The sequence below is a fragment of the Cyprinodon tularosa genome, unplaced genomic scaffold (genome assembly GCF_016077235.1).
Source record: "Cyprinodon tularosa strain WSP-4 unplaced genomic scaffold, ASM1607723v1 ctg280, whole genome shotgun sequence".
Taxonomy (NCBI): domain Eukaryota; kingdom Metazoa; phylum Chordata; class Actinopteri; order Cyprinodontiformes; family Cyprinodontidae; genus Cyprinodon; species Cyprinodon tularosa.
The window spans coordinates 1,355,790-1,427,530 of record NW_024038986.1 but is presented as its reverse complement, the minus strand read 5'-3'; the positions used below and the strand labels follow the sequence as shown (position 1 = coordinate 1,427,530).

At 39.7% G+C, this 71,741-nt stretch overlaps 3 protein-coding genes across 6 annotated transcripts in view; all 3 read right to left on the bottom strand.

The window, feature by feature from the left end:
• farsa (phenylalanyl-tRNA synthetase subunit alpha) overlaps nt 1-6,616 on the bottom strand; it is a 12,985-nt gene extending 6,369 nt beyond the window's left edge. Inside the window, exons 1-7 of the mRNA XM_038290422.1 lie at nt 6,433-6,616; nt 6,108-6,245; nt 4,111-4,209; nt 3,901-4,019; nt 810-902; nt 223-351; nt 28-143 (exon numbers count right to left, since the gene is read on the bottom strand). Of these exons, the coding sequence (XP_038146350.1) occupies nt 28-143; nt 223-351; nt 810-902; nt 3,901-4,019; nt 4,111-4,209; nt 6,108-6,245; nt 6,433-6,579 (841 nt within the window). The 5' untranslated portion in view covers nt 6,580-6,616. The remainder of the gene's footprint in view (nt 1-27; nt 144-222; nt 352-809; nt 903-3,900; nt 4,020-4,110; nt 4,210-6,107; nt 6,246-6,432) is intronic.
• A 7,804-nt stretch (nt 6,617-14,420) lies between these two features.
• LOC119786862 (interleukin enhancer-binding factor 3 homolog) lies at nt 14,421-34,781 on the bottom strand. Of its 4 annotated transcripts, none has more exons than XM_038290417.1 (18): nt 34,650-34,781; nt 32,932-33,015; nt 30,683-30,906; nt 30,419-30,593; nt 28,975-29,122; nt 26,148-26,239; nt 24,941-25,036; nt 23,048-23,159; nt 22,870-22,967; nt 22,653-22,788; nt 22,450-22,563; nt 22,131-22,336; nt 21,840-22,016; nt 21,486-21,767; nt 19,858-19,978; nt 19,730-19,777; nt 18,014-18,427; nt 14,421-14,981 (listed from the first exon to the last, which is right to left on the bottom strand). In XM_038290417.1, exons 2-18 carry the CDS (start codon nt 32,938-32,940, stop codon nt 14,854-14,856), a joined length of 2,580 nt encoding a protein of 859 aa, XP_038146345.1. In that variant the 5' UTR covers nt 32,941-33,015; nt 34,650-34,781; the 3' UTR covers nt 14,421-14,853. The 4 variants fall into 4 exon arrangements, with proteins under 4 accessions (XP_038146345.1, XP_038146346.1, XP_038146347.1 ...); XM_038290418.1 differs by having other exon boundaries at nt 22,677-22,788; XM_038290419.1 differs by lacking the exons at nt 14,421-14,981; nt 18,014-18,427 and adding an exon at nt 18,524-19,270 and having other exon boundaries at nt 34,650-34,780.
• A 12,344-nt stretch (nt 34,782-47,125) lies between these two features.
• On the bottom strand, nt 47,126-53,289 carry LOC119786859 (prostaglandin E2 receptor EP1 subtype-like). Its single transcript, XM_038290412.1, has 3 exons — nt 53,100-53,289; nt 50,249-51,093; nt 47,126-47,791 (listed from the first exon to the last, which is right to left on the bottom strand). The coding sequence occupies exons 2-3, from the start codon at nt 51,062-51,064 to the stop codon at nt 47,507-47,509; spliced, it is 1,101 nt and encodes a 366-aa protein (XP_038146340.1). The 5' UTR covers nt 51,065-51,093; nt 53,100-53,289; the 3' UTR covers nt 47,126-47,506.
• Nucleotides 53,290-71,741: the final 18,452 nt, after the last annotated feature.

Here is a 71,741-nt window from a genome sequence, read left to right as displayed (position 1 = left end):
TTTAGGCGCAGTGGGACTGAAACTCACCGGATAAGAAGAAGGTGTCGTGCTGATCTCTGGCTGGGTGCTGCTGAGGCTGGAACAGAGAGTCAAAGTTCCAGAAAGAGCTTTCTACGTAGTTGTTGGTCGGCATCTCGCAGAAACTACAGAAAAAATGAAGAATTTTCAAAAACAAAAGAGTCTAAACTCCATTTCTGCTCCAACTGGTGGTCAGATTCTCACCCCATCTCCAGGAAGATCTGCCTGAACTGCGTTCGCACCTTCATCAGGGGGTGCAGGTGGCCGCAGTCCGGGGCCACGCCCATGGCCTCAAAGTTATACGGTTTGAACTTCTTCTCTTTCCAGCTGCCACTACAACGAAACAAAAAACCCATTAAAACAAACGCTGCCCTGCTCCGGTGACAGAACGCCTCAGGATGCTTTCATCTGCAGCCATGACGACTGGCAGCGTTAAATCCAGCAGCGCCCATCTGAATATCAGAAGGTTAAGGTTTCCTGCGCAGTTTCTTCCTTTTTACTGCGATTGTTTTCTACAACAGTTAGGATTTAAACATGGAAGTTGGACAGATTGATAAATTAAATTTTGATCTAAACCTTTAGGCCGTGTATGAACCTCATCAATCATCATCATCATGCATCGGTTTGTGCTGCTCTGCCTTTAGGACCAAGCCCTCAGCTCTGGACTCGTCCCCATATTTGAACACCAGTTTCTCTGCGTCCTCCGCCTGAGAACCTGAACGCCGTCACTGGCTGACGGAGCAGGCCAGGCAGGACGCCGCGTTGGTCGGTTTACCGGCGCTCAGACTCACGTGGCGATCATCTCAGGGGTGAGATCCGTCTCCTGTTTGGTTACGGTGGTGCTGAAGGAGTTCCCCTTGGTGATCCAGTAAGACTTCACAGTGCTGAAACAACAAAGGAACAGAATGATTTCAGGCGTCCATTAAAACAGGAAGCAGGGATTGTTTTCTAAACAAGAGCCCGGCATCTTTAAAGGCGCCTAAAACATGAAAAAATTAGACTATTCTTAAGCCTTTAACGATCTTTTAATACTCATCCAGCTTAAACTGGTAGTTTGATTCCAGCATATCAAGAGTAATCCTTCTTATCCGGGACGACAGTGGCGTTGGATGTTGGAGTTTGCCCTGAAAACGAAGGGTTGACGGTTCAAGCCCCGACTCTGACTTTCACTGTCGTTGTGTCCTTGGGCAAGACACTTCACCTGCATTGTCTACTGATGGTGGTCAGAGGGCCCGGTGGCGCCAGTGTACGGCAGCCCCGCTTCTGTCAGTGAGCCCCAGGGCAGCTGTGGCTACAATGTAGTTTGCCACCATCAGTGTGTGAGTGTGTGTGTGAATGAATGTAGTGTAAAGCGCTTTGGTCAAGTCTCCTCACTTGAATAAAGGCGCTATATAAGTATATGCTATTTACCATTATCCTGGAAAACAAGCGTACGTAATCGTTCTACATAAAGCTGTTAAATTGTTTTTCTATCCAAGTTTTCTTTAGACAGAAAACTTTGAATCAATTTGACTGCATGATCTGGTTGATTTGTGAAGCCGGACATTTCCTTTAAAGGCTGGATTCTGACACCCCTGGTCAAGAGGTCGGATTATGCTAGACGCATCCAAAAAGGCCGAATTCCATCTTATTAGCGTCTGCACTGCATACTTTCCGCATATAATACAAAAATGTTAAACCGTGGAGATTTCAGTGTGGAAAATCTCCAAACAACTGTCTGTAGTTGTTTTTTGTATAGCATCATGTGGAGCCCTTTACAGCCTTTCTGCAAGGTTTAAGGTAGTGAGACAAACTTGGTATAGCCAGAGCAGGACTGGACGTCATGCCTTCTTGATCTGTTTCTTCACAAAGGAAATAAAGTGTCAGCTGAGTGAAATCCATCTATCTCGTTTATTTAACTAAAATGGAAAATTCAAAACCTTTTTCTCACTACACCGACTGATGAGGGACCACAAATATAGAATATATTATATAGTTATATAATATAGATGAGAACATCCAGAGACGTCTACAAATTTGGACACTAAATATCATCATGACAAAAAGATTGCACAAAAAACTAAATTTTTAATGTTGGATGAAACAAAGAGGCTTTGAAAATGTTGGAATAAGCCATGAGTCCTACTTCTACATGGTGAGTGTTGTAGTGATTACATGAAGCACGCCCCACCCCTAAAGCCCCCCCACATATGTGCACAGACAAATGTCAGGACTTCTGCAGGGAGTCCACGCAGACAGGTAGGTGCAAAAACTGAACTTTTACATCCATATACGGCAGGCCTCACTATACACTGGTAAAATGTTCACCTAACGAATTCTTACCATCAAATAGACATTTAAAGTGAAGAAATTTTGTTTTGTACAGCCCTCATGACATTCCCCTTTTCTTAAAGTGCAGCAGTGACCAAAGGTAAACATTATGGGAGACAATGTAAGAATATGCAGCCAAAAAGGATTTTTGATCTTCTTTTAAGGTTGATATAAAAGGCAAGAACAGATTCTGTTTTAAATTTAATCTTTTAAGGAAATTCTACTCAAAAATGTGTGCAATAATCTGCAAGTGCAGTAAGACAATTGTACTTCTTGAAATCATAATGTAGATTTTTTTTAAATAAGCCTTAGAAAGTGTTTTTCTCATTTTACTGGCAGCTTATTGAATTTATTTTTGAAAGATTACGCAACTAAAAAGCATCCGTGCTATGGCTGCACTGGTGATGTCCATTGAGTGGTCGACACTGGTTCCTGTATGGAGGGAATTTTGCCCCATTATTTTAGCAAGCAAAGAACACATTTTATAAATGAATATTAGATAAAAATGCCATTTAGAAATGAAAAATATTGTATTAAAAAAGGGTTTGCTCTTTTCTTAGATTTTGTTTTTTTTTTTTCTGTGCCCATTTTTGTTTCTCTGTTTTCTATCACAGAAAACCAGTTGATTGCATGACTCATTGACTCGAATGCAATCCCTCACACTAAGAATGCTTGTAGCGACAGTGGAGAGGAAAAACTCTCTTTTAACAGGAAGAAACCTCCAGCAGAACCAGGCTCAGTGTGAGCGGCCATCTGCTGAGGGCGACTGGGGTTGCATTTCCATTGGTCAACGTGCATGTCTACAGCAGGCGTTTGTATGTGAAGAGAATGTGATCCGTTTGAAAAGAATGTTATTGGTGAAACTCATTTTGAGCAAAAAAATCTGAAATAATTTTTTTTTTTTTGAAAATATGTAAGGTGCAAAAAAAAAAAAGTATTAAATCTAAAACAAAACTGAAAAAAAATGAGAAAAAACAGCAAAGTTACTGTTTTTTTTTTAATCAAAAGGCTTTTCCAAGGTTTCATTTCTGGGTGGCATATTTCTCTATAATGAAAATGTTCTTTGCTTGCAACAATAACAGAACAAAATTCTCTCCATATAGTCTTTTCTTCACATTGAAGCGAAGCCTGAGAACGATCTGCTGGGTCTGATGTTCTCCGATGGGGAACGTTCTCTGAAAGGATAGCAGCGGCGCTCAGATCTGCTCTGACATTGGTCAGCATCACACGGCTTCTTGGGTAAGAGGATTTGGAGGGAAAACAAACTGGAATAAATCCTCAGCATATTTCTACCGTCCAACACCAAAATCCAGACGCCTCAATCCAAGATAAACTGAATAATCTTTGGCTCTTTTTTTATATAATAATAAAATGAAATCAGCCAACTTCAAAATGAGGGGCTGGAGTTACACAATCAGCTGCTTTCATGGGTTCCAAGCATGGGGATAAATTTAAGGCACTTTACATAGTTTTAGATTCCAACAGAGTGGCTCTAAAAACTGAAACACCGACCCTCTGCTGCCACCTACTGGCACACAGCAATCACTGCTACATAGAAATCTGAGGACCTACACTTCAGCGAGGAGTTTCCTCTTCTTCAGCTCATTCTTCTCCTTCTCATCCAGCTGGGCGGCGTTCCCCTGCTTTACCAGAAGCAGCCTCTCTCTGACCTGGTCTTTTATGCTCTCCACCTGAGGGAATCCACACAACCATCTTAACACGGCACAGTTTGGGGCGTTAATAAGGGCCAAACATGGATGCTTGGGGAAAGCATCTGCGTACCGTTCGGAATATCCTGGGCCCTCCCTCGTGGGACTTGTCCAAGCGGATCCACTTGTTGGACATGGCCTTACTGAAGCCGATCTTCCCAAAGGAGAGTTTCTGAGAGACAGAAATAAAGAAGCTGAATGACAGCAGGAGAAAAGAATAAAACCGACAAAGTAAAAAAACACAATGAATGCTTGTCCTGGACCTTCCCTCAATGTGATCCTGACAATCCGTCACTTTCCTGTCAGAGGGAGAGTTTCTGCCTTAAGCGGAGGAACGTCTCTATGGTAACCTGGGGTCTAGTTCAGGGATTCCCAAACATGCCCAAAACAAATAATTATACTCAGTTTTAAATAAGGTATTTTTTTTAATATTTTGAACCATTTTTATCATTTCATTCAATATTTACTTATTTTTTATTTTTGTATTTTTTTGTTTTTATCATTTAATTTATTATTTTAAGTGTATTTTTAATTATGTAATTGTGTAGCACAATGTATTGATGCTTCTAATAATCATGTTTTAGATCAGTGTTTTCCAAACATTTAAGTTTGTGCCCCCTAAAATAATTCAACAGACGTGTAACCCATTTAAAATGCATATAATACATTTAAGCATTAAATACTTTATAATATAATTGAACATTTAATCATTTAATCGTGTGCATAATACATTTTAATGTTGCCTTATAAAGGATAACAAGAGAACACTCATAATGTAAGATAAAAGACAGTGACTTTTATTCATGCTTTTGTAAACACAGAGTGTGTAGAAAATGAAATATGGATGCATACAGCTTTTCAACAGTGAATGAGCAGCTTACATTTCCATTTATAAAGTGCAGCAGTGATCAAAATGTAAATAGTGTAGGACAGGGGTCTGTAACGTTTTCCAGGCCAAAGGACCCCCAAACTGATGGTGAGATGGAGCGGGGAGCCCCCCTGATTATATATATTGTATGAAAATGTGTTACATCAAACTGTTCCTATAGTCACTCTATTACAGATGGAGTCATATAATGAAAGTAATTTCTCCCTGGGATTATTAAAGTATTTCTGATTCCTGGTTGATGGGACAGGTGTTGTGAATGAAACGGTGCCCAGCTTGAAAGAGCTCCTGTGTGTCGCTGAATGTGAGCATTGATGACTGAAAGACATCTTCTGCCTCCATTTATCTGTTTACTACAGTGTGCTGAATTCATGTTAATGTGGATTTAAAGACATTTCAATTAGTGGAAAAAATTGCAGGGGGGAATATAAAAAAAAAAAGGCTAATCAACTAAAACTTTCATGACCCGCAGTATAAGACCTCCAGTGTAGGAGAAAAGGAAAACCAGTTTAAAGACACAGTTTTATTTTTCATCACATTGAAGGTTTGAGGATTAATATTATGCAGTTACTGAAATTGGAGGGGAGTGGGGGCCCAGTGGTTAGAGCATAGAGCTAGGGATCCTGTGGTTCTGAGTTCAAGCCCCACTCCCACAGACTGCCACTCTGGGTCCCAAAGCAAAAGACCCTTAACCCCACACTGCTCCCCAAGGGGACGGGTTAAATGCAAAGGGGGAATTTCTCCAATGTGAGATGAATAAATTGGGGTACAAGCTGGACAGGTCGCCAGTCCATCAACACAGAGACAAACATGACAAACAACCAATCACACACACACCTAAGGAGGATTTAGAGAACCAATTAACCTAACAGTCATGTTTTGGACTGTGGAAGGAAGCCGGAGTACCCAGAGAGAAACCATGCATGCTCAGGGAGAATATGCAACATGCAATCTTGTTGTGGATACAGCACATTTCTATCTGTAACATAATCCTAAACTAGGAAACAGACGTAGGATAATTTGGGAGCAAGGTGGGAGGTTTATTTGACACTGATGAATAAATCCCTTTAAAACTCTTTATCACAGTATATGAATGCTTGCTCTGATATAATGAGAGTTTATGATTATTATATTTTATTTTCTTAACTAAGATCACAGTTTGTCTCTTTTTTTCTTCCACTCACCATGAGCTCAGCCTGAAGCAGACCCTCCAGAGGGATGGAGCTGAACACCCGGGCTTCATGGCTGCCCTGCTCGGCTATCTCGCTGCCCTCCTCTGTCAGCTCCCAGTGTTTGGAGGAGCGAAGCTCCGCGGAGATGATCTGGATACCAAAGAGTAAAAAATATCTCAGTATCACCAGACCTCAGTCACTTTAACTGATCTCTGCTGCTTCATCTAGCTGCGCTGTTGCTTCCAACTCCTCCTCCTTTAAACACATTGCATCAGTTATGCTAAATGTTGACAGTGACAATCCAACTTCCGCTGCTTCTCAGTCCGCTAATACTTACATCACCGAGCGCTTGAAGACTTTTTACGGCTCCGACGATGACCTGGTGGTCCACCCCGAGGCTGGCCGCCACTTCCAGGGAGTCCACGCCGCCGTCCACCTTCTCAATCCGCTGGAGAAGCGTTTCCACCACACCGGTGTCCGCCATGCTGGAGCGCTGCAAAGCCCGAAAGAGACCGGACGTGACGTAGGTTTTGGGTAATTAAGGAACCGAACATGCTCGAGTGGCAAAACCGGTGCTGAGCGCTTCCGCCATATTGAGAGTGGCAAAATTTAAAAACAAAACATTTACACGAATAAAATCTAAAAGTATTTTTTCTAAATTACCGTGATAAACTTATATAAAATATCTTCTGAATTACCAAAACGATGTTTTTTTTGATTAACAGATAATTTCTTTTTTTCTGAATTAATGAGATAACACTTCTGTTTTTTTTCTGAATTAACAATATAGCTTCTGTTTTTCTTGATTAACAGATCATTTCTTTTTTTTCTGAATTAATGCAATAGCTTCTGTTTTTCTGGATTAAGAGACATTTCTTTCTCTTTTTGAATTAATGAGATAGCTTCTGTTTTTCTGGATTAACAGATAATTTCTTTATTTCTGAATTTATGAGATAGCTTCTGTTTTTTATTTTATTGCCTGAAAGGCAGGTAAAAAAAAAAAAAATCAAAGGCAGGGTGTTTGTGTTTGATCTTGTGATACTTTATTTTGCCACTAGAGGTACTGAAGTAACAGTGCTACGTTCACACCTAAAGCAGCAGAAGCAGCAGAAGCAGCTAGTTTACATGGACCCAACCTCCTGATTAGCCTGCTCTTTGTTTTTCAGCTTTGCCTTTGGATCTGGAACTGCTACAGAGAGTCCAGCAGATGTTTTAGCTTATCGGAGATAAGATCATACTCCGACATCTTATTGGAGATGATATAAAACAGCTTGATCAGCTCCGTGGTGGACTCGCTGCCAACCGATCTCTGAGGACAGAAACCTGGTTAGCTTCAACAGAACAAGCATTCTTCTCCTTACCCCATGACATTACTCAGCTGTGGATCGGTACCTTGAGGGACGTCAGGAACTCGTGGAGGTTCACCACCGGCTCTGCTGGGTTTTGGACCGTGCTGGAAGCCTGAGGGCTGCACGTATTATCATACAGGTTAATTAGGTTGGCCTCAACAGGAGGCTGCTTGGAGCTCTCTGTCTGGGTCTGATTGGACGAAGTGTCCATAGGCTCACCGTACCTGTCATCCTCCATAGAAGAGTTCTGCTGCAGAAAGCCCAGCAGATGTTTGAGCTTATCGGAGAAAAGATCATACTCTGACATCCTACTGCTGATGTGATAAAGCAGCTTGATCAATTCCTCGGTGGACTTGCTGCCGAACGCTCTCTGAGGACAGAAACCCAGTTAGTTTCAACAGAACAAGCGTCTTTCTCCTTAACCGATTACATCACTCGGCGGGGGATCGGTACCTTGAGGGACGTCAGGAACTGTTGGATGTTCACCACCGGTGCTTCGGGGTTTTGGAGCGCTCTGGAAGCCTGAGGGCTGCATGGGTTGTTCAGGTTCATGAGGTCGGCCTGAACAGGCGGCAGCTTGAAGCTCTCTGTCTGGGTCTGATGGGACTTCTTCAGCTACCTCTTTGCCACCTTGTTGAAGTATTTGATTTTATTCACGTTGACTGTAAATAAAAATTAAACAGGATAAAGAAGTTGAAATCTAATCCTCACCGCCACCAGCTTGTGATGACCACTGCAGAAACAATCCAGCCAGCACATCCCGAGCCAGAGCCCTTTAGCGGGCCAGATCCGTCTCTGGCCCCACGGCCGGCCTCCAGAGACTCTGCCTCGTCTGCGGCCCCACAGCCGCAGAAATTTTTTCTTAAAATCAGTGCGTTTTTCTTGAATTGAGGAGGAAAGTGAGACATTTTGCAGATGGAATGTGACTATTTACATTTAAAATAAAATAAAAAACAATTGCATTGTCTTATTTCAAGTGCATATTATCCAATTATCTTATTTTAAGAGTTAAAATACTCTTACTATTGACAAACTATCTCATCTACCTACTCAAATTAAGCGTAAATACACTTAATTCAAGAAATTTTTACTTATTTATAGTATAATATATATTTGATCAGAAAGGAAAGCTTCATTTTAGATATTTTCCATGTTGAAATCATGTTTAGTCGTTCTGCAGACGATGCTGCAAAAGCATGCAGGTATCTGAGTAAGTCAAAGGTTTATAGAGCTGCAGAAGCCTTGGTCCTGTAGGAGACCAGGTGAAATAAAAAATGTCAGATTCGACTGAGCAGGTACCCGTGTTACTGAGGCAGTAGAAGTTTTATAATGTCTCACACCCTCCACAACAATGCAAAAACCCAACACCCTGGAAACTTCACAATTGTTCCACAACTACAGTCATTAAAACACACATGACCCTGATATGGGTGGGGAAATGTTACGAGGCACACCGTGGTGTTGTTGCAGATTTCACAGTTATGAGTGGACTTGATGAGCAAGCCTGATTAGTTTGCTAAAAGATAAGGTTAAAAACAGAGTTTCAAATGTCTACGTTAAACCAGTTCTGTTACACAAGCTTCCTCCTATGCTGCCCTGCCAGTCTTTCCAGAGAGTAGAACCCGCATTGACTGTCGCGGTGCAGAAATGACAAGTGCCATCTTGGGGAGGTCGACCTGCTACCATAACCTGCTGGTCTAAGCAGAACAGAAGAAGGATGCTTCTTTTTATTTATTGATGACATTAGGGCTCGAGGGAGAACTTTCTGAAGGTTTCAGAGCTTTGTAAGACATTACTGAATAAACAGTATATAAACACGAACATGAATCCCTTTATTGTCACACATTGGGTAAATTGTGGTGTTATAGCAGCAAAAGATTACAGCAAAATTGGTCACACAAATGAGGACCTTAAAAAGTTTATAAAAATAATAGAATAAGAGACAGACTTTAAAAAAAATTATAAACAATAAACAAAATACTGTACTGTATTTGTTTTACAAAAAATAATACTGTGCATCTGAAGAAAAGATAATCAATATACAGCTGTGGACATTTTTACACTATTGTTTACAGTATATATATATATATATATATATATATATATATATATATATATATATATATATATACAGAGAGAGAGAGAGATCTATATATATAGATTTTTTCTTTTTTTCCCCACCATTTTATCGTCATTACACTGTCAGAAGTACAGAGCAGCGACATGAACTCTCTGCATTCAACCCATCTTTTGGGGAGCAATGAGCTGCCATTGTGCGGCACCCAGGGTGCAGTGTGGGGATTAACGTTAAGCATCTTGCCTAAAGACCCACACTGTCAGCTCATTCCCTCCTGTTAGGATACGAACCCTGGCTTCCAGCTGCATAATATCTATATATACATATATCTCCACAACTCCCTGATCTGTCCCTGCTTTGCTGTGTCTTGTCTTTTGTGAGCCCTCTCTTCTTATCACCTGAATTCAAACAATGGAACAATGGATCTGGTCAGCTGGTCTCTCAATGCAATAATTGATAAAATTTTCTCAACTGGAAGACAGGGTAAAGGGGACCCTTTCTTTACTGCCAGGGGATACTTCGTGGAATACACCATGGACTCCTGGAAGGCTTGGAGGATGGTGTGTTTTACAATATTGTCAGTGGAGGATATGGAAGATGTATGGATTTTCGGATTTAAGATACTCGGATTTCTCCTGTTTGGATTTGGAGGATACCTGATGTATCTACAATTACAGAGGATGTCGCCAGCAATTTGGGCATTGATCAGGTTTAATGCGCCCACAAAGACTGTGAATGAGCAGCACCGGGAGCTGAGCCGTATGCTGGGTGTGATTGAGCGCAGGCTGGCTGTGGTGGTTGAACTCAAAGGTGAAATGGGATAATATCTTTGATGTGCATGCTTGCTTCAAGGTGGAAAAGCCCAACAAATTTGGAATATTGGATTTCGCCATGTAGAGCCAGCAAGAGAAGACTCGAGGCTGACGATAAATTCCTGTGCAGCCTGCTCTCAAAACAATAAGGTTTATTTTGGATTCGGCCGCCCCTTCATCATACCTCCCCTGGATGTTATGGCGGAAGTGCCCTGAAGAACTGGCCCCCATTTCTTCTGATCCTCCTTGAGATGGTTTTGCTCCTTCATTGGAGTCTTACTGTGTTTAATTATACAGAATTCGACTCTAGTAGGAAAGGCACACACCTGTCCATAGAAGACCTTACAGCTTACAGTGCATGTCAGAGCAAACAAGCATCATGAGGTTAAAGAAACTTAAAGAGCTCAGAGACAGAATTGTGGCAAAGCAGAGATCTAGCCAAGGTTACAAAAGAATTTGTGCAGCACTCAAGGTTCCTAAGAGCACAGTGGCCTCCATAACACTTAAATGGAAGAAGGTTGGGACGACCAGAACTATTCCTAGACCTGGGTGACCAGCCAAACTGAGTGGCGTGACGGAAGTCTCTCCTCAGTGCAAGTAAGTAATGGTGGGAGAAGATAGCCTGGGTGCCATTCCGAACTTAGTCCCGCCCACAACGTTTGAGGTCGGGAAGTTCGACTAGAATTGAGTAGGACTATGTCAGGCTAGGGAGAAGGGCCTTGGTGAGAAAAATATGAAACATCAATGGGCCGGATCTATCAAAGGTTTGCGTGTATAAAAACGTGAGCTATTTCACTGCGCACGCTAAAAAATGTACAAACTGATCTATCAACAGCGTGCTAAAAGGATTTGGTCTTTAAAACGTGCTAAATAGCGCCTCTTATCCATTTAGTACTTTTTCTGCTATGAATATGCAATATGGGGCGTTTACACGCAAAAGTGCGTCTTGTGGGAGGAGAACATGTAAATATATTAATTTAGCACTCGCAAAGTGATTTATCAAACCTAAAAACAATTTTGCTAACGTTATCTAACTCTATATTTAACACGTTTCAAAAGAAGGTCTGTATGCGTAATTGCGCACACATGGCAGCGGTTATTGTCGCAAGAAGGAGACATTGAAATGAAGCAAGGAGACGCAGAGAACGCATTTTTTCACTCAGTGTGAATATTTTTGGAATGAACGAGGAAACGATCATCAAAACATATCGTTTATCCAGCATTGCCATTTTGGAGCTGTTGGGGGAACTCCGAATGGATTTGGAGCCAGCCACAAGGAGGACCCACGCAATACCAGATATCACAAAACTCCTTGCAACATTGCACTTTTTTGCATCTGGGTCATTCCAGCGTACGGTTGCAGCGAGAGCTGGGATCTTCCAATCTCGTTTTTCAGAAGTGCTGTCCGACGGGGTCGGGGTTCTCCCCCTGCGCATGTGGAGCAACATGCCAATGCTGCGGGGATGCGTACGCGCAGTAATCTCATCCACAGTCACTTCTTGTGAGCCATTTGGTATGTGCATTTTTCTACAGGCCAATACAAAACACCTGGTTTTTGTTGTTGTTTTTTTTTTTTTACTGCAGTGAAGTAGAAATTCAGCCACATACCACCTTAGGGAATAAAGGTTGCCAAAGTTTTTTCTTTATATCACTGTAAGATTTAAATTTCTTAATGCACTAGTTTGTAGAAACTACAAACTACTTTGCCGCAAACCACAAAACGTGCAAAACCATCATTTAAATAGGGCGTCTCCAACAGTTTTGCACCTGCCACCAGTTACGCAATCGCTCTTGTTAAATCACCCGCAAACCATGGTTCAGCCCCTCGCGCAAAATTCCAGTTTGCGAGCGCAAATTACTGCACGCAAAATTGGATCTTGATAAATCCGGCCCAATATGAACATCACTGTGACTGAGCTCCAGAGATGCGGTAGGGCGAAAGAAGAAAGTTACACACTGTCAACTATCACTGCAGCCCTCCAGCAGTCAGGGCTTTATGGCAGATTGGCCTGACCCAAGCCTCTCCTCAGTGCAAGACAAATGAAAGCCTCATAGAGTTTTCCAAAAAACACATGAAGGGTCCCAGACTATGAGAAAGAAGATTTTCTGGTCTGATGAGACCAAGATTGAACATTTTGGGTTTAATTCTAAGCGGTATGTGTGGAGAAAAACAAGCACTGCTCATCACCTGCCCAATACAATTGCTGCAGCGAAGCATGGTGGTGGCAGCATCATGTTATGGGGCTGTTTTTCCAGCTGCAGGGAAAGAAAGACTGGTTGCAATTGAAGAGAAAGATGAATGCAGCCAAGTACAGAGAAATCCTGTAAGAAAACCTCTTCCAGAGAGCTCAGGACCTCAGACTGGGCCAAAGGTTCACCTTTTAACAAAACAATGACCCCAAGCACACAGCTAAAATAACACAGGAATCGACTGGGAACAACTCTGTGACCATTCTTGACTGGCCCAGCAAGAGCCCTGACCTAAAGCCAACTGAGCATCTCTGGAGAGACCAGAAAATGGCTGTCCACCAACCCTCACCATCCAACCTGACAGAACTGGAGAGGATCTGCAAGGAAGGATCATTTCTGTTTTTTTCTTTCAAGATGGAGTGTTGAGTGTAAATTAAAGAGAAATAAAAAGAACTTTATTGATTTTAGCAAATGGTTAACAAAGAGGAGTCAATACGTATATATATATATAGTGAGAGATATGTATATACAGTATATATATATAGACCTACAGCGAGGGAAAACAGTCCACCTCTGTGAACAGTGTCTGAGAGGTTGTGGTGGCTGCTGCACGCAATGTGGATCCTAAACAGATCAAGACACTGACAGAATCTATGGATGGAAGGCTTTAGAGCGCCATTGGGAAGAAAGGTGGCTATATTGGTCACTGATTTGTTTTCGAATGTCGTAAATGAATTTTGAGCTGTTATATTGGTTTACCTGATGAAAATAAACAAGTGAGATGGGTATAGTTGTTTTTTTACTATGTTGCGTAATAATTCTGCACAGTAATATATTTACCTCCACACACAGACATCCTCATAAAATGGCCAAAATATGAAACTTTGATATTAAAGAGTCTTTTGGGTTGATTGAGAACACAATTGTGGCCCAATAATAAAAATAATCCTAAAAATACAACTTGTCTAATAATTCTGTACACAGTTTATTAGCAGGAAGTTAAGACTACCAACATTAGCAAACAGGTTAGAGGGGAAGATGTTCCACATGCTGTTTGGACTATTAAGGAACCTTTAATCCAGTTCATTTTTATAGCTTGATTAAGTGAAGTAAAAGTAAGAACATTCAGACCTCCGTCAGCTAAGAGCTTTGAGAGAACAGATATTTTTTACTTTATCCGGTTTGATCTTCCAGATGAATTTGATCAAGTTGGGAACATTTACACAGGAAGAAAAAATAAATTAGCTGCTCTGATTAACCCTCTGGCTTTTACAACTTTTATCCTTCCACAACTATTTCTAATTTTTTCAGTTTTTCATGCAGGCAAAACATGATATCACATTAAGTTGTAAAGTCCAAAAATATTTTTGGTTTTAAAATAATTAAGCTCCACATATAATAAAATTCTACTATTAAATAAAGAGCCTATAGTAAGTAAATAAGATTGGATTATATAAGCAAAATACTTTAGATCTACTCTTAATACAACCAGCTCATTATTCCTAGTTTTTCATATTATCAAACTGAACTGTAACATTATTAGAGGATAATTTACTCTGACTTATTAGGGAAACCAAATGTTTAACCTCTACTATAATTAGCCTAACAGCTTATTGTTTTATGCTCATAAACGATACAAATGCAAGAATACAACTGTTAATTCAAAATAAAAAGTATTTTTTAATACAAACACTCTGTTACACATTAACAGGAGTAAACCCCACCCAATTTAAAAGCTACATTGAGCAGAGATGTGGTTTCAACAGCAGAATTAATGTTCCAGTTATAAATCAGATGGTGAAACCACCACGTCACATCAGGTAAAGAACAGAAAACGGCCACAGAGCACAACCACTGCTGGGAAGAAAGACAAAAAAAAAAGAAAAAGATCTCTGGGTACATATTAAAGCTACCAAAACAATGGAGCAACAAAATCAAAACATTGGTTAAACTACTTTTTTTTTTTTTTACTTGAAGTTGTCTCCGATTCTTCCAGCCATTAAAATTAAAATAAAAAGAAACTAAAGTCTGGACTTAAAAATAGGTGCATCACATCCATTTTCATATGTAGTGGCAAAGACCAAGAGCAAAAGCTTACAAAAATAAATATAAACCGAAAACAGATCATACCATTGAAACAGACCACTAATTTAAAAAGTCCACAAATCTCAAAAAGTGTGCCAACATGTGCTACATCTAAATCTGAAAGCACATAGGAAGCAAACATGGAGAAGGCAAAGAGCAGAGGCAGGTCGTCCGTCACTCTCTGTGGAAAAGGTTTGGAGACACGGATGCAGGGTGTCACTGGTTCAGACATGAGCGCTAACAGCTTATCTATACTGGTAGTTCATGTTGCCGTCGCCTCGGCCGAAGCCCGGGGTGTGGTACTGGCTGTGGTTGGGGCCGAAGCCCTGGTTGGCCACTCCCTGTCCGCTGTAACTGGGAGGGGAGCTGAAGCCTGGAAGCAGAGGAGACGTGAAAAATTAGCAAAATAATAAATAAATAAATGAGATCTATGAATCAGGAGGACAAGTTTGGATGGATTGGAGCTGTGTCATTTAATCAATCTTGGTTCCACTTTAAATATGTGTACTCAAGCTGTACGACATTTCTCCAGAATTCCCTCTGGTTGAATAGTTTTAATTTCTGTTTAATTTCTGCTGTTTCATTAGAAATATATGTTTTGTTCATTTTGTCAGTAAATAAAGCGCTGTGTGCATTTCTATGACAACGAAAGTACACTACTGTTCATATGGGCAAGGGACTAAACAAGGAAGTGATGCAGCTAAACCAATTAGCACCTCCCAGTGAAAACAATGAAAACTCTAAGATCCAGTGTCAACATGCTTTTTTTTTTTTTAAAGCTATAAAAACTAGAGTGAGATTTGTGAGCAATTTACTGTTCAAGTGCATTTCTGTTCTAACTGAATGAAATTAAACCAACCTAGAAAGTTTAAACCAAAATACAAAGATCGATGTCAGAAACTGATGACTGATGGTTGGATCCAAGATGGCTGGATGAATGTTTTGTTGGCTGAAGGATGACAGTGTTGTTCTCGTCAACAATGAGGATAACGAAATTATTTCATTGACGCTCCTTTTTTTTCATGGAGATAATGAAACCTGACGAGCTAAACATGGATCTTAGATGACTGAAACATGACTAGTCATGGTTTGAGTTTTAGTCAGCTAGACTAAATCAGGTCATTGGTCAGATGTTTAAACTTCATCATGCTGTAACCTGCTGAGCAGTATCACCCGTGCTGCTGCGTCTTGTTTGATCCTGCCGCCCTCCTTCTGCGCAGCGTCGCACATGCTGCAGGAGCACAGATGGATCATGGCAGCAGTGGCAGAAAATAACATGCAATGGCCTGGTACTGCGCCCTCAACTCTGACAAACTCTGCTGATCTTCCAGCTGTGCAGAAATGCGTCTTTGCGCGGCTTAGCTCTGTCGCTTCACGCCTCTAATGGTTTGCCCTCAGCAGTATGGCTCTTCCTGCTCTCGCTACTTAATAAACTACGTGGCTGATCATCCTCTGCCAAGCGTAAAAAATCTCTTATCAAGATTTTTTTCTTCCAGCTCACAAAAGAATTTCTACCAAAAGAAATCCTTAAATGATGTCCAAAAAAATATTTCATTGCATACCATTAAGTTTTGGATAAAGAGCCAGAGAAAGAGGTAGATAAATCTTTGAATATTTCTCTCCTATTGTTCTTGTTTCTATTTAAATATGAAGTAAATGTTTCCTTGTATTGTCATTAAAATAGTTTCTCCGTTTCCCTTAAATATTTTAGTCAGCATATTCATTTAAGTTTGTATCATCATGGAATTACAAATCATGTAGGTTCTCTCTGTATTTTTTTCTTATATCAAAATCCTGTGAATTTAAATCTACTTTGATCCAGAGGTGTCACGTAACGAAGTAAACTTCTTTACTGTACTTAAGTACAATTTTTGGGTATCTATACTTTACTCCATTACTTATTTTTCTTCCTACCTCTGACTTCTACTCATTACATTTTCACACAAGTATCTGTACTTTCTATTCCTTACATTTTTAAACGTTACTCGTTACTCTTGGCTTCGGTTTAATGTTTATAAATATTTATTTCACGTTATGTGCTCCATCCAATTCAGATCATTTGCGCCATCCACATCTAGTGAAAACTTGTGTAATTGATGAGTCATATAACGCAAACACTCATTGGTTACCTAAAGGGAATCATCAGAAGCAAGCAGCTGTTCTTCAAACTGCAAACGTGAATTGTCTTTGCCATGCTACAATGTTGGATTCAGAAAAAGATGTTGAAATGTCTGAAAGGTCGGACACAGGCGAGAGCGTATCGGGAGATGGAGACCAACAAGACCTCCCTCATCCTTGGTCTTATCTCAGAGAATTTTTCGAATTATTCAAAAAATTTAGCTTTCAATTCATATAGTGGCATCTGGCTGTTTTTTTAAAGGTTACTTTATAGTTTAAGTTGTTTTTGGAGCACATACTTTTTCACTTTTACTGGAGTTAAGATGTTTAGGTTATACTTCAACTTTTACCAGTGTTTTTAGACTGCAGTATCAATACTTCTACTTAACAAATGTGTGTAATTTTGAAACCAAAGCTTTGAAAGCTGAGCAGCAGTACCTGGGGGGTAAATTGTCAGAAATAAAGCCAAAATTGCCAAAGTAGAAAGAAGAATGTTTTTGCTTTTCACTTTTTTGGAGCAATGAAGATTTTATTGATCTGTGTGTAATGCATAATTCATAGTAGATCAGGAAGTTTTTGCTTTATAATGGAAACCTTGTATGTTTAAAATCATTCCTCCAAATATTATTTATTAATATTTTACATTTTGTTAGCTTTTCTGTCTGCTTTATCAACAGTACGATGTGTTGAACTAGATCTGCTATATTCACAGTTTTGTGAAACTTTTTATTATAAAGTAGAGCATCAATTCATAAAAAAAGTTTATTTGAATTCTATAAATCAAAGTTTTCTGCCCAACAGCAATGATGAACTGCATGGCAGCATTCCTCACCCAGCCATTATAGGATCTATGCTAGAGCTGTCAGTCTGGGAAAGAATCTGGTTGTTATTCCAGATTGTAAAGGTTCACTTTTTTTTGCAACATTAAACTGACTAAAACTTAAAAAGGGTTTAGTCTAGTTTTAGTCAACTAAAACTGACTAAAACTATTGCATATCGTAATTTATAAAATGTGAATAGAACTAATAATATCTTTAAAGACTTAATCTAAGATGGCTGTCAAAAACAACACTGCATATTAAACTGAAGGACGGATAGAAAAACTGGAAAATGAAAGGATTACTGTCTGGATGAACGGATGAAATGATGGATGATTGAGAAAGAAATGATGAAATAGTGAAGCAGGATGATTAATAGTCTGGAAATACTAATTTTCTTCCTTCTATCTGTGCCTAAAAATGGGAAAGACTAAATTTCCAAACTCTTTCAGGCTGCACAGGAACTCACCTTCATAGCCGTAGTCCTGGTTCCCTCCAGGACCAGCCCCTCCCGTCACCTGGCTGGGGTAGGCGGTGCTGTAGGAGTAACCGCCTGCGACGCCCTGGTTCTGGTTGAAGCTCTTCTTTACCGGCCCATACTGGCTGTACGGGCCCTGCCCTGCAGGGGGCCCTGACATATAGCCTCCTGGAGGCCCAGCGGGGCCCCTAGGGGGACCTGGAATGTTTCCCTTTCCCCCCTTCAGCCCGGGGGGTTTCTTTTTGGGCATTTTGCTGGCTGCTTGGGGCGTGTAGGAGCCTTCATTCTGGTAATAGGAAGCATAGGAGCTTGGAGCCGGCGCTTCGGGGGAGCTGAACGGAGGGCCTCCTGAAAGGCTTCCAGACACCCCGGCTCCTCCATTTGCTCCATCGTTGTCATAGTAATCTAAGGGAATGACAGCAAAGGCTTAAAATGGATCAAATGTCACAGTTTGTAGCAGCTCCAGGTTGTGTTTTAAATACATAAAGAATAAGGAAATGGTTCACGAATGCAACATTTATTAATAAAAGAACATATAAAAACAGCAGGAGGGAGGAGTCCTCCCAAAGCACAGATTTCATCCAGTCTGAAAACAAACCAAAGGACAACTTTTTTTCTTCCATCTTTACTGATACAAGTCAAAAATAAAAAATAACTAATTACTAGAGTAAGACCATCATGCAGCTAGTGTGTTTCTAAATCTGCAGCACTACGACGGGGAAACGACAGATCTTATGAAATATGTTAAATTTCCTTTAAACAGAGCTACATTTATCAAATAAACCCAGATATAGATGGAAGTGACAAAGGCAAACAGTTGAAACAAAACTTCACTGGTTTATCTAAAGATAAACCAATAAAAAAAAGGGCATTCCAGCTCCCAGGGGTCGAGACTATGAGGGACTACGGGCCCAAATGGGCCGCGAGGTTTGAGAAGGTCCTGGTGTTTGGGTACGTCCAGAGGAATCTCTAATGGCTGCATGCATGCAGTGGAAGATCGTCTCCTCCAGGTGGCAGGAAGTGACAAGTGGTATTGGACAGACAGGCTATAGATGGAGTCCCTTTATCCCCAGGGTGGTGAACATGGCGGTGATGGGACTCTACGATCTTGCTGGAACACTACAGAGTATTTTGTCCTTTAAAATCCTCTCAACAGGATTGTTTTTGTTTTGTTTTTTCCTTTCACTAAGCCTGGGAAGTTCTATGTCGCAAACTCGTGGTAGCCATAGTAGTCTGAGACAAAGTCACCTAAAGAGTGAGACAGGGCAGAGAAGGGGACAAAAAAATGTCAAAATTAGATTATTTTGAATTTTTCTTCTGCCTTAAAAGCGGCAGGCCATGTTAGGTCAGATTAGGTTGTTTATTTTATTGTGTTGGACATTGGTTTTTTAGATTTCTCTGCTCCTGTCACGCTCAGGTAGGTCAAGTCTTCAAACCAGGCTGCCAGAATGAAGAAAGGGAAACTCATAAGAGGAGGCTTGTCAAAAAAAACCCGATTCAACCCTGTGGCTTAAAGCAGAGAAATGTAAAATCACTCAGCCAGGATAATCCCAGTGAGATTAAGGAGCTTTTACAAAAAAATGGAGAGTTGCAACAAACTGAAGGACACAAGGACATCTCTGCCAACACAATGGTCAACCTGTCTTTTACTTTTATCCAGAATGACAAATGTTTGCAACATTAGAGGGAAACAAACTAAATACTCACTGTATCCAGAGTTGGTGCTGTTACCGTATCCGTACGTTCCAAAACCACCTGACAGGAAAGCACAAATGTTAGCGAGGCGATTTAAACCCCGTTAGCTCAGCGTCCCAAAAGGGAATGCAGGTTTCTACCTCCTTGGCCGTAGCCTCCGCCATTGTTGAAGCCTCTGCCTCTTCCTCGGCCTCGTCCTCCTCTACCTCTGCCTCTGGGAGCACCGGCTTCCACGCCTCCCATCAGGCCAAAAGATGGGTGCTTAAAAGGATAAAAAAGATTTAATTTTATTAACCAGAGGAAAAACAATCCTCTGAGCTGCAGGAATTCTTGCCCCTTCGACTTCTTACTTCTCTCACATTACTATAAAATAAAATAAAAAAAAATCATGGATATTTTATTAAAGTCGATGGAAAGCAGCAGTTCCAACCGTCACAGTTCCCAATTCTCCCGAGTGATGCCCGACTTTGTCCCCGAGTGAATAAAGTGAATGTGATTGGTCGTTTATCAAGGGGGCGGGATTGTTGTGGCGAAAGGTTCGACAGCAGTTTGGTTGTGGCTGGTTTGTCAGAAGCATCTTGCTAACCAGTTAGCAACTTAGTGCTAGTAGGTTCCCAATGGGAAATTCCATTGGGACCAAGTAGCACTAAATTGGTGACTTAGAAACAACACTGTCAAGAAACGCTATGGACAGAGGAAACATGCAAGAGGAGGAGAGTTTAGTGTCGGATTCCCTTGAACACTGGGATGGAACTCAATGGGAAAGTAAACGATTCTTATTTCAACCGTTGCGTATATTAACTGCGACATATGAATCAAGATGCTATGACTGAAAAATTAGACAGATTGACCGTTGATATATGACTGGCATATACTGGTAAAACTTGGAAAAATCATTGCTTTGTTTTTTATTTTAAATGAGCATATAACTTAAGATGATATTGCTTTTGGGGCAGCTCAACTAAATAAGGAGTAACATTCAGTTTTTGATCACCTGACTTGTACAATGTGAAAACAGTTAATTGATAAGACTAAAATAACAAAATAATCTTTAGTCTCTTTAATAAAAAAAATAAAAAAAGAAAAACAAGAAAGATTGATTATCATAATGTCAATTTGCTGGTCAATGGAAATGCTGCTGGTGAAAACCGTGGAAAAAAAGCAAAGACCAACAGATGAGCTGGGAGATTGTGTAGAAGGTTCTCCTTTAGATCAGGAGATTGAGCACTGCATGTCACCATGGCTACAAACCCTCCTCTTTAAAACACGTAAAGCTGCAGGGATGATTTTCTTCCTCATTACCATGGAACAACTGAGGAGGCTGACCCCCTATCAGGACGCCCACACTGATGCATTTCTTCCTGTTAAAGGGAGTTTTTCTCTCCACTGTCCCTTTTTGCTCACCCAGAAGGAGTCAATTCCTCAATGACCGAACGCAGTCAGCTGGACTTACTAAAAAAAGATTTAACTAGTTTATTTGGATGATTTGATTGAATTTTCTCTATAAGGTGCCTTGAGACAACGTATTTAAAAATCGGTGCGATATTAATGAGTTAGAATGAGCTGGACAGAGTGAGACCAACACATATTTACAGACTGATCTCCAGAGGTGCAGAAAAAGAGGATTCCTGACATTTATGCTGTGTTGCAGGGATAAAATTTAAATGCAAGATTTTGGGAAAAAAAAAAAAAGTGAAAATGTGAAAAAGCAGAGAAGTAGTAAGAAAGCATAAAGGCCTTAGGGGGGGCGCTGTCCCAGGACGCCTACCATGGGTGGTCCCTTCTTCTTCTTGGACGGCTCAGGAACAGAGCCTTCAGGGAAAAGCTTCTCCAGGGCAGCCAGCGCTGCGTACGCCTTGGCCACCTTCTTATTGGATCCTGTGCCCTGGAACTTCTGCCCATCTATCTCCACCTCCATGACGAAGCGTTTGTCGTGACTGCCGCCCGTCTCCAAGATGAGCTCGTACTTGAGGCCCCGCCTCTTCTCGTTCAGCTCCATGACGGGGTTCTTGCCGTGTTTAGTCAGGATTGGTCCCTGTTGGCGAGTGGTCTGAAAGGAGAAAAAGCGGCCGTGACTGGAGATCCAACTAATTGGCGTCCTGCGTTATCCGCTGATGTTTACCTCTGTAGCTTCGGTGGCAGCAGGCGGCGCTGCTGCAGTGGTGGCAGAGGAAGATTCGGTGGGCGTCGCTGGCGGCTGCACTTCTTCTGCTGTGACTGCTACCGCTGTTTCTTCCACTTTAACAGTCGGTTCACTCTTCACTTCCACCCCGGTGGGTAGGCCCATGTCCTGCAGCACCTAAACTCACCCAAAAACATTCAGTTTGATTTAAAATCAGCAAAGTCCATCTGATTGGTCCAAGCGTGGAGCTGCGTGCACCGTCAGTAAATACATTTAGGAGACTGCGCTCACCTTGACGGCTACGTGCAGCTTGGCCGTGCGCTTCGATGGACCTGAAGCTTCAAACGACTTTCCGTCCACCTCCACAGCCATAGTGAATACCGGAACGTGAACTGGACCAGTTTGGGATATCAGCTTATACTGGAGGCCTGGTTTCAGCTGATTGAGCCGCATTAAGGCGTTCATAGCCTGAGGTGGTTCAGCTTTTTCATCTGCAGCTTTTTGGAACAAAACCAGCAAAGGTTAATCTTTCTAACAGCCAATAACTTGAATGTAGTAAAGGAAATAAATGAGGATTTAAGCTAAACTAAGTTACTACAGATAAACTTACATTTCTTCTGCAGCTTTTTCTTCTTTTTGTTTGGACTCTTGTCATCGGGTCCCTCCTCTTCCTCTATAGGCCTCTTCATGGGTGGGGCGTACGCCGTGCTGGGCGGGATTTGCACTAAATAAACATTAAATCATGTCATTAGAAACATATCTCCAATTTTAAAGATCCAAAAATGTTCTTTAATTACAATAATGTTTGTATACCTCCAAAACGACAGGGTGCTGTACCTGTGTAATCAATGGGGGTATCACTGCGGGGCTTTTTGGGCATTTTTGAGGGTAGAGGGTCCATTCCCAGCACTTTGTGAAGCTGCCCAAAAGCTGACAGCCTTAAAGCATGCTGGCGACAGGAGAAATACATTTTATTAGGTTAATCGTGTTTTATCAGCTGAATATGGCTAAGCAGCTTTAATAGGCTCACTTGTGCGCTCAGTGTGATGTCTTCCCGCTGCTGCTGATCCAAGTGACCGATGGCATCAGTAGGGTCCTTCTCACAGGGGTCGTAAATACCAGGCCCATCTGAAAAACAGCAGTTCAAGGCTTGATTTAGATCAAAAGCAAAGATTACCTGTGAGGAGGAACAGGAGGTTTTTACACACCTGGCAGGAGGATCCCTGAAGCAAGACACTCTAAAACTCTCCGCAGAGCTTCACCCGCCCCCATGGGTCGGTTTCCTGTGCCGATCGCTTTCTCACAGATCAGCTCCAGCGGCTGTGCAACAGAAGAGAGAATGAAAGTGTTGAATTCTCTCAGAAGAATTCTTCTTTGCAACATTACAAGTGGAACAGTGCTGAATGGAGGATTTTCAAGGATTCCAGCAGAATGCATCAATAAAACATTAAGGAAAAAAAAACAAAAAGCAACAACACTGGCTCCAGAAGTACAAACTTCCAAACTGCCCTGGCCAATAACGGAAGAGATTCTTCTTTACAAAAGACGAAACCAGCAAAGCATCCTACAGTATCAATTTCGAAGCTTCGTCCAAAAAAATCCTTAAAAATGGACGGCGTGCAACAAATCAGGCTTTTGAAATCAGCAAACATCAAGTGTTGTTTTAGTAAAAAAAGAGCCCGGATTTTAACGCTTTAAACAGAACTAATTGTATTTTCTTTCTTTCTCTATAAAAACAGATGGAAAAACGAGCTTCGCTCTTAGCAGGTGCTAATATGAGGCACTACACAAGTTTCTGAAATCTCTCTCTGCCCCCTCAGCCCTCAGTTTTTTCTGTCTTAATGAGAGCAGTGGGCTTTATGCTGCCCTGCAAGGCTTTAAACCTGGGTTTGAATAGAGACAAAGCCATTCTGAAGCACATATCAAGGTTCTCATTTTAACCCTGGATCTATATTTATTTTAGATTCTGTTCATAGTGGAGAATCCTGCTTCACAGCAGCAGGTTGAGCCAAACAAACTCTAAATGTGCAGGGTCATCTTTGAGCACCATTTCACTTTTCTTTCACCAGTTTACCACGGTTCTTCCAGCAGTCTACACTTTCTCTATTTTTTTCCTCTTTCTCGTCGTCTTCTTCTTCTTCCCCATCGCCTGGTCTACCACAGGTTTGCCTGCTGTGTCTAAAAGTAGCAGCAGCAGCAGCCCAGACTGACAGCAGCTCATTGGCTAATTTGTTCATGTTTAGCCTGGTGCCGGACACTTTGAAGGGCTTTACCGTATTAAGTGGAGAAGTGGCGCAAGTGAAGTTAGACACTGTTAATCGGACAACATGCAGTAATTTATTAATATTTTAAATCAGGTTGGGTCCGGATTAGGGTTGTCAAAAGTATCGATACTCCAAAAAGTATCGATACAGCCATCTAAAGTGCAAAATTGTGGAAAATGCACTTTCTGAACACTGTGTGATTGAATAACTCTGTGCATTTTTCAGTTTCAGACTTTTTTTGTAACAGGTGCAGCTGCTGAGAATTATTTTTGTTTAACTGGTTTGGCTAGTGTCATTGTTATGTGTGCAAAGCATAGCCAAGGAAGGAACACTTAATTTTAATTTTGTAAGTTTTTTATCAAGCTTGCGTAATATTGTGCACAGAATACAACCTCAAAATATTGTTCTTATTTTTTTTTTAGTAATTAAAATATTTCTGTTGAATTTTAGAGTCTTTGTTTTTATTCTTGTTGCATCGAAAAGGGTATCGAATATTTTACTTAGTATTGGTATCGAGTTGAAAAGTTTAGTATCGTGACAACCCTAGTCCGGATTAACCAGAATGTGGGTCTGGATCCGGACAGCGGTCCGCTAATCTGTGACTTCTGTAGAAAAACCTTTTCCTAAAAGTGTTACAGCAAAGTCCTGCAGCGCTAGATTTGCACAAGCAGGCTTTCAATGTCATGGAAAAACTGAAAACCTGGAGTAAAAAAATCAGCTTAGTGCAATATTGGTTGAAATTATTTGCAAATTAGATTTTTGCCGAAAATGTTCGGCCCTTGCTTAGAGTAACAATTTTTATTATGGCAAGTATAAACACTTGGTTTGCGAACTTACCCAGCCACGGAGCGGGGCCCATGTAGGGACTCGGGTGCACAGGTCCCTTAGGATCCGGATGACGATGACGCAAGAGCGCAGTCCGTTGGCTCTGGCCTGGAAACACAAGCAGGAGTCGGGAGGGGGTGGGGCAAGGTGGTAGGAAGACAAGTCTTAGTCAAGAAGAGACCGCTATGTGGGACAAGCAAGAACACCACCGACATTAAAAGGTAAATATAGAAAAATGGAGCCACAGACTATTTCAGCTTAGCTTTGTCACTGTGGAAAATATCCCCGGATGTTTAAGGATCACTTTACAAGAAGATCTTAAGATCATGAACTGGTTTAGCAACATCCATACATACAAATATCTGGTACTGAAGCTATCAGGTTTAAACTACTGCTTCAAAAAAAAGAAAACACAAAACATGCATCTAAGAAGGATCAGAAGGAAAGAAGTGGATAAAAACACCTCAAACTCTCTTAAGCTAGTGTAAGAATCAAGTGAACCATTACAAAAAGCTGTGCATACATGTGGCGTCACTGTGAGGGGGAGGCATGGGTGAGTTAGAGGGAAAAAAACTCAGAAATGACTCAAGGTGCAATATTCCTGTTGATTTTGTGGCACAAACTAACGAAAAGCAGCCAGGAGAGCAGAGAAGGGAGGTTGAGGGCCACATACTTCACACTTAGAAGCTGCTGAGATGGAGCACGGATTGTTACAGAAAAGCCAAAGCTGACGCAGGCAAAGTACTACGAGTAATAAAACACGGTTAACCACAAACAGTTGGCCTTACGTTACCACGTGGGGCAGCAACAAAGTGCTCTAAAAGTAGCTTGCGTATTTCGTTTATGAAAACAAAAACAACTCATTCACAGCAACAATGAGAGAGAAATATTGCACCTGGATGCGTGGCTATTAGTTCCAGATTCTGTTGATTTGAGTCAAAACAAAAGCTTCGCTAAATGAGGAAGGTAGTGAAACTTAAGAGCTAAAAGCAGCAACATTTCCTTAGAATCAATTTTACTGACAGAGAACCTGTAAAGTGAACAAAGCAACTGAAGCGTGTGATGACACACATATATCCTAAGAAACAAACACCCAAGTCATTAAAATTATACTACAGGAAGTACGCCTCAAAAGAGGGAAATAAAAGAATAAAGAGCATAAAACAAAAAAACTCAAAGCTACATCTGTTTTAGAGACAAATAAAGACAAGGTTCAAACCTGGAACCACTTAGCGTGGCGTAGAGATGCCAAGGCAGTTAGGCATTTCTGCCTGTCCAGAACATCCGGAGGCTCGATGACTGAAAGCGTTTCTATTGGCAGGTGGAATAAGAAGACAAGGTACAGTTTGACCAAGGGGAGTTCTGTCAGCCGGCCAGGGGGAACACAGGCAGCCTTCCCAAACCACAGGCAGGAAAGGGGAAGGGGAGGGGATCCCTCCACTGGAGAACCACCCAAAGCTTTCAACTTCCCAGTTAATATCATACAGCCTGCCCCTGCTTTCTCTCCCTCTCACGCACGCATACACACAAAGGGACACCTGCAAAATAGAGATGCATCGAAGAATTCTCCGGCGGCCAGAATCGGATTTTCCTTTTTTTCCCTCCTCATAGGGATGCTATGAGGCTTTTCAGAACGCCACAAGCTAGCTGGCAACAAGCAGGTTTTAGAGAACGAAGGCATGCTGTCTAATGTTTTTGCCTTCATATTAATGCCTAAATATTCCTAGATCAATTAATCAGATATTTTCCCACGGCTTTAAAAAATAAGATGGTATATGAGGTCATTAAACGACTAAGGAAAATATGTCGGTTTAGACATGAAGGCGAGTTTGATGATCTAGTAGCGCTGTTTTGTTTCCACTCACAGGACACCAATCAGTGCAGAGAGGAAGCGGCTGGATGTCATGTTTAAACAGTTGGATACGAATAGCTGCTCCTGGATAGAAGCACTTTCCCACTGAGCGGTTTATGAGGCTCACGATCATAAAAGCTTTTTATGTACCTGTTCATGCAAACCTGCCTCAAGATAATTGTTGACTCTTTTTCGTTAGCAGAGCTGTGTGGTGCCAACTGCTGTAGCCTAACTCTAAACACAATACAGCCACCCAGAGCCTCTTAAAAGATTAGATTACACTGGGTTTTGTTGGACAAAAAAAAAACTTTTACCATATCTAAAGATTAACCCGTTTAGCTGAGATCGTGGAGAGAATAATCAGCTGGGCTGCTGCTGTTAACATCTCGGATTATAGATGATTATAGATTATTTTCAGTGCTTAGTCCTGTTTTTCTAATAGACACAGCCATGGACTCAGCTTTTACTGTGACTAAATATGTGCTACATTTCACCCTTTCAGAACTCGTCTCCTAAGCTGTGGGACTACTTTACCGTTATATTATCTAAAGAGGATATTTTTTAGGCTCGCATGGCCTTGATTTTTGTATTTCCTGAAAGTATTCAGATAGGAAGAGGGATTATAGAGAGGTGGAAAGAGATGTGTAAGTAAAGTAAAGTAAAGTAACAAGGCCAGGACTCGAACCTGTGGCAGTCGTGTTGAGGACAAAGCCTCTGTACATGGGTCGTTTGCTTAACCTCTGCACTGCCGCCACGCCAGTTACCTTACCGCCGTTCACACTGAACCCGATTCTGCGGGAGGTTCGTCCCCCTCCCCACTCTGCACGCATGCTCAGTGTGATGGATTGCTTTCAAGTCAAAGAGTTGATTCAATCATTGTGTTTTTCTTAGATGGAAATCTTTGAACCAATCTGACTCAATGATCTGATTCAATTGTACCTTAAGATGACGTGTTGTGAATTGGCGCAATATAAACTGATTTGAATGTTACAAAAATGCTTTTTTTTCTTTACTTAAGATAAAAGCATTCTACAGTTAGTTATAAACCCTTATGGAAGGTTGTAGATTTCCAAAACTGGCTGCAGAACTTCTGATCAATGCATCTCTACTAGAAACCCGGTTTACTCGGGTTGTGACGTAAGTCATAACCTCTGTAAAAAAACACAAACACTTAAAAAATAAAAGTATCAAATGGGAGGTTGTCTCCACAGTTTTTCAGCTCAAACAGACACTCCCCTCTCCCCCCCACGTTAACAGGAGGTGGAACCCCTCCCCTTTGCCCCTATACTGGGTACACTGCACTTTGCCCCTTCCGAGACAGAGAGCGGCCAGTTGGTCAAAGGTCCAGCGTCCCTAAAAATTGACAAACTAGAAGGCTTGACAGAGAGAATCAGAATTGGAACCACAGGCAGAAATGATCAAATGCACAATAAGTGGGTATCAAAACAAGTCCACACTGCAGCAAAACTGATGGCTGATGGACGAAGGCCCAAACGGGGCATCGCTGTCAGTGCAGGGCTACAGATAAAGTCAAGGCTACCGTCCTCTCTGTTAGAGAAACGAGAACATAAAGACCTGACTCAACCCCAATCATTTGATCTAATCACTCAAATTTCAAAGGATCGCTGGGACGGCTACACCAGCTGACATGGATGCCAATTTCCTGCTCCCCTTGTCATCATCTGTAACCTTGGACCTTTCCTGCTGAAACAACCGGAGGCGGTTAACAGCCCACTGTGGGTGGGGAGGGGGAGGTCAAACAAAGAGTTTGGGCTTTTTGCTTCTCATTTTTGCTGCAATGCGAACCGTTCATCATCAATGATAAAAACACATGCAAACACAGTGGTCTCAGTGGTTTTGTATTTGGGTTAATTCTCAGTAAGCCTTCATTTCATTGTTACCTGGATCTTTAAAGGGGAACAGAAACCATGTCTTCAACAATAATTACACTACCTGCCCTTTACTGTATATTGGGCCATCAAAAATGTACAATTACATCACATGGAACTACGAGAGAGTCTAGAGAGCTATAAACATAGCGCTGTTTCTTTATCTGAAGGTCTTCTTGTCCCCTAGCTCCATTGAAGGCCCAATAAACAATATCTATCTAGCCTTGATGTCTGCCTGGCCTCCCAGCTGGAAGTAGGTTACCACTAATAAAGGGAGAGAGAGAGTCGTTATTTGGGACGCTTACCTCCGGCAGTAGCCTTCTCTATCTCTTCACGGACCAGAGGGGATGTGAGGTGAATAGTGAGCGTGAGGGGGGGCTCCTTTGTGTTCTGGATAATGATGCTGGCATCACTGATATTCTGCGTTACGATATATTTATCTTCTGTTATTGCCTGGGAAGGAGAAATTAGTATAATGAGGTTTGATATAAATACTTTGGACACAGAAACATACCAAGTATAAAAATAAATCAGATTCAACAGGTGACATCCGAATGTTTATCAAATCTCCTTAAAAAGGAAAAATCTAGGAGGATCCAGAGTTTAAGTTGATATAAAGCTCAGAGAGACGTCAGGGCTGGTTATCCTCCCGCAGCAGTGCATTTCAGTGAGCTTGTCGCAGATATTTTTGAGTTATGCCCAATATTGAAGTGTGGTCTGCGCTGTGTTATTCCACGCCACAACGCAAGAGGGACAATCAGAAACTAGCTCTGGGTTTAGATAAGGCAGAGTAGGCGAGGAAGTGGGGGAAAGTTTGTGCAACAACAGAGGGACATGAGAGCCAAAAAGAGCGGGGATCCAGGTGGAAAAAGGGTCCCAGCGTTCTCGCGTACTTCGCTCTTCTAGCTGGTCCAACCTCACGAATCGTTTTCCACAATGGTGGTCATACAAAAAAAAAAAAAAAAGGCTGGTAAGGTACCAAACAGTATATACGCATAGTGTAGAGCGGATGCAGATTTGACCAATCAGAAGCCTCCTGTCTGCGGTCACCTACAATCTTGGAGAGGTGCACCAGAGTGTCTGCGGAAGGGGTTGGGTCACATCTGTGTTAACTGCAACACACGCAGACGACCTGGTTCTGAATTGACATACTCAAAATGTGCAGCGTCAACTTTGAGCACACCATTTCACTTTTCTGTCACCAGTTCACTACAGTTATTCCAGCAGTACACAATTTTTCATTTTTTTCTCATTGTCTATTCTCCTTCTTTCCCATGACCCGGCTTGCCACAGATTTTTTTGGCTGTGTCTAAAAGTAGCTAGCAGCAGCAACCCAGAGTGACAGCAGCTCACTGGCTAATTTGTATCACATACAGCCGGGTTTCGGACGCTCCGGGGGGCTTTATCATATTAACAGGAGAAGCAGTGGAAGAGAAGTTAGACACTGTTGTCGGACAACATGCAGTAACTTATAAATGGGTCCGGATTAACCAGCAGCTGGGCCCTGGTTCGGACCGCTAATCTGTGACCTCCGCTCTATAGGGACGAACCGGGCCAGTTTGCTATACAATTGAAAGTTTTAACTTTGCCTAATTCCTATCAAACTGTTGCGTATGTCCAACAAAGACAGAACATGGTCCAGCCTGACTCTGCTATAAACAAAGAACAACCATGTTCTGACAGAAAGCATGAAAAAAAAACAAAAAAAAAAACTATCCAGTACGTCCCAGCCTTTATTCCCCTTCGTACCTGTATCTGTGCAATAAGGTTATCAGACACTCGCTCCAGCAGACCGATGGTAGGCTTGTCCTTACAGAGAAGAACCAGCTCTAGGTCCAGATCTCCTTTCAGCAGCAAACCTTTAGCCACCAGGCCCACCCTCATCACACCACGCAGAGTACGAGTGGCCTGATCCTTCTGCTCACTTTTGGAATCCAAAGCAGATGAAACAAGTTAGCTGATTATGTTGTTCTCATCCAGTAACCAGGAGGAAAACACCAAATATTTCCTCACCTGTCTTTGTCAGCTTCTGTGCCTTCAAATTCAGACTTAGTAGTTCCCTTTTCCTCTTTATCCAGCCAATCAGAAACAGCTTTGAGAGCACGCTCCGTGTGGGACACCATGTTCTGGACACTTTCCAGCTCCTCCTGGGTTGGATAGATGGCCGAATGTTTGGCCATGACGTGGCGGTCCCCGTTCATAAAGACACGCATCGCTCTGTGACGCGGTGGAGGTGGCTAGGGTTGGAAAACAGGCACGGTTAAAATATACCATGAAATATTCAAGAGATCCTTTAAAAAGAACAAGCAGAAACCAGCTAGCACTAATGTTCAGCAGATGATCAAGTATGTGAAAGTGAATTACAGTGAAAACATCTAATTAATCACATTTTCCCACATTAACTTATCCAAATACAAATATATAGAATGTTGTTACCGTTTTTACTTTTAATGGTATGCTTTTCTGTTTTCCAAATAAACTCATGAGAACAGTTGTTTAACAGTTATTTTACTAATCCTACTTCGTGCAGCAAGTTTGAGGGCAACATGGATTATTTGGGTCAAAGCATTTATACGGTTTGGTTAATTTTAATTTAAATGCTTTTTATTAATTAACTTTATTTTAAACCCTGGATTAAGTGGCCTTAGACAATCTAAAGCCAACATGCACAAGAAGTTAAAGCTACAGTGTGTAATTTTCAGCGACATCTAGCGGTCAGACTGCAGCAACATGAACGTCTCCCCCCCACCGCTTCTCCCCCCCAACAGTACGGCGAGCGTTACGGGACAAAATGTCTTCCACGACGTCCGCATCACCTACCTTCTCAAGTGATGAGGTTTGTTTACATAGATAATTTTACAGATAGTATTTCATTAGTCTGTGTAGGGTATAGATTTCATGTAGACTTAAGATAATAAATATACCCGTTATTTTTTCTACGTCGTTGTGACGTTTTGGTGAGCTGCTTTGCATGGTGATATAAACAGACGAAGTAATTGTAGTCATTAGTTTAACAGCGAGATTGTGTTCGCTGGAAGAATATATATTCCCCGTTTACAGAGTCCAAGTCTTGTTTGTGGCACGGGGGTTACAAGGCGAGGAAGAGGGAAAGGAAGAGGGCAGAGAGGCCGGGGTGAGCGTGCAGCTGGGGCCAGGCGAGAGAGGGGAGCCAGCGGGGTGAGAGCAGAGGAGGAAAGGCTTGAAGATCTCCAAAGGAGCCGGAGAGAAGTAACCGAGGTATATATCCAGAAAATTATTTTACAGAAAATTACTGAATCATTACCTGTGAAACGTCAGGGACGTTGCTGAATAAGTATACTGGAGAGTAACAGCATCATCACGCAGCATGTTATTGTTTTAGACAGGTCTGAGCATCCTGTACTCCAAAAACTGCAGTGATATTAGACAATTGTGTGTATAGGATTAATTACCTGTCCAAGAGAAAACTGGCAACTTGAGCGTCACTTTGAAAACCTTTTTCCTCCATCAGTGACTTCCATCGTGTAAATGCCGTGCCAATGTTGATCCGTTTTTTTTGTCGTTTCTTGTCACTCTTGCGTTTATTCTCGTCGTGTTTCCGCTTCTTAGATGACGGGGGTTCGGTGTCCGCCGCTTTTCGTTGTGATACAGAGTAGGCATGATCCTCCATTCGTCTGATGTTTGGCCACACAGTGCCAAACAGTTTGCAAAGTCACTCACGCCTGCCGCCTTGTTTACCTTTCTTGTTACCGAGGCGCAGTATACCTGCTTCTTCTTCTTCTTTGGTTTCAGGCAGACTAAACGCTTCTCAGGCATAATACTGCCATCTACTGTTCAGTACCGTCTCAGTTCATCTCTCTCAACTTGCCGTAGTTATTTTCGAGCGTCATGGGAGATCTCGCAATCGCTAGTTTGTTGCCTCTGCGCTTGCCGTAGCGCAAAGATGTCTGCCTCCATGGCTGCGAGACCCGCTCCTATGTAATTATAAATAACGAATTCTAAGGCAACGCAAATGTTATGGTTAAAAGGCTGAGCTCATAGGTGATGATAAATAACATAGTTATGTATAATATATTAAATTTCTGAATTTATATGCCTGTAATTATTACACACTGTAGCTTTAAATGTAGGTTAGATTGACTACCTGTTGGCAGCAAATAAACAATGAAAACACAATTTACTTTATTTCTAAAACAAAAAGAATGGAACTTATTAGTTTTTCTCCCAATAGATGATTGCATTTGGCTAATGGTAAGAGAACAGAACAGAAATTGCAACTTTACCATTTTCATTGCGGTGAAGCTGTTGACTTTACAAGGTTAAAAGTGTCGTCGTGGAGAGAGAAAATACGCGGCTGGTGCTTGTTTCTGTGAGAGAAGAACAACAGTCATCACAAAGCGAGGAAAGACACAACAAGAAGGGTAGACTCATCAAGATGGCAGAAAAATTATAATTTAAATGTGATTTCTTCAATACTTTTGAATCGTTTTAGGATTCATTAATAGCTTTGAAAGAGGAAGATTTTAATTGCTGACTTTTGGCTGCTTGATTTGATGAGTTAAAAATATATAGGAACACATTTGAGTTGGCTAAAAATCTGTTTTACTTACACTAAACTCAGTAAATATCAACAGAGGAATGTTTATTAAAGTCAGAGGTCAAATTCCTGGTAATTTTAGTATGTCAGACTGACTTTGCTCTAAATTTATTTACTTACAATTCCTTTGAAAGTATACATGTTAGATAATGCTATTCTTTTCCCATTCAGTTTCTATTGAAACCTTTGTGAAATTTGACCATATTTTGTTAAGACATTGAAAGATAATTAAAACTGATGTGGTCAGTGAAACTCCAGGTCCCAAATCTGATCAAATCTCAGACATAAGAATGAATTGCTGGGTTTGTGGCTACAGTCGAATTAAAGTCTGCAAAGATCATAAAAAAAGAAGAAGAATTTAACATCTTTTAATAATTAGGTACATTTTGTAAAGAAAACACATCGAGATTCTTTCACCCGACCCAAAGATAACCACAATATATTTAGCTGAAGTTTGGGTCAAACAAAAACGACTAGATTTACCCGATTTTTATTTTATTTTATAAACAATTCTGTACATTCTGCGAAGAATCGTTTGTTTTATTGTAAACTGATATTTAAAATTAGATTGATAAAGCCTTAAGTTTAAAAATATCTCTTAAATTCTAATCCTATTTGCATCAACCTGCTAGACTTGGAAAAACTCGTCGCGTGAAACTATAACAAGCAAAATACAACAGACTCCATTAAGTACGACCGTAATAATTAAACTTTCATCTATTTAAAAAGAGGCTCTGGTGAACAGTGGAATACATTGTTTTCAAAGATAAGGTGAAAACCCACCCATGCCTCACGCGCTTCTATTCAGTTAGTCTGCTAATCGTAGCATCACCTCTGGCCTACTGAATGAACGGACCAAAAAAAATGAAAAACTACAGGCAAAAAAACACCAAGCTAGTATTTGCAACATTGGCTGAAAAAGGTAGATAACAAGAAAAACGTATACGAATCTAAACCTACATTTTCAGTCGGAGGAATTTAAAAAACAGACGCCATCTTATTTTGGTTCACATACCTCCCCAAAAATACGAAGAAAAAAAAAACGTTCATCGACCGTTTTAAAGCTAAAAGCATGCTCCTCAATGAGCAAACCTTTAAACCGATACTCTCCGTTTCCATATATGTGCATCTACAAATATCTAAAACATCAAATCTAAGGCTATATTTAGTCGTGTTGATTAAGGGACACCAAAATGGTCGAGGAAACAGAAGGAGACCCCATTGAATCTCCGACAACTGTTAGCTATAGCAGTTAGCCTTAACGAACAGCCGCAAAGAGACACGACTCAGGCGCACCAATACGCGAAAATACCTCAAGAAAACATCTTAAAATAAGTAACTTTCTGATAAAATATAACAAATATATCTGGGACTCATTTGATGCATTGTATTGCTGATACTTACTAGCATAAGCTGTGCAACTACCAGCCGTGCCACCGTCGGAAAACACAGCAACACGAAGTGCGGAGGTACACGCCCACGATCCTAAAAGCTCGAGCGCTCATTGGACAAACTCTGAACGACGAGGCAGCGTTAGCCAATAGGAAAATAGGAGTTCGCAGCTTAGGGGCGGTTCCAAGACTCCAAGTCGTTTAACTCAAAAGTCCTCCTTACGGTTCTGCAGATTATGGAAGCCCGTTTCCGCCACTCTGTAAAAAAAAAAAAAAAAAAACTATCTCAATATAATGAGATAGTATCTCAATATAATGAGATAGTAACTCAATATAATGAGATAGTATCTCATTATAATGAGATAGTTTTTTTTTTTTTTTTTTTACCATTTTTTTAAGTAAAAATTGAGTATTTTTGGTCAATAGCTCCCAGGTCATGTGACCTATTGATGCAAAATCAGTGTGAAATTGTTCTACTAGTCTCTGTAGATGGGGCACACTCATTTGTTTTTCATTTTAACTCTTTTTTTATTTTTTAGCAATTTTTTAAGTTAAATTTGAGTATTTTTGGTCAATAGCTCCCAGATCATGTGACCTATTGACGCAAAATCACTTGGAAATTGTTCTACTAGTCTCTGTAGATGGGGCACACTCATTTGATTTTCATTTTAACTCTTCTTTTTTATTTTTTACCAATTTTTTTAGTTAAAATTTAGTATTTTTGGTCAATAGCTCCCAGGTCATGTGACCTATTGACCCAAAATCAGTGTGAAATTGTTCTACTAGTCTCTGTAGATGGGGCACACTCATTTGTTTTGCATTTTAACTCTTTTTTTATTTTTTTACCAATTTTTTTAGTTAAAATTGAGTATTTTTGGTCAATAGCTCCCAGGTCATGTGACCTATTGACCCAAAATCAGTGTGAAATTGTTCTACTAGTCTCTGTAGAACTCATTTGTTCTCATTTGTTTTTCATTTTAACTCTTTCTTTTATTTTTTACCAATTTTTTTAGTTAAAATTGAGTATTGTTGGTCAATAGCTCCCAGGTCATGTGACCTATTGACCCAAAATCAGCCTGAAATTGTTCTACTAGTCTCTGTAGATGGGTCACACTCATTTGTTTTGCATTTTAACTCTTTTTTTAATTTTTTTTACCATTTTTTTTAGTTAAAATTGAGTATTTTTGGTCAATAGCTCCCAGGTCATGTGACCTATTGACCCAAAATCAGTGTGAAATTGTTCTACTAGTCTCTGTAGATGGGGCACACTCATTTATTTTTCATTTTAACTCTTTTTTTATTTTTTACCAATTTTTTTAGTTAAAATTGAGTATTTTTGGTCAATAGCTCCCAGGTCATGTGACCTATTGACCCAAAATCAGTGTGAATTGTTGGGTCCCCCCTTACATGGGCCCACCACCCGTGAGAGGGGCCATAAGGGTCGTATTCAATGTGTGTTGGCCGGGGGAGGGGACCCTGGTGGTCCGATCCTCGGCTGCAGAAGCTGGCTCTTGGGATGTGGAATGTCACCTCGCTGGTGGGAAGGGACCGGAGCTAGTGTGTGAGGCTGAGAGGTTCCAGCTAGAAATAGTCTGTCTCACCTGACGTATGGTTCTGGTTCTGGAACCAGTCTCCTTGAGAGGGGCTGGACATACTTCCACTCTGGAGTTGCCCACAGTGAGAGGCGCTGGGCAGGAGTGGGCATACTTGTTGCCCCCCATCTCGGCGCCTGTACGTTGGGGTTCATCCCGGTGAACGAGAGGGCTCCGCCTAAGGGTGGGGGGACGGGTTCTGACTGTTGTCTGTGCTAACGGGCCGAACAACAGTTAAGATTACCCACCCTTCTTGGAGTCCTTAGAGGGAGAACTGGAGGGTGCCCCTCCTGGGGACTCCCTTGTTCTGATGGGAGACTTCAACGCTCACGTGGGCAATGACAGTGAGACCTGGAGGGGCATGGTTGGGAGGAATGGTCACCCCGATCTGAACTCGAGTGGTGTTCTGTTGTTGGACTTCTGTGCTCGTCATGGATTGTCCATAACGAACACCATGTTCAAGCATAAGGGTGTCCATATGTGGTAAAAAATAGAAAAAGAGTTAAAATGAAAAACAAATAAGTGTGCCCCATCTACAGAGACTAGTAGAACAATTTCACACTGATTTTGGGTCAATAGGTCACATGACCTGGGAGCTATTGACCAAAAATACTCAATTTTAACTAAAAAAATTGGTAAAAAAATAAAAAAGAGTTAAAATGAAAAACAAATGAGTGTGCCCCATCTACAGAGACTAGTAGAACAATTTCACACTGATTTTGGGTCAATAGGTCACATGACCTGGGAGCTATTGAAGAAAAATACTCAATTTTAACTTAAAAAATTGCTAAAAAAAATAAAAAAAGAGTTAAAATGAAAAACAAATAAGTGTGCCCCATCTACAGAGACTAGTAGAACAATTTCACACTGATTTTGGGTCAATAGGTCACATGACCTGGGAGCTATTGACCAAAAATACTCAATTTTAACAAAGAAAATTGGTAAAAAAAATAAAAAAAGAGTTAAAATGAAAAACAAATGAGTGTGCCCCATTTACAGAGACTAGTAGAACAATTTCACACTGATTTGGGGTCAATAGGTCACATGACCTGGGAGCTATTGACCAAAAATACTCAATTGTAACTTAAAAAATTGGTAAAAAAAACAAAAAAAAACTATATCAATATAATGAGATACTATCTCATTATATTGAGTTACTATCTCAATATAATGAGATACTATCTCATTATAATGAGATACTATCTCATTACATTGAGTTACTATCTCATTATAATGAGATACTATCTCATTATATTGAGATACTATCTCATTATAATGAGATACTATCTCATTATATTGAGTTACTATCTCATTATAATGAGATACTATCTCATTATATTGAGTTACTATCTCATTATAATGAGATACTATCTCATTATATTGAGTTACTATCTCATTATAATGAGATACTATCTCATTATATTGAGATACTATCTCATTATAATGAGATACTATCTCATTATATTGAGTTACTATCTCATTATAATGAGATACTATCTCATTATATTGAGTTACTATCTCATTATATTGAGATAGTTTTTTTTTTTTTTTTTTTACAGAGTGGCGGAAACGGGCTTCCATAGCAGATGCATAAGCTGCTCACAAGATGTTTTGTCTGAGAACCAATTTTTATTTCGTGGAAATTATAAACGAAAATATGTACGAAAAATATTAATCTTGCAGATCTTTTGTGAAACATTATATATAATATATATTAGTATAATATATATATATATATATATATATGATTTAATAATAATAATTTAATAATATTATTTTTATTAATATTAATTAATAATAAAAATATAATTTATATTATGTATATATAATTATGTATAATATTTTTTAGCACAAAAATATTTTTTTTAGTGCTATTTATTTCACTTTATTGGTTACTGTTCCTGCCATATATTTCTTAAGGTTAAAAAAACAATACCTTAAAATAGGGTTGACACCTTTCATAAATGGAAATAAGGGACGCGGGGATCCTAGAGAAACTTCTTTGTGTCTGGGGAGGTCCTCCCCCAGAACATTTTGTATTTCTTAGGTGAAATTTCCTGCATTTTAACCAAATTGTGTCCCGTTTCAGCTCAACACAGAACCGTACTTTTATTTTGTTCTTTGAGTGTGGCTTGTATTTCTTGTAATAAGCTAGTTAGTCACCCAGTTTATTAAATGACTCACTTTGTTGTGCTATACTTTTCCTGCCAACATGCTGTGGCCCCCCAAGGTCTCAGAACCACTGTCCAAGATCATGATGGATGTATGGAAATTCAGACCAGCACAGCAGCTCCAGTACCACAAAGAAAGTAATATGGCTATGCACGCTAAAATATTCAGACACCCATGGCGATGCATATAGTTTAAAGAAATAAGAATGCATTTGAGCAGGTCAGCTGGACACTTGTAATGAATAATGTTGCAATAGATGCTTCGAATTGGCATTTGAAGGTGCACAGTTTGTAGAACTAGAACTAAACATGAGTGTTGTCACCAGGAAATCATGACAAACAACCCAAGAAGAGAGATTACCAAGTGGAGAATGCTTTAGACGGACAACGTCATAAGGGGAAGGTGAATCGAGAACAGCAGAACTCTAAGTTCTGGCTACGAGAGGGAGGGAGAGAGAGTCAGGACGCGCAGGCATGGGTCACACTCGCAACAGTAGAGTTGTTCTGTGCGCAAGTGCCACCGAAATTACTGTTTTTTTAGTTATTGCTGAAAATACGGAACAAATGGCGTCCCTTATCAGTTCAATACGGGATGCTTTATTTAACTTCTAAATACGGAACAATTCCGTATTTCAAGGGACGGTTTCCAACCCTACCTTAAAAGTACCTTTAAAATATAAACATTAATATTAGGTGAACGTAAAGCAACAAATTCAATGTGGAAATCATTCCCTGTAATTACTATTTTTTTGGTGGCCATTTTGTTAATGTTGAATATACCATTCTTCCTCAAAGACATCCTACAGTACCACAAACTTACAGAAACATCTTTAAACAACAGTCTTATCTTTTTAATATGAAGCTTAAAATATTATTACACCATTAGTCATTCATTCATACATGGATTAACATGGAAAAATCCATTAAGGGTCAACCTAACGCACAGCCAATATAAGCATTCTTAAAACAAGAACTACTCTGTCCTTAACTGCAAAAGAAAGTTATTCTCACAGTGCTGTGCAAAATTTGCAAAAGCTGTTGGGTGGTTGTGTTGGGATTTTGTAAGGTATAAATGTGTTTGCTGGGCTTGCTTCAGTCAGAGCTATTCTCGGACGTAAAATAAATCTATGTTTTTGCAAAATTTGCCTCAGCTTCCTAATTCCACAGACATTGTCTGTGCAGTGCAAAAATGGTCTAGAAATAAGAAAAACCTTTCTTACATAAAGTGTATTTAATCTTAATTTGAAATGGTAAATAGGATCACTTGCCAGTGGAATTACTATCTTTACTCTTTAAATAAGATTATTAGATCATATGGACTTGAAATATGAAAATGCATTTGCTATTTCTCATTAAAAATGTAAATTGTCTTGTTCCATTAGCAAAGTGTCTCACTTACCTCCTCAATTCAAGAAAAAATTAACTTATTTTCAGAAAATATTACATATTTAGGTTTAAATTTATTGCAGTGTGTGATCCAAAGTCTTGATTTGTGACTCGATTTAGAGTTTTTCAGCAGTTCAGATGTCACATGGCTGTGGGTAAAAAAGCTGTTGCAGAACCTGCTGGACCTGCAGCAGAAATCTCTTCCCAGAGGGCAGCAGGGAAAACAGTCCATGGTGGGGGTGCGAAGAGTCATTGATGATGTCACGGGCTCGGGACACGCTGCGCTGGGATGAAATGTCTTTAACTGAAGGAAGAGGAGCCCAGATGATCTTCTCTGCTGATCCCACCACTCTTCTCACTTTCTTCCAAATTTGACTTTAAATTTGAGCCGTTACGCTATTTGAGGGAGTGCGGGTCTAGTAGTTAGGGTATAGGGCTTGGAATCCTGAGGTTGTGAGTTTGAAATCCACTACTGCAGACTAGAGACTGACATTTAGTCAGTATTAGTAACGATCACGTGATTGGGACGGTACAGGATTAAACATTAACGGGAGCAGACGGGAGGGGGAGCAAACCAATAATAACTATAAAAAAAACTAGGATTGATGCCAAAAAATAAAATAAAATAGAAAGAAAAAACATCCAGTACTGGCGCCGCCATTTTGTAGTTTTTTTCCTTGAAGCCTACACTATAATGCGAGTCAAAAAAACTACACGACCCAAAAACCAACAGTGCTTCCGCTCTAAGTTTTTCACCCGCGCTCAAAATAAAAGAAAACAAGAATGGGAGTGGTGCAGGAGCGGGAGTCATTTCTGAATGGGAGCGGCATGGGAGTGGGAGTAATTTCACCACAGTGGGACAGGACAGGATTTAGATTTCTACTCTGGCCGGGATCGGGACGGGACACAATTTTTTTCTGTGGGAGTGGGACGGGACAGGAGTGAAAATCCACTCCCATGTCAGTCTCTACTGCAGACTGCCATTCTGACTCTCTGAGCAAGACCCTAAACCCCGAGTTGCTCCCCAGGGGCTGCACAGTTGCAGCCCACTTGTCATGGTTTTGGTTATATTGTGCTTTACTTTGCTCCTTGTTTTCTAGTTTTATTGGTTTAATTCCTATTTTGTTGTAATTTCTAGATTTATGTTAGTTCTCATGTCTTTCTGTCGTCCTCTGTTGCCCTCTTGTGTGTGTGTGTTCCTTTCCCCTTGGCTCCCTCGTTGTCTCCTCTTACACCTGCTCCTTGTCAGCTCGTTAGCCCTCCCTTTGTCTCTGTCAGCTATATATGCTCTCCCTCTGCTCTCACTCTTTGTTGGTTCCTCTGTTGTTGCTGGTCCTGTCTTCGCTGCAATCTTCTCACCTCGTCTCTCCCTGGCTCCTTCTACGTGTTTTCCCTTGATGTCTCCATGGTTCCGGTCTGTTACTTTTTGGTTGGATTTTTGGACTGCCTTTGTTAACCATTTTCATAATTAAACTACAAGGATTCACCTCAGCCCCTCTGCCTCTGCACTTGGGTCCTCCAAACCTCAACCAAACACTGACACCACTGCTCTGCGAAGGGGGTGGGTTAAATGCAGAGAGTTAATTTCTCCATTGCGATATCGATACAGTTCAATTTATATTTATTTCATTAATGCCTTTAAATGTGTTGTGCAGCCGGGGATTATTGAATCAGGGCTTCTGAGTCCAAATGCATGCCACACATTTCATACTCTCACTTGAAAAGTTATAGATAGATTAAATCATGCACCATTATTTCTTCACCTTCACAGTTATTATTTACATTTAGATTTTTCTATTACTTTATCAGCAATCAAGTTTTCAGGTTTTGTTGTGACTAAATAAGGAAAACGGCAAGCGACACAAAGACTTACAAAGTAGGATGTCTGTTTAGATAATAATGTTTGGTAAAATTTCTAAATATTTAAATCAACTGTTCACTTTTGTACGGGGAAAGTTAAAGTATTCAAATATGTTTCATTATCGGTGCTTGGAAGCAGGATTACATAGAAGATGACACAAGTATAGAATAAATCAATTTTAATAAGCAGTCTTACATTCCGGTTTCTGCACAGTATCACATTCAGTTAGCTTCATTTTAGTCCCCCAGATATATGAAGAAAGCACAGTACTTACATTCACATCTATATTCCTCTAACAAGTTACACTATTTTCTTCACATCTTCATGCTGAGGTAAAGGGATGTCCTTCTACTCTCATGTGAACACTGACACAAGTCGCTTCAACATTAAATCTGACAAACATTCAAAAGCTCTTATCATAGTTGAGATGTTCTCTCTAAGACTTTAGTGAGTCTGACTTTAAAAGCAAATGAATATTTTAAAGTACAACCAACATTATCTTTATTTACAGTGACAGTTTTACATCTTTACAATAAAAAACAAAAACTTAAGCATGAGTGTGACCTTATTCAAGATTAAGAAAAAACCTTAAACAATAAGGTAAAATAGTGTTACTGTGCCCCTCTCACATTTACCGGCCTTCCTGGGTGAATTCAATCTTTAAATTGTCAGCGTCACACTGAAATATACAGGTGCTGGTCATAAAATTAGAATATCATGAAAAAGTAGATTGATTTCAGTAATTCCATTTAAAAAGTGAAACTTGTATATTATATTCATACATTACATACAAACTCATATATTTCAGATGTTTATTTTGTTTAATTTTGATGATTACAAATGACAACAAATGAAAATCTCAAATTCATCATATCAGAAAATTAGAATATTGTGAAAAGGTTCAAAATTGATGGCCCCTGGTGCCACACTCTAATCAGCTAATTAACTCAAACCACCTGCAAAAGCCTTTAAATGGTCTTTCAGTCTAGTTCTATAGGCTACACAATCATGGGGAAGACTGCTGACTTGACAGTTGTCCAAAAGACGACCATCGACACCTTGCACAAGGAGGGCAAGACACAAAAGGTCATCGCTAAAGAGGCTGGCTGTTCACAGAGCTCAGTGTCCAAGCACATTAATAGAGAGGCGAAGGGAAGGAAAAGATGTGGTCGAAAAAAGTGTACAAGCAAGAGAGATAACCGCACCCTGGAGAGGATTGTGAAACAAAACCCATTCAAAAATGTGGGGGAGATTCACAAAGAGTGGACTGCAGCTGGAGTGAGTGCTTCAAGAACCACCACACACAGACGTATGAAAGACATGGGTTTCTGCTGTCGCATTCCTTGTGTCAAGCCACTCTTGAACCACAGACAGCGTCAGAAGCGTCTTGCCTGGGCTAAAGAGAAACAGGACTGGACTGCTGGTGAGTGGTCCAAAGTCATGTTCTCTGATGAAAGTAAATTTTGCATTTCCTTTGGAAATCAAGGTCCCAGAGTCTGGAGGAAAAGAAGAGAGGCACTTCATCCACGTTGCTTGAAGTCCAGTGTAAAGTTTCCACAGTCAGTGATGGTTTGGGGTGCCATGTCATCTGCTGGTGTTGGCCCATTGTGTTTTCTGAGGTCCAGGGTCAACGCAGCCACATACCAGGAAGTTTTAGAGCACTTCATGCTTCCTGCAGCTGACCAACTTTTTGGAGATGCAGATTTCATTTTCCAACAGGACTTGGCACCTGCACACAGTGCCAAAGCTACCAGTACCTGGTTGAAGGACCATGGTATCCCTGTTCTTAATTGGCCAGCAAACTCTCCTGACCTTAACCCCATAGAAAATCTATGGGGTATTGTGAAGAAGAAGATGCAATACACCAGACCCAACAATTCAGAAGAGCTAAAAGCCACTATTAGAGCAACCTGGGCTATCATAACACCTGAGCAGTGCCACAGACTGATCGACTCCATGCCACGCCGCATTGCTGCAGTAATACAGGCCAAAGGAGGCCCAACTAAATACTGAGTGCTGTACATGCTCATACTTTTCATGTTCATACTTTTCAGTTGGCCAACATTTCTATAAATCCTTTGTTTTTATTGGTCTTCAGTAATATTCTAATTTTCTGATATGATGAATTTGAGATTTTCATTTGTTGTCATTTGTAATCATCAAAATTAAACAAAATAAACATCTGAAATATATGAGTTTGTATGTAATGTATGAATATAATATACAAGTTTCACTTTTTAAATGGAATTACTGAAATCAATCTACTTTTTCATGATATTCTAATTTTATGACCAGCACCTGTAACATGCTGACACGTTTCTCAGGCCCACAGCATCACAGATCCTCCACCTTCTTCCAGCAATTTGTGGATCATCTAATTGTTGCTATGGAGACTTGGTGACTTTACCATCTGTTGCAGTTTTTTAGTAATGAGCTTTGGAAATTTCTTTTATCTCTTTTTATATCCTTCACTATAAAAAAACCTGTGTAACATCAAACAAAAAGTCAGTCTAGATGAACTGGTTTTATCCACAGACTACAGAAAAGTTGCACTTATCATTTATTTTAAAGGGGATTGTTGGAGCCATCATTAACTGTGACTCATTTTTGTAAAATGAAATAGTTATTACTGAACAACTTTGTAAGTATTATCAATTTAAATAAATATTAGATTTCCTTATTTCCAAATTTTTGGAAATCAGCTGCTGCATTAGATATGTTTATTCAATGTTTTAAGCACATTTTAAGGGCTGCAAATGAATATTGAGGGCACCATCTTTGATGATGAAATAAATTCAGTATTAGATACTGTTTTTTTTTTTAACAGAAATTCAGCTCCTTGGTCTTCTAGGCTTTTTAAACCATCCTTCACGTTTTTCTAAACGATTCCAGTACAGGGGTCTGGCCCCTGCCACGTGATTAATCTACAATATCTACATCAATTTACAAAAAAAAAAAATTTTTTTTATTTGCTTCACAAAGCAGTGATGCTGCATATACTTGTTTACTTTAGATTTGTTCCAGTTAGTAGCTCTAAATATATTTTCTATTTATATCTTTGGAATATATTTTCTAATACGGTCCAGAGCCGACTGATTCTTTTTAGCAACATTTTGTTTTTTTAATCCAGTGGTGAAAACATGCTGTCGGGAGAGTTCTGATCAGTTTTTTTAGTTAGACTAAAGGCCTGATGAAGCCTTGGCCTTTACAAATTTACCATCTTTAGCTTAAAAACCTGATCAAAGTAGATTTTCATAAAAATAAAATAAGAAAGGCTGAATCTGAGAAATGATGAGGTTTAATAATGGTTTAATTAGTGGGCTGTTTTATTTCAAAGTAGCCACTTCCTTTCTAATAACATTACCTGCTAATAGCTAGTGTTGCACCGATGCCATTTTTTGGCCCCGGTACCCGATACTTGGCTGTGCAATATCGGCCGATACCGATTTCATAACGATACCATCTGTTTGAAATTGATATGTGTGTGTATATATGAAGAACTGCATACTACTTGGATGTAAAATAATTGCCATCATGGCTTTATGAAGCTGCTGCCTACCTTAGTGAAGCAGGAAAAAGACTAATACAATCCAGTAGAACTTTTTATTGCCTACCTTGAATGGGTGACAGACATGGGCAATGTGGAGTCAACAAGTCATCTCCATGTCATGTATTTAATCTACCCAGCCAATTAACCAGGTGAGTCCAATCTGCACGGGTTAATTCACGGTGAAGATTGGACTCACCTGCTTTAGTGGCTGGGTAGAACCAATACATGGAATGGAGATGACTTGTTGAGTCCACATTGCCCACGTCTGATGGGTGACAACAGTTAAATAAACTTTTGGCTCTCAAAATGGTATCAGTGCCCTATTTGTTGGTACTCGCCGATATCAGTACCGCCATTTTAGTGCTGGATCAGGGCCCCGCCCGATACTGGAATCGGTGCAACACTATTAATAGCTAATGCTAGCTATGTTCAGCGTAGACACTTAGCCAAGAAATAGCCATAAAGTGAACAACAGTAGAGTGTTACACACTAAGCATGAATACAATCATCCAAAGGAAACTGTTGCCAAAAAAAAACAACAAAAAGAAAACTGGATGGATGCATAGATGGACGGACGGACGGATGGACGGAAGAATGATGGATGGACAGACGGATGGATGGATGGATGGACAGACGGATGGATGGATGGATGGACAGATGAATGATGGATGGACAGACGGATGGATGGATGGATGGATGATGGATGGATGGATGGATGGATGGATGGACAGACGGATGGATGGATGGACAGATGAATGATGGATGGACAGACGGATGGATGGATGGATGGACAGACGGATGGAGGGATGGATGGACAGATGAATGATGGATGGACAGACGGATGGATGGATGGATGGATGGATGGATGATGGATGGATGGATGGACAGATGAATGATGGATGGACAGATGAATGATGGATGGACAGACGGATGGATGGATGGATCGATGGACAGACGGATGGATCGATGGATGGATGGACAGATGAATGATGGATGGATGGATGGATGGATGGACGGAAATCTTTAACCAAAAAATATCAAATTCTTCTTGTTCTGGGTTATTATCCAATCCAATCCAATTATTCTAACAGGTTTTTGGTTTTTCTATAGACATTATTCATTTTACCCATTTTCGAAGTTTAAGCCTAACCCTCTCTACTGTGTCAAATCATCACCAAGTCTGTTTAGCAGATTATGTTAACAAAATTTCCTCTTATATGGATGATAAAGTTTTATCTTTTAACCCTAACTGGATTAATTATAACCCATCAGTTTATACAGTGTATTCAAATGTAAAGCTGCAAGTTTTTTTTCTTTTTCTTAAAGTCACATTGCTCATAGAGGTTTTAAAAAAGTGCTGCTTTGTTTCGATATGTCCATTAAACATATTTCTTATATTTTCTTTGTTACTTCATGAAACCTGGGACCATATCGCCTTTTAAACCCACCACTAGCGGCATCACTGCTCTCAGTTAATGCTTGTCTCACTCTCTTGGTTAAATCTTCCACTGGAAGAAATTTTGATCAACTAACCATTGCTGGTTATCAATAACAACCAAACGGTTAATATAGGTAGTAACAATAACCTCAATGGTTTATTTTTCATTTTAGCTAATGGGGACGAAACTCAGATCTTTGTAAATCTGTATCATTTGTCTCATATTGCACTTCAACAGTATATAATAAGAAGATCATAGCTTCCTGTTGATGAGATCAGAAGCTTACACTGCAAAAACGATCTAGAAATAAGTAAACATTTCTTAAATTAAGTGTATTCACCCTTAATTTGAGTAGGTAAATGAGATAGTATGCCAATGGAATGAGTAATTCTACTCTTAAGATAAGATAATTAGATGATATGCACTTGAAATAAGACAATGCATCTGTTTTCATTATTTTAAGTGTAAATTGTCTTGTTCCATTGGCAAAATGTCTCTTTTACCTCCTCAATTCAAGAACAAATACACTTATTTTAAGAAAAAATGACTTAACTAGATTCAGATTTTTTTGCAGTGTAGATCATGAAACCATCAGTGTTCGATGTGAAAGCTCCCCAAGTGATGGAATCAAATGTCTTTTTGGGCGATCCACCTTTTTCTTAGCGCCATGTTTGCTCATACATAGAAAATCTATGTAAAATGCTACCTTTAGTCAACCAGAATCACTTTATTTACAAAAGTCAGAGTGAGGTGTACTCATAGGAGCTCTGAAAGGCAGAACTTATAGCTCTGGTTCTGCTTCTCACTTCTGCTCCAAATGGATGACAGTGACACTGATCTCACTGTTCAACATCTCAGTCCTTCCTTCCTTTTAAATGTTTTTCACAGGGATATTCTGGGGATTATTGCGGAGCGAACTGACGTCCCAGCGGACGGAGCGAAAGGTGCTCCCCTTGAAGCTGGCCTGCTTTTTGGTGATGCGGTAGATTTTTCGTAGGATGGCTCGTCTCAGCAGGATGTAGACCCAGGGGTCCAGGATCTGATTCCAAGTTGCCATTCTGACACTGGTCATCATGAGTTTGCTGTAAGTGCAGGTTACCTCCTCGCTCAGGTGGGATTCGCTGTAAGAACGCACGCCTGACATCAACGAAGACACCTGAAAAGAAAAAAAGAAGAGCTGCGTGTGAGAAGCTGAACTTCCAAATAGCCTTCCAGTAAAACACATGGAAGCTGTTTGGAAAAAGGAGCAGCAGAGTTAGGAGAGGAATGTGATTGGACATGACTTATTGCTAAGGACTAGGAAAAACATGCATTTTTTAAGACTTTCCTTTTTTGTTTAAATCCAGCCTTAAATATCTATACTTTATTAGATCAATTGTACATTTTTTTTAAACGCAAAACTGAATTGCATCTTAACATAAACCTAAAACTTCTTCCTGGAAGCTGAAATAAAAAAAAAAAAAACACAAGAAAGAATGGATTGCTATCTATTTCTCTCATTTCCTTTCCTTTATTTCTGTCTAAATAAATTTCCCAGCCTCACAGAATCTGGGCAATAAATTAAGTCTAAACATTTGAAATTCATGAACCGCATCCAACTGATTCATCATAGGGAGGATTATTCTGACTAAACAGTGAAAGGAAAACAAAGACAGGGAACTGCATATGTGCTTAATTATAAATCAGAAATGGAAGTAAATATCTCCTCTGTTTACATTTTTAAGAAAAGTTTTGTTTTTAAGGGAATTATCTTGGAAGAAATTTAGAAGGTAATTTAGTAAAGAAACTGAGATTACAAGGAGGGCCAAATGCTATTTTATCTATATTATATTTCAAACCAAAGACTTAAAACTGCATAAAATTCTGAATATTCCTGGCATCCAAATAGTTTATGGAAAGTGTTTCATGGTATCAGGCCTTACTGAAGGATAGTTTGGTCTAACCAGGCTTCTATTTTGACCAGAACATTTCCTTTCAGCAACAAATCCACATGTTAACCTTCAGCAGAAATACTCAAAACATTCATATTCAATAAGACTGTATAAATAAAAGATAATTTAGTTTGTATAGGTGATAATGGGCTGCAGGGCGGTGCAGCTGTTAGCGGTGTTCCTTTGCTGTAAGAAGGCCCTGAAGGCTTTTTGCATGGATTTTGCATGCTCTCCGTTTACATGCAATGTTAGAAAGCTAACTGATCTCTCTAATATTTGACTAACAATTGTGCATTTCTTCCTCATGTATGTCTTTCTGTTGCCTGCCTGTCCCTCACTGACAGGATGCGGTGGTGTTAAAGGTGCGGACGAGGAATGAATTGTTGGAGAGTCGGGATTTAAAGAGATTTCTGAATTGGTTCCTGTTTGGTTACTACCTTGCAACATCTTAAGGAAGATTACATTTTCAGTTATATATCATAAATAATGTTTATCCAGTTCTTAAATGCACTCTGGAGCAGGAGGCTAAAACCAAGTTTTTAATATAAATATAGATATCATAACAAATGTCACTTAAAGCAGGTTTTTCCTTTTTAGCGGAATATTTTAATTTAATATCGATGACAGAATAACATTAAAAGTTCCAGTAGATCTATTCTAGATCATTTTTATTTTTTTTAGCCTAAATTTCCACAAATATCAACATCATATGAAGGAAAATGTATTATTCCATTTTTAAAAGCTTTATATTTTGCTTTTCTTTTGTTCTAAATCCTGACAGTAAAAAAAGACGTTCTTTTAAAACACCAACAAAAAATATATATATTTTCTTTATTTTCATGTCATGTTTAAGGCTCTAAATAAGTTTTTAATTTTAGCTGAACGGAGGGTATAAATCCATCTGCTCTACATAATATTAATTAGATGAAATTTTTACTTCATACTTTCTAAATAGAAATTAGAACTTAAACTAAGAATGATTAAATTTGGCAAATCTCTCATCAGATTGAAATAAACTACGGGAAACTCCTGCTTGACAAAGATATTACCAACAATAAACAATTGATAATTGTGAGAGATGAAAATTGACAAAACAAAAAAATAAATAAATACATATATAATCCTATACATTTTTTGGTATTTCTACATTTCTCTCCCTGTATATTAATGAGGTGGAGGGTTCTAACATTTCTCTTCCACATGATTGGTTGTATGTATGTATGTATACATATAATGATTTATCTATTTATTTATACAATTAAATATGTATTTCTTTTCTTTTGGTGTTTTTTGTCCCTCATACATAATTAGGAGACATTAGGAAACTGTGCAGGTTACTTTATTTGACTTTATTCATATAATAATTTAGAATAGAATAGAATATTGATCTCACAATGGAGAAATTCAATTTATTGATGTTGTTAAGTTAATTTATTAAGTTAATTTGGTATTTCCACATTTTTTTTACTTGAATTAATATTTCATATTAAAACAATTTGTTGTTTTTTTGCTACATATTTTCACTTGTCCAAAAATACAACAAACCCAGAAACTGACCTGTATGGTACCTCAGTAAAAAAAACTCTTTTTAATTATATCTTTAATAGTGGTATAAATATTTACCTATTCATTAAACATTAAATTGTATCCCTATATTCTGAGTTGAGATTCCTCAGACTCACCAGCAGAGGGCTCCAGCAGATGCAGGAGGTGACCATGATTCCAACCAGCTGGACCACCATCTCTGTGTCATGAGACCTTGCAGAGAACCTCTGTGAGTAGGAGTTCTTTAGCCTGGCTCTGATAAGTGTGATCCCACTGATGGTGTTGCAGATGAAGGCCAGAGCGAGAGAGCTTAAAGCCAGTCCAGAGAAGAGCATCACAAAGGTCAGATCTTTGGCATTATTGTCCATCACCTTAATAAAGCACCACGTTCCAGGGTACTGGTAAGTGTACTCCCCCAGTTGGAATACAGGCAGCAGGGCTACGCAGAGAGCCAGGAACCAGATCATAGACAGGGCTATTTTGGTCCGTGCTGTGGTCACCAGCCGTGCGTGCAGCAGAGGCTTGGTGACACCAAGGCAGCGCTCTGCAGCCATTGCACAGCCCAGAAAGAGCGGGCACAGGCCGAAAAACACCATGCAGCCTCCCAGGAACTGACACGGAGTGTCTGGATGCGTTTGGACCTCCTGGGATGTTAGATTGGCTGTGGAGTATCTCCTCAGCACCAGTCCTCCAGAGACCACATGTCCTGTAAGGTCTGTGACCACCAGGGAGCTGGCGAAGAGCAAGAAGGTCGCCTTGGAGCGCCGCCGGAAGCGGGTGTAGGCCTTAATGAGGATGATGAGGGCCACCACGTTGAACAGGATGCCCAGAGTCATTGTGAGGCTGGCGCTGATGGGGTTTGAAGAGATCCCATTGTGTGGGCAGTCCACGTCAGGTGACATGGTGCTGCCGTTAAAGTCGCTGAAGACGCCTGAGGAGTTGGAGTCCGGCATTTCATGTGGTTTCTTTATGTGAAGCAACACTGATAAGAAGGGGAAAAAGCCTGATTTTAGTCATTCTGTAGGATGAAAGCAAGATTTTCCTGTTTGTTTCTACAAGATTTTAAAGCTGATAAATGTACTCCTATGATATAAACAAAGTAATAAAGCATTGATTGTTTTTTCAAAATTCACAGAAGAAAAAATCTAGGGGTGTGTGCATTTTTGGGTCAACATCATCAAAAGAGGGACAGGAAACTGATCTATGGAGGACCAGAAAAGGCACTGAAAAACTACAACCATTTAAAATAAAACATTTAATCATATAATTAGTTGTCAAATTTTGTATTAGCACATTTTTAATTGACTTATTAAAGAGGAATTGTAAATTGTTATTATCAATCCATTATTAAAAACAGTAATTAAAATATTTTTAATTGAGATTAGGAAAAAAAAAAGCATTCATAAAAACCTGTCCTTATTAAACATATGAAAATGTATTTTTTTTTAACTTATATTTTCTTTCTTCTTTATTTAGCTTTTTTATGTGACCCTTCTGGTCTCTAACCAGTGAGAGAACTGGTTGCATCCAAAAAGCAACTCTGATTGGTTGATCATGGTTTTCAGTTTGCTCAGGGACCAGAAGGGTCACATAACAGCTTACTAGAGATGGTAAAATAGAAAAAAAATGCAGTTGCAATAAGGAAAATAATGCATGACAAAAAATAAAAAGGACATTATCTTTTTAAACATTTTATAAGGAAAGAGATTTATGATAAAATTTATGGTTTATGATTTTTAAATCTCGGCTCATAAATTGGATTTATAAATATTTTTTCATATTACAAGGTTTATTAATAGATAAATAAATACAATTGAACAATTCCTCTTTAATTATTTAATTTAAGATTAAAAAAATGTTTTTCAAATTGGAATTCTAACTGTATGATTTAAGAATTACATCTAAAATGGCTTTATTTATTTTTCTGTGACTCTGCTGGTCCTCTATAGAAACCCCTCTTCCATATATTTGTTGACAAATTTTACTGAAATGCAGGCGCTGTTTTCCCCTCTATGACTCAGCCTTCACTGCAGCCGTACAAAACACCAGAAAAGACCCTTTGAGGAGGAATTTGTGTAAGAAAAAAGTCAAAAAATGAATACAAAAATAATAAAAGATTATGGAAACAACTCTGAAAGGTTCTTTTATTCTTAATGTGGGGTTATTAAAGGTGGCAGCCTGTGGAAAAGTGTTTTTCTAATAGATTTTTAAAGAGCAAATAACTCCTAAGATATTAGGAAAAGTTTTGTATTTTCTGAAAACACATGTATAATAGAAATGTAGACCTTAAAGGAAGCTCATGAGGCAAAAATCTCTCCACTCAAACCATATCCACACCCTCCGCCTCCACAGCTGCTCGAAAAGTATGAATATTGGCATGTGAAGAATAAAAAAACAAAGATTAAAATAAAAACATTTCTCTTTTTTCATTCTTTTGCTTTGATCAAATATTGATTTCAAATCCTCTGAGCCACTTTTGTCTAATTTAGACATTCAGCCTTTTCCACTTTATTAGTTTCTGCAGCTCTGTGTGAATTTTGTTTTCTACATAACGACGGGATCCCGAACAAGTCCTGACAGCAATGCTGTTCAGCACAAAGGATGCATTCCTGTAAAATGTAGCAAAGAGTTTCAGCAACAGGAGAGGCAGGCCAATTCTTCAAAACAGGATGAGCAACACTCTGAGGAAAACGGTGTTTCTGTTGGATGAGCGACGATCAATAATCAGCTAAATTCCACTTTACTTCTTCAAGCTTTATCTTAAAATTTTGGTGCCTTTTTCCTCCGTTGATATTGTTGAAACATGTTTTCTTCCAATTAAACCTTCTACTTTGAGATGCAAACAATTTTTGGGAAGGAACTTTCAAACCCGGATTAAAATAATTAAAAACAGGTTTTAAATATGTTTTTTTTTTTTTTTCCTGAAAATCTGCATTTTGTTTTTTTTACATTGAGGAACATCAGTATTACTTAAATTATTTCACCTACCATGCTAAGATGGGATCCATGGAGATGTTGAGGATCACTGCCAGTTTAGCAAACAGCTGGAAGTCGCAGGAAAACAACAGCTGCTTTTGAATGAATCCAAATTTTTGCAGAGCAACACAAGCTGTGTACCTAAAGAGTCTCCTTGTTAAGCAGCAGCCTAGCCTGATGCACTGCACGAGCCTGCTCTCTCTTACTCTACATCTGAACTGCCTTTTTATACTCCACGCCTGCACCAAGCTCCCATTGCCTGTGGGTGTCTCCTTTACTACAAAGCCCCCCCATTCCCTCCAGGCAGACACTTTCTGAGGTATGTGGAGTGAAAAGCCAGTCAGGGGGACAAATTAATCCCTGACACCCATAAAACCCTTTAATTAAACACATTTAATGCAGAGAAGAAATGTAACTAAAGGATCATAGCAGTGCTATGCTGAACTGACTTCATTAATGAAGGCTAAAAGGAAAATGAATTGGTGAAAAATTATGAGATAAGTGGAAATAAAAATGTGTTTGAATTTATAAATGAAAGTCTATTAACGAGAGCATATTTAAGATCAGTATTCGGTCCTTGTTGTCAACTCCTACATATATGTGACACCAATAGAGATAGAGTTCCAGGAAATTGTACTTAAGTAAAAGTAGCTCTCCATCAACATATTTCTACTAAAATAAAAGTAATACGTAGCTGAAAAAAGTCCTTAAGAGTGAAAAAAGTGTTAAAAAAGGGGACAATCAATCATTAAGTATCTGCTATTTAAAATTATGTAAAAAGATCAATCATAAAAGTATGCAAATTCCTTTTTAAAGACAAAAAAAAGTAATCAAACAAATTATAATCAGGCTAAAAAAAACACATGAAACCATCTGTAACAGTATATCAATTATGATTGATAAAACAGAGAAGAATAGTGAAAAGTGAAAATATATAACCTTTATCATATAGGCTACGACCTCGACTTCCATGTCATAAAGGTGTGAGAAGATAAAAGTAGAATTAAAACAAAGATTTTGTAACAAGAAGATTACTCATTTTAATGAAACTTTAAAATGTGCTTGTTATTTATTAAGTAAAGTTACAGTGGGTAGAAAAGCCAAAGTATTTCACTAACGTAAGAGTTTCTGAAAATATTACTTAATTAAAGTAAAACATATGCTGCAATAAGTAAAATTTTACCACATTTTTTTGTTAAAAAGTTATTCAAATAAATGTAACTAATCACCACTGATCCCTGGACATCAGATGTTTCAGCTGTGAGAATCAGGGATTCCCTAATCCGATACTGATATCGGATATCAGCCAAATTCCCAATATCAGAATATTGAAAGGCTGACTGAAACACTCCACTTCTGATTAAAGTTTATTTAACCCAGTGGTTAATAATAAATTAGTGAGTTGCTCTCTTATCTATTTTTGTTAAAATTAATGTTTTGTTTAGTATCATTAACTCCAACCTCAGATTTTACCAAGCTCCCATTGCTGTCATGATGGGTTTAGGATTCTAGCCCATATGCAGAACACACTCAGAGACTGGGAAAAGTTCAAAGGTTTATTAAAGAGAGTACAAAAACAGGTCAGGGGGTTATCAGATCCAGGACTGGTCACGACTGGGTTCACAGCAGAGGGGGACAGAGGAGTTAGCTGATGTCCAGGTAATTTGCAGGATGTGAAGGTGCAGGTCTGTACCTGTTCAGGAGTCTGAGCAGAGCAGCAGAGGGGGGGAACCAGGAGGGTCCAGAGGCAGGCGGCAGGGTAAGGGCTTGGTGGAGGCAGAGCTTGGTTTGCAGATCACGGGTTTGAGTTTCCCTTCCAGGTTCTTCAGAGAGCAGGCAGGCAGGTCTTCGACTGGTTTGATTCTCCAGAGTTCTTCAGGGATCAGACAGACAGATTTCCAACAGAGGAACTCTTCAGGGTTTCTGGTTTCAGACAGGTACAACCTGGGAAGCAGAGAAGACAAAACAGATCAGGTTCTGGTTCAGGTTTTCAGGGAGTCTTGGATTCAGACAGGCAGGTTGGCTCAGGCTTGCTAACCATAACTGCCAAACACTCTGGCGCTGGAGTGATGTCCTCTGCCTCCTTATATACTGGTCTCCTGATGAGCAAATGAGCAACAGGTGGTGGCAGGTGAGCACAAGCCCTCAGGAAGGGATCCTTGGCGCCCTCTGGTGGGCAAACCTCCGGATCCCAACAATTGCCTTTTATCTGTTATGTATAAGAGATAAAAAGCAAGGAATTGTTCACTACCTTTAAAAGAAAAGTAGGGAAGAATCCTCTTTTACCCATAAAATGTATCCTTAGTGTTATTTCATGGTTTATTTATGTGTTAGGGAATGAGCGTTGTTCATTATTCATTTATCCTATCAGGTCAATATGGGTATTGGTCAGTATTCAAAGCTGCATTATCGCTATCATATCTGGAATAAATTAGTTGTATTGGGACACCCGTTGTGAGAAGATCAGCTACAAATACAAGTTACGGAATTACAACTTTAAGAAAAGATGCAAAGAAAAATCACAAATTTAGAAATAATACAACTTTACAAGAGCAAATCACAAATTTACAAGAGGAAGCATAAATGACAAGAACAGATAAAATAGCCTTCAATAAAGCTGTTACTCTCCTTACCAGTTGTTAAGCGGTAATGCATCTAAAAGTTGTTCACCAACAGCATTTGAAAGAGAAGAAGAAGAAAACAGAAACATCGGTCGGACATTATACTGCCTATGCATTAAAGCATCTTCAACATTTTCCAGGCCTAGGACCCCAAACTGATGGCGAGATGGAGCAGGTACCCCCTAATTATATATATTGTAAGAAATTGTGTCATATCAAACTGGTCCTATAGTCACTCTATTACAGATGGAGTAATGTAACGAAAGTAATTTCACCCTGGGATTATTAAAGTACTTCTGACTCTGGTTCTTTGTTGATGGGACAGGTGTTGTGAATGAAACGGTGTCCAGCTTGAAAGAGCTCCTGTGTGTTGCTGAATGTGAGCATTGATGACTGAAAGATGGGTTAGGGTGATGAATTCATGTTAATGTGGATTTAAAGACATTTCAATTAGTGGAAAAAATTGCAGGGGGGAAAATAAAAAAAAAGTCTAATCAACCAAAACTATTGTGACCCCCATTCAGTACCTCCATGAACCTCCTAAGGGTCGCAGATCCCCTGTTGAAGACCTCCGCATTAAAGACTACATTTCAGTCGACATAAGAGTTGATTGATGGTTTATTTTCTATTTCTTTCTCTTCTTCTTTTTTAAAGGTGGTTTGTGAACAAATTTTGGATATATTAACACAATCCACAGTTCCATTGGGTTTGTATTTGTAAACTTTTTATCCTTACTTGTAATTTTGCAAAGTTGTAACTCTGTAAATTGTATTCATAAGCTTCTAAACTTTTCTTCTTATTTCACATTTAAGTGAGTTAACAACAAGAAATAAATCAAAGCTTAAAACCCACCCAGCTGACGGCTACCGTTTTAATGCGTTTACAACTAACAACTCAGAGCGCATGAAAATGTTTACGAATATAGACATGTTAAGCATCCTTAGAAAGCTTAGATTCTCCATAATTCAAGCATCCAGTTCATTTTATGGACAAAGTGAGCACCAAAGAACAATAAACACAGATATAGCGGCATGGTAAAAACGTAAATATGAGCCACAAACACATAGCTTTGAAGGCGTCCAGAAGCCGTTTTATAGATCCAACCTTCAATTGTTTATACTCCATTCGTCCATCAGGGTCCACAGATAAAAAGTAATCCAGCATATTCATAATAAAAAACATTCCATCCATCCATCTTCCTCCGCTTATCCGGGGTCGGGTCGCGGGGGCAGCAGCCTAAGAAGGGAGGCCCAGACTTCCCTCTCCCCAGCCACTTCTTCTAGCCCCTCAGGAGGAACCCCAAGGCGTTCCCAGGCCAGCTGAGAAACATAGTCTCTCCAGCGTGTCCTGGCTCTTCCCCGGGGCCTCCTCCCGGTGGGACGTGCCCGGAACACCTCACCAGGGAGGCGTCCAGGAGGCATCCTAACCAGATGCCCGAGCCACCTCAACTGGCTCCTCTCGATGTGGAGGAGCAGCGGCTCTACTCCGAGTCCCTCCCGGATGACCGAGCTTCTCACCCTATCTCTAAGGGAGAGCCCAGCCACCCTACGGAGGAAACCCATTTCGGCCGCTTGTATCCGCGATCTCGTTCTTTCGGTCATGACCCAGAGTTCATGACCATAGATGATCTAAAAAACATTCCATGATGAGAAAATCACCACATAACGTCTGTTTTTTGACATCAGTAAACTTAGCTGGTCATAGTCACAATTGGCAAAATTTGACACATTTGGAGAGGTTTGAGGACCCCAGTGACACCAAACATTCAAAGCCCCAAAGCTCTGGAACTGTTATACCTAGAGGTCTGACATTTTCAGCAGTTTTGGTTGACATGATGTAAATCAAATGTAATACAATGAGACATACCTGTTCTCAGGCATGTCCTTATTACTGCTGTTCAAAAAAGACCTATTATTTTTGGGAAGAAAAAACTAACTAACTTTGAGTCATGTTTGAACTGATGCTGGTTAGGCTGTTTTTAGTCATATATTTTAATTTATATTTTCAGAAACTAGAAGGTGTTAGCTTTAAAACTATATCACACATAAAACTGGGGTTTGCAGTTCCTCAGTTATATATTTTTTTATTTGGGTATGCAAAATAGGCGAGGATTACACAAAATGGTTATAAAGTAACATTTACTGATTTAGACACCTGTGCTTTGTTTTTATTAATAGTTATCTTACCATATAGAATATCCTAGCATAAAAAGTATTAGGTGAAAAAGTGAAAGCAAATATTATTTATGTTGTTGCAGATTAGGCATGGTTTGCCATAATAGGCTGGATTGGTCTAATCAGGGCTGATGATGATGTTATTTTAGAAAACTGATGTCAACAGTTGGCTGCATTATGGGCTTGTCCCCCTAAATATCAGCTCATCCATAAAAAAGCTGAGTCATAGATCAGTCAGACTGCATTCCATCAAGAACCGTCATTAATCAACCAGATGTGTTAGGGAAAGTTTATGGGACATCAAACTTTTTGCTGCTTCAAATTTTACACGTGTTTTTCAATCTTACCACAAACCTAAATGCAGTAGATGGTTTCTATATTATTATTATTATTATTTTATTAACAAATCAAGTTGGACTTATGGAATAAATACAACGTGTTGAGTCATGGGGTGCTCAGGTCAAATGACACCAAAGATAAACACAGAAAACACTGCTAGCGAGAAAATTTACACTTTAAATCACCTCAAACAGAACATCATCTGTTGTGGAACATGTTGGTGGATGTCACAACAGGTTAAAACCCACCACATAAACACAGGGTTTAGTGCCAAATATATTAAAAAATTATTTACAACAAGCGTAGAGACTGAAATGTGCGAGTAAAGTCCACTAAACCAAAGGACGTGGGACAGGCAGGTCTGACGAGCAGCAGGAGACAACCCCAGGTGCTGGAAATCTGCTTTAAATAGTTCCTGCTGCCCCATGGAGCTGTGCGGGAGGAGCAGGGCAGAGGAGCAGCATACGGCCTGAAGAAAGAAAGAGAGACACAGAGGAGTGACTGTAAAGTAACCGCCGTCCAGTCTAGATCATAGGCCAGGGGCCGTCACAGTGACCCATTCATGATATGAGGAGTTTTCTCATTGTTAGGGAAGGATGGGATAGTTGGGGTTAAAGAGACAACAAAAAACATGCATTAGCTGCAACGTGGTGGTTTATTTATGTGCTAAAATGGCCTAGTCAAAGTCCAGATATAAATATATATGAACACGGGTGTCAGGATGTTCACAGACTCTCCCAATCTCATCTTACCCATTTGGCAGATTTGATATTTACAGAGTATGAAATAAACACCAGACAAATTACAGATATATTAAGAAAGAAATTGATGAAAAATACCCCTTTCCCACTGTCTGAAAAACCAGTTTAAACAATCTACGTTTAGTGGCAGTGGGTAAAGCTCACTGACGTATGTCTACCTGGGTCAAACAACTCCGCAAGAGACCCCAATAAAAATCGCCTCTGCTCTGATCAGCATGCTATGCGAACATCAGAGCTGGGCTGACCCACTTATTTACAATTGAGCGCCAAGTATGGATGTCACCATTATTCGCCAGCCATGTGTAGTCTAAGAAGCTGAAACAGCTCTGTTTTACATTCGATAAACATGGCGCAGCTCTGATGGGAGGGATTCGGAGTCACAAAAGAGCAAAACAATAAAGCACACTGGCTACAACTTCCTTAAAAGTTTGTCTTCATTGTTTACTTTCCTGATATCTGTCACATTTGGGACATCATCAACGTTAAGCCAGCGCGATGATGTCATCATAAACACAGCTGCAGGTGGACAGACCCAGCTTTTTCTGCCAGGGGGAAGGGAGCCAAATGCTGATTACTGATGCAGCATTTTTAGTGAGAAAGGGAATATAGTAGAAAACTTGACTTAAGCCTCTTTCCCACTGAAAATACAGAGTTTACGCATATTTTTCTAACCGAGTACACAGGCGTCAGCAAGCTGTTCCCACTGCCACTAAAAGCCGATTGTTCCCAGGTTTAAACAAGTTTTTTGGCCAAGTGTGAAAGGGGTTGTAGAGAGTGTTTGCCTGTTTTACAGCGGGTGACAAAGAGGTGCAAATCAAGGGTGGAGCTATGAAAAGGTGGGGTGGTGGGTATAGGGAGGGGACAGGCCCCGCTGCACCCCTACTTTTGTGTAATATAAAATACTTGTAATTACATTATCATATATATTTTCAAAAGCCCAATAGGACCTTCAAATCCAATGTCGATCACCCAAAAATATAAGATATACTAAAATATATATTTTTAATACATTATATAGAATATGACATAAAGATAATAAATTGGCTGCAATGAGACAAGGTTTCTGACAAGAACTGTTTGTTTAACATGTGAGAGTGTGATAAATATTTAATGGTTTTACAATAAGTGGGCTAAACTTTCCAAATCTTGATGTTTACAAACTGCAGCTTATGATGAAAAGGAAATTCAAGAGTGGATACTTTTCTGGATTATTTGGCAAAAAGATGAGGCATGATTAATAAAACTGTGGGATATAATGAAGGAAGAGCATATTGGGAGATCAGGAGGGTGACAGGAAGAAAGTTATGTTAGTGTAAATGGTGGAGATGAGAGGGTTTTAGAGTCAGAGAGAGAGAAAGAAGACAGTGCAGAGGAAAGGAATGTACAGAGTCATGGAATCCAGCCTATCCAACTGGACCACCTGGTATGTATTTATTCTCTGTGCAGAGATTTTAATTTTGGATCTCTGTGAGTCATTTGCTGCCCATCACAATAATGTCAAAATGAAATCAATCTTTATGGTAATTGAAGTTTTTTTCCAGAAATTTTTCAGAAACTTAACATTTGTTTAGCAAATAACCTATACTTAAAAGTTGTCTTTGAAATGAAATTGACTCAATAAACAGTTGTGAAGTTTTTTTTCCGGATGTCTTGTCGATTCTATCTACATATAGTAGATTGCTTACAAACAGTGCGGCTAAGTACCAGATCTGCTGGGTCCTGCGCGTGCTAGTGACGTTATGCTACAAGATTGGCTGAACGTTGCCACATCACGTAAAACATAGTGGTTGCCCAGACAACGATAATCACGCAGCGTTCGTTAACGTGTCTAATGACCGATGAAGTTTTACCTGATCAATAACAAAACTGAAAAAAAAAATCTGTTTATGGTGAACATAGTAACTGTTTGACCATGATATAAAGGGGGAAAGCTGGGTAGCGCTACGGTTAGCTGTGCTCAGTAGCTAACAGGTTAGCCTCTTTTAGCTCGGTCAGTTAGCCATATTAAGCCACACTACTTTTGAATTTATATCTACATCAACTGTTTGTTTTCTACAAGTAGAATAACTGTTATTTTCTTCATCTAAACTCTTCGAACGTCATTTTTCAGAATGTATCATTTGTCCTCCCCTGCCCTAAGATTCTAAAATAAAGAATAAAAATAAACTGAGACGTTTTGTGTTCCTGGCAGAGCTCGGTCTGTCTTAGAAGGCAGTACTTCACTTCAAGACTGACTGATTGTTTTCTGCTTTCAGCCAATTAAATGCAAAATAATAGCAAATAAAGCTAATAATGTGTTGAAACTACAAAAGTATCCAATCCTTAAAAAATGGGTGCAATACAGTTTGTCCGAGTGGAGTTGCCATATATTGACATTATATAATAAAGAGATCCACCCTGCCAATGCTTTTTTGTGTGTGTCTTGGTTTTTACCTATGCTACTTGGGCATTCTTTCCTCAGTTTCCTTATTTCCTCCCACCTAAGCTGCCCCTCATTATTAACCTACATTCAATCTCATTCCCCACTCTTCCCTCTATATATATATATATATATATATATATATATATATATATATATATATATATATATATATATATATATATATAGAGGGAAGAGTGGGGAATATATATATATATATATATATAGTTGTCTTGATGCCAGAAAGAGAGCCCAACGGATTTTGCTTTCACAAGTGGAGTAGTACGGCTATCGCCAAAGTGTTACGCTTTTTTATTTATTTTTATAAATAGCTTTATAATATTTCTTGCAGGGAGTATTACAGATTTTATGGAGACTGCAATGTAAGTAGAACAGGAAAAGAAAAACAGAAATAAAAGGAAAAAAATATGACAGAAAGAGGAGATAAAAGGGGAGATAAAAGGGGAGATAAATGGGAGATAACGATAAAATATCTTCAGTCTGTTTCATCACCTGCAAAGAGATGTAAAAAAAGCAGCACAACCAACCGATATAGTAAAAGACATACAATATAGTAACACCTTGATACTATCGCTGAAGTATGAGAAGTATTATTTAATCTGACATGTATACTGTGGTAGGTGAAGATAAGAATATGGGCTTTATGTATGGAAGTGAATCTTTAAGTACATGGAGCCTGTATGCATGTCAAGTTTATCCAAAGGAAAAATGCTCAATAGTGGTTGTGAAGAGCCGAAGATGCACCCCTCCAGAGCGCCAAGGCAAGCGCCAGCAGACCCAAAGCCCCAGATGCCCAAAGGGACCCAAAGAGCAGAGGCGCCCAGGAGGGTTCAACCCAGGAAATATAACCCCCCACCTAGGGAGGAGGAGAGACAGCTCTGAGGAAAACCCTCAGCCACCGCAATGCTGGAGCCCCCAGGAGCTGCGGAGACGAGTCCGCTGGCTCCGCCGGCAGCCAGCCACCCCGAAGTGGATAAGCTCAGTATATAAGCTCTCTGGTCATTACTGTTGGGTCCTCTTATAACATTGCCCGATACTCTTCCTGTGCTCTGCTCTCATTGTGGACCTCCTGTAAGCTTCCTATTCCATCATTAAAACCTTCAATATGTTTATCTTCAGTTGCCATTTGGAGTATGATGTGATACAAAACTCACTAAACGTAACAAACACATTAATCACTTTTTATAGTATCAAAAATAACTAAAGAACAGGGAAGGATTTTTATTCTTCAAGAAGACATATTTTTTGTAATAAGCCTGTATGATCAGAAATAGAAAAAGCATTATTTGGAGTTCTGTCTGTGGAGCCAGACTGAACTGGTCAGCCTACAGATGTCAGCCATCTGGACTACAAACGTCTCTGCTTGCAACCTGGAGCTGCAGCTGTGATCACAAATTATTTTACAGTCTTTTTCCTAACGTTTAGGAATTTTCCAGCCCTTTGCTGACATCTGGGAAGTAACCACATTGATAGGAGGGACTGCAGCTAAATTTCACAAACACAATAGTCAAAACAATAATTTTTATTATGAAGCATCCAAAAGGAACTGAAAGAAACAAGCATGAAGAAATTTAAACATAGATGCTTCTCAGGTGCAGTATTTTAACGTTCTGCCAGGTCATGTTAGAAGATTGTAAGGAATTTGCTGTTAAACAACACAACTCTTTGTTATGACATATTCAGGTTTAAAAAAAAAGATAGAGAACCAAATCAAGGACTGGCATATGTGCCAAAGTCATAGCAATTCAATAACAAAAAAAAAAAAGTAAAAAAAATTAACAGTATAGAGTGGAGTCTACATTCTGCTTTTGCCTTTTTAATATGCAGATGGTCCAAATAAGTTAACCAAAGGAGTTAGTTAGAGCAGCCCTGCCCAATGCAGTCCGATGATACTAGAGAGGGAGACCAAATCAGCTTAATGTAGATCAGTCGGCATGCCCAGGCAGGAAAGAGTGATCTGCTGATAAACGATTGAGCAGACAGGGGCACTTAGAAGCAGAGACGCTGATTGTTTGCTGTCCAACAACAATGTTGTTAGAAAGTCTGAGACATGAATGAGTTCATGTTGTTTTATTTGCTGTCAGAAACAAAACCCTTTTTTGAATTCCTTGGAAATGCAAACCTGGTAAGCAAATTTCTAAAGGTGGCTTCAGCAACCGAATAACATCACATGGCTTGAAAGACTTTTTTTCTGTTTGGGTCGTGCACCATTGCCTGTTTGTGTGAAGGCAGTACGGTGGTAGAGGGGCCACTTTGGTGTTTAACCAATTTGACACCTTGCTGTGGTTGATTGTACCGAGAATTCTGCTTTTTGCCAGAACAAGAACCATCAGCTCTTGCACCTTCGAGTTATCACTAGGAAAGTATTCCATTGCTCTTCTGGCAGATAGTTACACAGGCACAGAAATGATCCAATATAGCTTAATGGAAATGATTCTTTAAAGGGACAGTGTATCTAATTTGGCCTTTTATTAGCAAAAATTAAATCTTCCCATAGCTAAGAATTAGTAATTCATAAATACATAGGTGGCACTTGTTAGGTTTAATATTTATACATCATGTGCATTGTTATTCTGTTAGCCAGATTAGACAGAGCAGAAGGCCTTCCTTCACACTGTGGATGTCACTGTGTGTACAGAGGTCATCTAATCAGGACAGCCTTTGTGTCTTTAGAAATACACAGGATATGGGCACATCTTGGAGCCGGTCTGATAGAGGATAGCTATCTGTAACCCTGAGGCATAGAAGCAAGCTGCATGAAGTTCAAGACATGGATGGCGTGTCAGTTTCTGATACGGACAGCTAAACATCAACATAATGCAACACATAGACTCATGAGCTATAAGAAGCAGGTGATGACCTTGTTCGGGGCTCAATCTTTGGCGGATGCTCGCGGACGTGATTTTGAGCCCACAGCTGTGCAAGCTCCAAGCATTTTTCTCTGTCCTGTAACGACCTGATCTGGAATAAACTCTGTTATTTTTTACTCCTGTTTTATAGTCCTTTTTATATGGTTTTACCCAGTTTGAGTTAAGAGTAGTAAATAACTTGCTCCCAGGAAAAGAACCGTGAGGAAGCCCCAGAGGCGCAACGGCTTTTTTAGGGGACATAACTTCCTCATTTTAACACACTGTACCCACTGAAAGACGCCATGCTACGTTGACATCTTTGATTATGCTAGCTGAAAGTGGACAAATTTGTTAGCCGTAAGGGCTGGTTATACTCCCGCAGCACTGTGTTGCAGTGAGCTTGACGCAGATATTTGTGATTTATGGCCAGTCTTGAAGCATGGTCTGTGCTATGTTATTCCATGCCACAATGCAAGAGGGACAATCACGAACTAGCTGTGGGTCTAGATATGGCCAAGGTGGTGAGGAAGTGGAAAAACGCAATGGGCAAATTTGTGCGGCAATGGAGGGACATGAGGGTGAAAAAGAGCGGGGATCCAGGAGGAGAAAGGTTCCCAGCATTCTATCAGTTTTAGGAATAAATAATGAACCATTGAATATTCCTTGCTGACTGAACTTTTCTTGTAACCTTATCCTTAGCCAACAGTTTCAGGTAGGATTCAATGTCCCCTTTCTGTCCTCAGGCAAACATTTGACTGTAGTGTCAGGATCGGCTTCTCAGTAGTTGTGTTGCTGAGCGGGAAAAATCAATTAGAAAATGGATTTATTAAAGTCACCGGACAATATGGAATTTTGAAAAGCAGGTGGCTTTTTTGTTTTATTTTGTGATTATTGATCTTAGTCATAGTAAATACAGCAAAACAGGATGAAACAAGTTGCTTTTAAGACAAGACACAGCCACAGAATCATAAACTAGATGAAAAGACAATCTCTCGTTTGCCGAATAAGACTATTTGAAAGTACTGCTGTGTATTTCAAATAAGACTATTTGCACTGCGTGAAAGCAAGCCAATCTACCCCTGTGAGAAAAAGGAATTGGCGTCTCATAAAACTAACGATGCTATGACATGTTCTTTAAGCCATCAGTAAAATACAGAGCAAAGGTAATCTTCTGGCAAGAAGGCGGAACCAGCTTCTAAGTTCCCTTGAAACGTCTCCATGCAGGAGGAGAAAGTACTGGTAGTCGATGACGGATGGGTTGATTGTATAGAGATCTAGGGAGTGAATGCTAACATGTCATTGAAGAAGTGGAGAGTAAACTCATCTACAAATTATTAAAAAAATCTTTAAAGAGATCTATTTCAGTAATTAATAAGAGAAACTGGAAATGGAATTAATGTTTTAACACTTCAATTTAAATCATTTGGAGAAAAAAAAGATAATGGGGTTGTATCTTATTTTGAACATACATCATCCTCTATTGGCAGATTCTATTACCTGCTCAAATCAAGGGAAAATATGCATGTTTGTATTTCCATGGGTAGGGCAGGAGAAAAAGCTTGCACTTACAGAAAGCAGACATATGAGCTGCTAAACAATAACCTGACAACAGCCAGATGCATGTCTCGCTCCGCCTAGCTCCACTCACAACAAACAACTTGAAATACATGGAAACTTTCACTTCAAAGGCTCTGGTTGTCAGAAAGAAGCTAAGGGTTTGACTATAGTGGGAACGTCAGGTAGAAAAAATATTTACAATGAGGTTTTTCATACAATGGCTACAGGCGTTCCCAGGAAGGAGACACAGGTGTGACACCTGCTGCAGGAACACAATGCCCGAAGGCAGAGATCTTCAGAGGGAGAGAGGTTGCTCAACCACACAAACACCACAATCATGACACTTCACCTTTAGGGGGAACAGTTCCCATCAAGTGCTTTCATAGCGCACAGTGAGGCTTTAATGTCATTGTGGGGAAAACGTCAGGCAGCTCCTCTCCAGAATTGCTTCAGTTAAACCACACTGAGCAGTTTCTGAGTAGGAAAGACAGCATCCTTATCTGAATTTTTTATCTAGAGCTGGACTTGCTGGTCTGTTCTGTTAACTAAGGTAGCAGACTGGTGATTCAGGATTTTCTGCCAGCGACAAATGTTAAATGACTTACTGTCAACTATAGTGGATCGTTCAGACCCAGACCATCACACAACTACCACCACCAGACATATGATGTGCCTCCAAATTTTCTCTGTCATACTTAAAAAGCTCGTATTTTATCGTGTGAGATTGGTGTGGTGTATTTCTGTAAGCTGTTTCTGTTGGTGAAATATGTTATTTTTCTAAACCAATCACATAGACATAGAATATTGGTGATGTTATTAGAATAGAGGTGATTCAGGGACCATGTTCCCATGTTGGGAATAGTTAGTCTGTGTTGAATGTCCACTATATAGGGCCCCTATATAGGGCCCTATATAGTGGTTACGCCATTTTTGTAATGAAATGGGACAAAGGGACCCAGTATTCCCATGTTGGGAATAGTTAGTCTGTGTCAAATGTCCACCCTAACCACTTTATAGCGCCCCTGTATAGGGCCCTACATAGTGGTTACCCCATTTTTGTCATGTAATGGGACAAATGGACCCAGGATTCAAGGTGAGAAAGTAGGAAAGTTCAAAGCGTTTATTAAAACAAACAGAACAGAAGCACGCTGCTGTGGATCTGCGGCTCGCGGCTGCTACAGGAAGGGGGGCGGGGCACCATCCAATCACTGACACTCTGGTTTAGCAAGGAACACAGGTAAGTGACCACAATTATCTGAACAGGAGATGATTATCAGAGTGAGTTACTTACCTGGTCTAGCAGTTCAGTCCATCCTCTCAATGATAGGCCGGATCAGTCGATGCACTGCCAACGAGAAGTGGCCCTGAGCCATGCAGAGCATCCCTGATGCAGCAACCCCTGTAAGCAAGCATGACTACGATCCAGAACAGGGATTTAGATCAGACTGGAGTGGGACTGGAATACAGGAGTCCACACTCCGGTGATGGGTTCTGATCCACTCCGGAAAGGTAAGATCCAGGTTCCAGGAATCCATCAGAGCACGAAGGCAGGTTCAGAGTCCTGTGCGTCGAGCATCTAGCTCAGACAGAAACACACCTGGGAGGCAGAATCCAGGAGGAGCCCAACCGTGGTTCAGGCATAAAGATCAGGCAAGGACAGACAGGGCCAGTGGGTGAAAGGCAACGGAATCAGGAAGATAGAACCCATAGGGAAAGAATGAAAGGCTCTCACCACTGGTTACGGAATAACTCGTGTGAGGACAATGGCTAGAGAATAAACTCCTCACTAGAAAATGAACCTTAGAAATAAATCAAAAACTAAATAACATTGACAGACAAGACACTAACAAAAGGCAAACAGAGAACAAACATCACACAATGATCTGGCCCTGATCGCTCCGGCTGAACCGAATATAAGCAACAGACGCAGGTGGATGAGATGAGGGATAATTAGAAAACCGGGCAGAGCTAGGCAGTTGAGTGAAATTAACAATTAAGGTGAGCTCTCAGGGCAGATCATTACAATTTTAGATGAGTGTCTGAACGTCTAGTGCAGGGGTGTCAAACTGGTTCCAGAAAGGGCTGGCTGCAGGTTTTCTTTACAACAAAGCAATGACAGAACAGACTCCAGTCACCTCATCAATTAAGTCCAGTCTTAACAGGATGAGTTGATGAGATAATTGGAGTCTGGTGCACTGCTGCTTAGTTGTAAAGAAAACCACAGCTACACAGCCCTTTCTGGAACCAGTTTGACACCCCTGGTCTAGTGCAGGAAAAAAGTAGTGGACCTTGAAACATTGTGATCATCCATGGTCACTAGATGAGCAAATATATCTCGGAATGCTTTGTGAGTATAGCCCCCCTTTCACATGACCAATGTTGAGCAAAAAAAGTAGTGCTGCTCTGTTCGAAGTCAGTTAACTGAGTTCACTATAAAGTCCACTATATAGTCCCCGCTCTATATAGTAATTAAGGGATCTAGGGGTTAAGCCGGATGTTCACACACAGCCTTAGTCACAGGCCGTTTCTCGATTCACAAGAACACCAGTAAGGACTCATGTCCTCGCCAAGTATTTTCTTGAGACGAGCAACAGAAAGTATGGATTCTGGGAGAACAGGAACACGCAGCATAAATATGGGTACGTTTTAAAAGAAGCATATTCGTGATGTAACCTCATGCTCGGCTGGTGTGGAGCTGCATTTCACCTCCTGTTATTAATAGTCTCTATAATAATAAATTGTTAGTTTTTCACTCAGTGGGGTAATAATAATTAACACAGTCAGATAAACACAAATGAAATGAACATTTAGCCAAAAACAACAAAAACATCTCCATCAGAGCCAGTGGTGCTTCACACATAGCTATGCCGAGAAAAGGCTGCTGCAGACGGGCTAAAATTTGCCCCGGCTGCGGTTAGACTCAGAGGACCGCTGGTTGCCACGGTCCTCTCAACATCGGAAATTTTATTTTACTTACACACTAGAAAGGTAAATAGGCCATATAGTGACGCTCAGAGGTATGATGCTCTCCCCTCAAATGATCTTTAAACGTACTTTTATAGAACGGCAACAGAAAAGACAACCTTTAACTTAATACTCTGAGCTCTGAGTCTTGTGTTCTTGTGAATTTGAACAGTACTAGGGCTGATGACGTTTCACAAGCACACAAGCACATAAGAACGCAGAAGTACACATATTTCTTTTTATTTTGTACTTTTTTTTCTTAATCGAATTTATTTTCAACATTATGGCCGCGATTTAGCTCCATATAAAAGTTATAAATAACATTTTTCTGGTTTGACATATATGTTTGTAATTACTTCTGTTTGGGTTTTGCAAAATAAATTTTTTTTTTTCACTTTTTGCCAGGTGTTTTCCTTTTCATTTCTGTTGCATTTCTCAATGTTTTTAGTTGGTTTTGTCTTTACTATCCATAGTCATTGTTTTTGTTTTTTTAGGTTGGTTCTATTGTTTTTTTTCCTTGTGTTTTTCCTTGTTTTCCCCTGTTCAACCATTTCTCTCTCAGCCAGAGCTTTCTGTTATTTTGCAGATTCCCTCATTTGTTTATTATTCTCGCTGGTTGTTCTCATTGCTTAAGTCATCAGTTTGCTGTCACTATTGGTTGGGTAATTAGTTTATCTTCATGTCTCTGTGTGCATCTTCCTCAATTGCCTCATTAAGTTTTCATAACTTACAGTGCTGCTTGTGAGTGCCTGCATTTCCACCAAACAACAAATGACGACACCTTTAGCATACTTCATGTTGTAAGAGACGCTCTTTTTAAGTGATTTCATCAGTACTTAAGCTAATGAAGCCAAACTCTGGTTTTCTAAAGAACTGCTATTGATCATAATTAATTTGTGATTAAACACCTGGGACTAAATCATAGGTAAAACTATCTGTATATTTTTATCTACTCTGCTTATTTTTCCTGTTTAACAATTTCTTTGATGTTTTTTTACATTAAGGTTTGACAAAAAAAAGCAAAACACTCCAGACATAAGAGGGAGAAAATACTTTTGTTTTGCACCCTAAGGGCCTCAGTTCCTTTTACAAGACAATAGTGGGTGGACAGCACTGACATGGGCCCAACCAAAAGTCTAACATTTAACCAGAGATTTGGGATTTAGGAGAAAATCCCACAGCGTCCGTTTATTTACTCAGTTTTTCTCTGTGTATATCCACAAAAACGTCAACTCTCTCTCAGTTGGACGTAGGAGTCCAGATTCGCTGCTGCTTGTTTACAAAATCCATTCTCTGCATACCTGCCAGACACACAACCACAGGGAAAGAAGGATTATTTGCTGACAGCCGCATAATTATCACATTTTTCGAAAAGACATTTTTTTTTATAAATATGCGTGTCATGCTCCCTGGGTTTTATAAACAGTCATTGCCCGGAGGCGTTTGTATAACATAGCAGGGCAGCTTTTCAAATTTACGACTTTAAGAATCTAAAACCGAGCAGAGTTGACACTTTTTAAAATTTCATATCCTTTAACAGTTTGATTCCTTTAAAAACAATGTTTTCTACAGCCTCTTACTTCTTTCTGTCCCTTCTATGTGGCTGTGGGGTCTTAATAGGGAGAATTTCCCAGGAACACTGCTTTGTTTTTGTTTGATTAGTGCAGATGTTGAGCCAAAAGGTGTTTCTACTAAACTAGTGCCTATTTGACCTCATTGAGGCCTTCCTTCTTCTTCTGTCCTTTTTAGGACTCTTCCATAGAAAACCAAAACAAACATGACCTCACAGTTCTTTGTCCCGTGTTCAGTTTCTTGTCTTAAGAAAAACTATCCATGATCTTATCTATAGAGTTATATATTCAGACTATACAAAGACCTCCCTCTAACATAGAGCTGCCTTTAGATGTATATCTGAATGGTCCTGGAATATAGGACTTTTATATTTTCTATTAAATATACAGAAGTAATGACAGTGTAGTCATGTAGTCATAGTCAGGCCTCTTTAACTGGTTCTCTTTAAAACCTCCTTCTCCTACTGTTACAGCTGAAAGTCTCATAAAATCAGATTTGTTTTTCTTTAACCCCCAGTATAAACTTCTTGTTTCATCTCCCTTCATTAGTTATGCCCTGCTGCTAAACCAGCAGCTTCAAAGAGCTGCAGACGCTTATTATGTCCCTTGGCCTCCTAATCTATCGACTGTTCTAAAAATTTCTGTCACTGTTTGTTTAAGTTTGCAGTACAAATTATTCTTTATCTAGCAACGCATTTTCATTGTTCTGTGTATGTAACTTGCTGATGCTCCCCCCTGAAGGTGCGTACACCTTGGGTCCTATTTCCAGTTCTTTATACCTGAAATATCATATATACTTTAAATAACATGTTAATAACACTTCTTATAGGAAACAACCCTCAGCTAAGACTTGATTTTCGACATTATTTAAATACTGCAACAACTAGGATATAAGCAAGTCAGTTTTTCCCTAAATAAATCTATTTTCCTTGCTTTGAGCAGGTTAATAACATAATTTGCTGATAGAACAAGATGATTGCTTTTTAAAATAAATAAAAAGCTACTCAATTATCTGAATTAAAGCGTATAATGTACAATTTTCTTGTTTTAATGGAAAAGGATACCCATTCCATTGGCAGATAACCTTAAGTACCTGCACGGAGGGTGAAACACCTATTTTAAGAAATCTTAGCTAATATTTTGATTGTTTTTTGCAGTGATCCAGGGTTAGCAGAAAAATGTTACAGTTACAGTTCTGTGATTCGTGCTGTCCTCCTTGATAAAAAAATCATAATGAGCCAAGATCCTTCCTATGTACCTCAATGTTCTATGTGTTCACTAGGAGGTCTTTACAGGGAGTATTGCCCTCCTACCCAGAGTAAACAGATACCTTGAGTAGTTCTACCTCTTTCTTCCATACTCTGATATATTGCTTTCA

What these genes read in the sequence shown, in the direction of transcription:
- LOC119786862 (XM_038290417.1), bottom strand. An exon ending in CTGCCACCGAAGCTACAGAG is followed by an intron (nt 21,768 to 21,839) that starts GTAAACATCAGC and finishes TTCTCCTTTCAG; the next exon opens with ACCACTCGCCAACAGGGACC. An exon ending in CAGCACCAACTCTGGATACA is followed by an intron (nt 18,428 to 19,729) that starts GTGAGTATTTAG and finishes TCATTCCCTTAG; the next exon opens with ATTACTATGACAACGATGGA.
- LOC119786859 (XM_038290412.1), bottom strand. Translation starts at nt 51,064, where the DNA reads ATGCCGGACTCCAACTCCTCAGGCGTCTTCAGCGACTTTAACGGCAGC. An exon ending in TCTGCTGGAGCCCTCTGCTG is followed by an intron (nt 47,792 to 50,248) that starts GTGAGTCTGAGG and finishes TTTTCTTTTCAG; the next exon opens with GTGTCTTCGTTGATGTCAGG.